Here is a 50,831-nt window from a genome sequence, read left to right as displayed (position 1 = left end):
AGTTGTCTAATTCATCCCAAATGGCTAAAAAAAGATACCCATGAAACACGAGCTCTGTAGCTCAATATTAAAGGGTGCCACCGACCATCTATTTATTTATATTTAAATAACATGGGTTTTTGAGTAACTTTTAGCTGTGATTTTTTTGAGAGGTAAAAAAAAATTGTAAAAATTTAAATCCTATGCGAATTGTTTAGGTATTTGACATACTTTCAGCAAGAATTTTGTCAAAATTCCGATAACATATTAGACGCGACTAAAAATAAATAATACTGACCAAAAATTCTTTTATACATAAAGTTATCAGTTTTATTGTTTCAATTAAGATTTCACGTATTTTTATTGATATTTTTATTGATATTGTGTTAAAATGTAGTTGTAATTGACGAAGACCATACAAAACATATTTTCAAAAATGTTCAAAATAAACAATGGAGTGCTTTCAAAAAAGGGTCGCAAGAAGAATCACTTCTAACCTTACCAGTGAAAATACGCCAAAAAACACCCTTTAAAATGAAAAAAAATTAGCACATTAATTAAGATCTGCATTTAAACATATTTTTTGCAGAATAACAGTTAATAAACAGTAATTTATGCGGAAAAAGTATTAAATTATAATTGAATCCCTATTTTATGCAGGAATGGTTTGTGAGAGTTATAATTATAAAATAGGGATTTAATTACAATTTTTTAAATACTTTTTTTGCATAGATTACTGTTTATTAACTGTTATTCTGCAAAAAGTATGTTTAAATGCAGATCTTAATTAATGTGCTAATTTTTTTTCATTTTAAAGGGTGTTTTTTGGCGTATTTTCACTGGTAAGGTTAGAAGTGATTCTTCTTGCGACCCTTTTTTGAAAGCACTACATTGTTTATTTTGAACATTTTTGAAAATATATTTTGTATGATCTTCGTCAATTACAACTACATTTTAACACAATATCAATAAAAATATCAATAAAAATACGTGAAATCTTAATTGAAACAATAAAACTGATAACTTTATGTATAAAAGAATTTTTGGTCAGTATTATTTATTTTTAGTCGCGTCTAATATGTTATCGGAATTTTGACAAAATTCTTGCTGAAAGTATGTCAAATACTTAAACAATTCGCATAGGATTTAAATTTTTACAATTTTTTTTTACCTCTCAAAAAAATCACAGCTAAAAGTTACTCAAAAACCCATGTTATTTAAATATAAATAAATAGATGGTCGGTGGCACCCTTTAATATTGAGCTACAGAGCTCGTGTTTCATGGGTATCTTTTTTTAGCCATTTGGGATGAATTAGACAACTGGGAGCGAAAGAATTCGATAAAATCCAAAATAAGCGCCACTCTAATATATATATATATATATATATATATATATATATATATTTAACTTATTTATAAAATATATAATATATAAGTTTATATATATACACACAAAACATATGACAAGCGTTCTTGATTTTTTTTTCGATTATTGATGTTATATTGTATAATCTCTCTCTTATCTCTTTCTCTCTGCTACATAAATACTATTATAACGTGTAAGAACTTACGAGTAACGTATGATGGCTCAATGCAAGAATATTCAATCTCGTAGAAAACTTGAGTTCAAATATATCAATATCAATTTTTTTTATAATATATTGGAATATAGAAAAATCATAGAAATATATTTTTTAAGGCGATAAACTTAAAAATTTTTATATTGAAAATATTTTAATCATTTTACAACTACACACACTATATATAATAAATGCAAAATAATTCCGTAAATAAATTAATCAAGTAATAAATCAATTGCAGCTACACACACACACACACACACACACACACACACACACACACACACACACACACACACACACACAAATAGCTGGTATGTTGATTTTTATTATTAATTTTTTAAATTTATTTTCTGAATTATTTTGCATTTATATAGTGTGTGTAGTAAAATAATTAAAATATTTTCAAAAAATGTTTAAATTAATCGGCGAAATATATTTTTTTTATAATTTTTCTATATTGCAATATATTATAAAAAAATTGATATTGATTTGAACTCTAGTTTACTGGGTGATACACTGAACATCCTTGCATTGAGCCATCATACATTACTCGACATAAGTTTTTTCACATTATTAGTATTTATGGAGCAAATTATACAATAACATCAATAATCGAAAAGAAATGAAGAATAATCAACATATTCGTCAATCTATGATTGCTACAAGCTAATGATAATTTATATTCGTTCTCTTATTCTTGTCTCTCTATCGCGCTGACTATACATAAAGTATCGATAAAAAAGTATAAGCAATAAATTGTCAAGTCTAAAGTACCCGTGTCTAACATATATTGTATACTAATTCACTCTCAATTATGCTACTGTTATTATTTATCATTAGACAATTATAAAACATACATATAATTTTTAGTGATATATATATATCTTTATATATATTTATATATAATATACGCACATATGTGCATAAGCGTATATAAAATTTACAAAACGTGGGTGCTTATTAGCCTTGCTACGTTACTGCCTTCTGCTACGGAAGGCCAGAAAGCATTTTCAGGCCGTATCTCGCGTGTAGCATGAGCACGTGATCAGCACGGTAGAGGAACAAGGATAACGAGATTATCGATCCTTGTCTCTCTACCGTGCGTCCGCGTGAGCAATGCAATGGTGTGTGTACGTGTACAGACATACACCACTACATAAAACCTGAGAGTTAGTTTCTCAGCGTTGGCAACACTGAAATCGGAGTTTCGCGTTGTCACCGCGTGAGGTCTCCAACATCAATTCGGAGTTTGCCTGGGTCGCCTGCCGACCCTTAATAGGAGAATATATTTTGCGAAGAAGTAGTGCAGCAATAAATGTCTTTTAATACGTTTGAAAATCCTCTAAGTGTGTTAACAGGAGAATATATTGTGCAAAGAAGTAGCGGCGATAGTGCGGCAAAGCAGATAACTTGCTCGCCGAGCGATTGAATGTGATTGGTTTCTTCTTGTAGAATCCAACCAATCACATGCAATGGGCATGTTCAAGACGGACCAATCGGCTCGCCGAGCGATTGAATGTGATTGGTTGGATCTACAAGAAGGAACCAATCATATTCAATCGCTCGGCGAGCAGATTTGTCCATCTTCGACATGCCCATTGAATGTGATTGGTCGGATTCTACAAGAAGAAACCAATCATATTCAATCGCTCGGCGAGCAAGTTAGCCGCTTTGCTGAATTGAACACACCCATTTATTGCCGCATTATCGCCACTACTTCTTTGCAAATTATATTCTCCTATTAACGCAGATGATTTCTCGAATATTTAAGGGACATTTATTGCCGCATTATCGACACTACCTCTTTGCAAATTATATTCTCCTATTAACTCAGAAGATTTGTCAGACATATTAAAAGACATTTAATGCCGCACTATCGACACTACCTCTATGCAAATTATATTCCCCTATTAACTCAGACGATTTTTCGGACATATTAAAAGACATTTATTGCCGCACTATCGACACTACCTCTTTGCAAATTATATTCTCCTATTAACTCAAATGATTTTTCGGACATATTAAAAGCCATTTATTGCCGCACTATCGACACTACCTCTTTGCAAATTATATTCTCCTATTAACGCAGATGATTTTTCGAATATTTAAGGGACATTTATTGCCGCACTATCGACACTACCTCTATGCAAATTATATTCCCCTATTAACTCAGACGATTTTTCGGACATATTAAAAGACATTTATTTTCGCACTATTGACACTACCTCTTTGCAAATTATATTCCCCTATTAACGCAGATGATTTTTCGAATATTTAAGGGACATTTATTGCCGCACTATCGACACTACCTCTTTGCAAATTATATTCTCCTATTAACTCAGACGATTTTTCGGACATATTAAAAGACATTTATTTTGCCGCACTATCGACACTACCTCTTTGCAAATTATATTCTCCTATTAACGCAGATGATTTTTCGAATATTTAAGGGACATTTATTGCCGCACTATCGACACTACCTCTTGGGGAAAAGTCATCGCAGGATCGCGAGACAAAAAGCAGGACTCCTTTGGGACACCCTGTAGAGAATCATAAAAGCGGCTGGAGCGGCAGGGATGGGGAGGTAGAGAGTAATCAAGAGCGGCATTAAGAGACGCCGCGCGCACACTGTGCGTTCTTCTTCTATGGTACCGTTGGTCCTTCACCCGCGGCGGATCACGACGTATAATAACCTTGGACCTCCCGTTTTATTTTCGTCAGTTTTCAAGTCTGGCTCGGATATATCTATAAGATGCACTCGGGGTTACCCTTCTCTCTTCCGCGAAAGGGAAGAGCTGAAAGGGGTGAAGGGAAGGGAAGAAAGAGAGGAAAGTTTGCGCCTACGACGTCTGCCGAGAATAATGCGCCAGTATGCGTTTTCTCTCGTCTCTTCCATGCCTTGACTCTTCAGAGAGAGAGAGAGAGAGAGAGAGAGAGAGAGAGAGAGAGAGAGAGAGAGAGAGAGAGAGAGAGAGAGAGAGAGACCTCTCTTCTCTACTTATTTTTTTTTCTCTCTCATCTCACAAGAATTTCCATTCAAAGAGATTAACTCATCTAAGGATGACCCGTACGAGACGTTCTTTATACGAATCGCTACCAATTGAACGAAAGAGAGATTTTCCGAAAAATGAGAGATTGTTTTATTTATTTATTTTAAAAAAACACGAAACAATATACATATTAACAAGTATACATATATAAATTAATAGCCGATATTTTCTCAAAAATTTTATTAATCTTTTTTATTATTTGATTGATTTTTAAATTACTATTATTAAATTTAAACCTTTTATTGCTACGTCATAATTATTATTAGAGAGCTTCACATACAACTAATAAATAATAATAAAGTCGAGTAAAAAGAAGAGAACGAGAGATGCACTTTTTTTCTCGCGTTACAATTTATGTTAATTGAACTCTAACAAAGAGTGAACTTAGATTCTCCCGATTGTTTTATTTGGTTTGCTTGGTGTAGTTATTGTTATTATGGAGTTTTCGAATGCATTGTAGATAATATATACGAATGCATCGTAGAGAGTATATTACTACGATGCGCCATGCACAGGTTCTCTCTCTCCCTTCTCCCTATAGATACAGCTGATAACTCGGCATATATACATATATATATGTAATGTATATACATATATATACATTGTATACCAGACTATCGCAGGCATCGCTCGAGTCATAATATACACGGTGTCGTGGAAACGACATAAACATAGCTAGCCAGCGAGCTGGCTCATTTTCTCTCTCGTGATGCTCCTTCTGAAATTAACAATTCATTTACAGAATTGAAAAGTTAGAGAAAGATTTAACGATTAAAATTAGCGAATAAGGATAAATATGCATTTCAAAGATGACAACGAGACAGAATCAACCTTTTATTAATTCGAGAGAAATTAATTTTCTAAATAATTCCATAATATGTATATAAATTTTCTAAATTTTCCGATAATGTGGGCTTCTTCGTGTACGCCATTTTTACGCATCGCGGCATGTATTATACGTACGCATCATAAATAGGATGCATATAATCATGTAACCTTTCGGTTGTCTTATGCGGGGTCTCGTTTCTCAACTTTTGAAACGATGATGAAGAGAAAGGATGAGGAACGGAGAGGGAAAGGTAAAGAGAGAGAGATAGAAAGAGAGAAAAGGAGCTGCAAAGGAAAGTAGAAGAGGGGGATAAAGGGAGAGTACTACGAGAATACTTGCGTATGGTAAATGGACTGTAGTACTATGAGTCAGTCACACCCACAAAGCCGGTTGTGGGTTCAAGATCCTCTCTCTCTCTCCTCCTCCACCCCTCATTCTCTCTCTCTCTCTCTCTCTCTCTCTCTCTCTCTCTCTCTCTCTCTCTCTCTCTCACATCCGCACGCACAAGCACGTGATTGTACATATTATACGTCGGCACGAGGTCACGCATACATATCGAATCTATCGGCCTTGTCTCGCGCGAGCGAGACTACTAATCACCGAGATACTCATTGTAGTACGAGTGATAAGAATAAGGCGAGATAACGTGGGAATTTTCGAAGTAGCGCAAAAATTACACACGATCAAGAGAGCTCGTAGCTGTCGTGAAAAAGAGACGGTTTGCTTTTCTTACAATTAGAGAACTGGAAATTTTAATGAAGGGAGAGGCTATCACATTTTTTTTAACTGATAAAAGGCTCTTTCGCACTATTTTTCTTGAATCTTTTTCTTTAATAGAACTATGAAGAAAATATTTATTACAAGATTTTTTCGAGCGTCAATTAGTTGAGACACCATCTCGTTAACTGATAAAGGCAATCATTTGGATACCCCGGGGCTCTTCGCGATCATAAACCGGTCCTGGGTGTTGCGCGTTTTGTCGGTGCTCGAAACACCTGACGAAACGTCCGTGGCGATGCAACTGATAAATAAAGGGGGAGGGCTACAAAAGAAGGAGAAGGGCGGAAGGTAGGGCACGCATTCGGAATGCGAGCGTGAATCCCCGGCGTGCGTACTACACACACGTTTGTTTCTTTGTAGCTAACCGAATGGAACGAGGCGACTCGACGATGTTCTCTCTTCGTCCGTTTATGCGTTAAATAAAAACTAAAAAATTTTGCCGCGGAAAAGAGCGAGCAATCTTATATACTAATATGGAAAATAGTTTTGACAGGAGGAAGCAACGCGAGGGACAAAATACACTCGAATTTCAGGAATAAAAAGAGAATGCGATTCAATAAATCGAACTGTTTTGCAACAAAATTTCGGACAAAATAAAGGGCGATTTTTGCTAAGAGACTCTCTGAAGATATTTATTGAAAAAAATAATAAAAAGATATATTGATATATCAAGATATATCTTTTTATTATTTTTTTTCAATATATATCTTCAGGGAGCCTCTATATTAGAAAAAAAAATATATATATATACATATGTTATAATTAATTAAAAATTTATGTAAAGAACGGCCGGGGTGCTTTCACCAGTCTCGTAAATACCTTATTTCGTTATTTTCGAACGATGACATAAAGAAAAGCGACGCGATACAAAGACGACGCTGCTACAAAGTAGCGATGGCGGAGAATCGTTTCAGGGAGAATCGCGATCGAGGGCCGGCGATCTCGCGTGAGCGCGGCCGAGTTCTTTGTGATCAGGGCGAGACCGAGAAACCGGTTTCATTGGCGGAGGGTCCTTCTTCTTTCTTTCTCTCCTCCTTTGTCAAACGAACCGAACGTGAATCGCGCGCGGTCTGTTTCAATGTAAACTGGCTCCTCGTCGTAAGTAATCGGCATGCGGACACGCGTGCGATCGCATATCGATAAACGTACGCAGATGCGTGTCAATCGTCGTTGCTTCCTCTCGCCCCCTTCTTTTTTTTACGCCGGGTTACGCAAGCCGGATAGTTAGTCGGTTCGGCGGAATAAAATTAATAATATTACGGGAATATAATATTCAATCAATCAATCGCTGAATCAATATGTATGTGGATAATTAAACAGGAATTATACACGATTACCCTGACACTAATCGTTCGATGAATGATATACCGCGATTGACGCAAATACAAATTATAAATAATAAATTTATAATCGAATAGGAAAAATATTATACGGGATACGATCGAGCGATCTCTAAGCGTAAAGTGTGCTTGTCAGCATTTTATTACAAACTGCAATCATTGCACATATACATCATCTTTACGCATTTAAATGTCGTGCGCCCTACACGAACGTTTTACACACTCATTACTTACGATAGAAATGTTACAAACAGGTACAAAAACTACGCTACGCTCTAAACTTAACTGCTATCGCCCTCCCATTCGGCGTTGCCTATTTTGTTTTATCGCTAAATGCATCGTAAGCGTTTATGGAGCTTGGTCTCGCTCTCGCGTGGAATGAAATTCACGTTCGTACGCAACGAACGATTTATATATATGTATAAATACGAAATGTACACGGGGCCGTAACTAGATAAAACGTCAAAGACGGAATCTAGGAAAGATTCGCATATCTACTCCATCTTTTTTTTTTGGCAGAAATTTCTTTGTCCGGAAAATTTCCGAATGGAACAAAACATCGGAAGGAATTTGTTATCAAAAATTCATTCCAGTTTTTAGGCGGACATTCTCGGTCAAATTTGAAAAATTTTACCAACTATTTTTTAACATTAATTAAAATTAGAATAGTTTAGGGACTTTCTATTGCTAATTAGTAATATCAGTCGATACATGCGCGTAATGCATACAAATTTAGCTCTTTGCTCTAAAAGAGCTAAGTACGATTTTATAAAAAAAAAAAAAAAAAAAAAAAAATTTCAAAAATTTTACTATATAATAATCACAGGGGAGGGATAGCAATATATATGTGAATTATAGTCGTCGAAAAATCGGTATGAGATCGTGTGTCATGTATCTTTACTGTAAATCTACACGTTAACACTAACGTTCGTAATTTTATCTTTGACCATACTTGGCAGTGTCGAGTTGCGCGAGTTCTTATTTCTCGATTAATTTATTTCCTATTTCGCACGGACGGTACGAGGAAGCCGACGATATGTCCTGCACTATTATCTCTTGAGTGTTTTTTTATCTTGCAGAATCGCAAAACGAAAAACAATTAGAAAATTAATAAAGCATCGAAAAGTATTTATTACAAAATAGTAGTGGCGCGACATTTAACGTATACGATCCGAAAGTTCAGCAATGTAAAAATTGTACGGAAAACTAGAGTTTGAGTCCATATGTCTACAAAATATATAAATATATGTAGAGTAAAATACTACAACTGATCATTCACGGATGTATAACTTTTCTACACGTGCGCGACTGGTCCCACATCACGTTTCTAAAAAAAAAAGAAAAAGAAAAAGAAAAACAGTCTTTGTACATTGTATATGTATATACACGTATTTGTACATTTTAAAATTACAATTATTTACAAGAGCTTGTGTATAAAAAAAAATACAAGTTATCAATATAAAAACACAAATCGATTATTTACAAATGCTGAATGTAAAAAAAATACGATACACAATTATGTACATTAGTTTAGTTATAAAAAAAAGTGTCTCATATAAGTCAGATCAATCTCGTGCAATATAAATCCCAAGGTATCCCCCTCAATCGGCCTCGAGAAGCGACCGGGTCGAAGTGATCGGGACAGTTCCGGGCCGCAGCGCGACGAGGTGCGACTTCTTCCGCGGCGACGTCGCGCCGACCTGCTGATAGACGTACTTGCTCTGTATCGGCGAGCTCGAGACGCTAGTGGTCTTCTGACGCTTCGCGCACGAGACGTACTCGTACACGAAGGATTGTTCCTCTCTGGGGAAGTCGGTCAGCCGGGTGTCGAGCAGCTCGGCGGCGTCGCCGAGATCGAGACCCTCGTAGAGCTGCCCGACGACGATATCTTCGTCGACGATGTCGATGTGCTTGGTCTCGTCGTACGTGATGTTCTCGTCGTCATTGATAATCTCGTCCGCCGCGGAGCCGCCTGTCTCGGAATCCGCGTAGCTCTCCTCCGCGTCCTCATATATCTCCTCGTGCCTGTCACCCTCGTACTTCATCTCGCCCCGTTCGAGAAGCTCGAGATGATCGGGATGCACCATGGCCCGCTTGATCGCGATCGGATCTTTCCTGGACCACTTTCGCACCTCCTCGTCCATCTTGGCCACCTTCGAGGGATGGATGGCCCACAGGCAGCCCTTGCGCTGGCTACCGTTTCCGGGCGGCTTCTCGATCTTCTCGAAACACTTATTCAACGACAAGTTGTGCCTCACGGAATTTTTCCATCCTGTCGGCGCGGTTTTGAAGTAGGGAAAGTGTCGGCTGCGTGAACAAAAACGAGAAAATGCAACATGAATTTCGCGTTAATCGGACTCTTTTCGTTGAATGTAACAATGTATTATTAAGTTAACGAGCGAATTTGTATAAATAAGTTTGAATAAATTATTTATATATGTCATATAAATTTGTATAAATAATTTATTTAAATTTCGATTCATGAGTAAAATTTAAAAGCCCACTCCTCTTTGTCTCTCTCTAATGAATATAATTTTATCAATGTCAAAGAATATTTTTAAAAAATAGAAACATCTGGAAAATTAAATTAACTACGCACATTTTTGGAAAAGAATACTTTCTTCGAATGCTGTGAAACCATAAATATTTCAGATAACTTGCATTGACATCTTTGCTTTACAAAGAGAAGTTTTAACGGAATGGCTCTACAAGGTTATTTCAGTGAGACTTTTCAGTCATTTTACGAGCGTGTTAGTCATAACGGCGAGAAACGAAGGCAGGTGGTAAACGAGAGAGAGCGGGCCCCGTTCGTTTCTAAGGAGACTGTACCCCGGTATGCCCCTGGTTGTTCAAGGGCCCCATACAAAATGGCAGCTTCTTTCTCTCTTTCTCTCTCCCTCTCTCTTATAACTCCCTTTCCCTCCCGTACAACTCAGGAATAAAGAGGGAAAAGACAATACTTTTGCCCCTCGTATATATACCTAAACGCAAAAGGGGGCTTCACCAGCCCCCTTATTCTTCCGGCCAAATGGTCGAAAATAAACGGACGAGGCGACACGTTTGTTCATCAAGTATAAAATTCCTCGTTGCTCGTCACGAAAATATCACGCGATGAAAAATATCATCACACATTTTCAAAAGTTTGAGAGAATTCGCGAGAAAGATAATTTTTTTAAAGCTATCTTTAAAAAAATTAAAATAATCCGCATCGAAGTTATTTTGTCCGCAAAATAAAACTAGTATTTTTATTTATTGTATGATATATAATAATATTTGAAATAAATAAAATTCATATATTTAATAATATCAAGATTAAAGTAATAATTTAGATTTTAGAAAAGACCTATAAGTAATAATTTAGATTTAAAAAAAAGTCCTATCGAAAACGTATATTAACTTAACTTGCAACGCGCATTTGAAAAACAACTTCAATAAATCTTAATTAAATATCGTTTAATTAACAATTTAAAAATTATTTTGTGATAATTCGAAGGACACTCACCACATGAAGTTGTAGATTTCGGAGACCGGCAACAAGCCCGTTTGGCTGTTCTTCAGCGCCATCGCGATGAGACACGAATACGAGTACGCAGGCTTCGGATAAGGGTTGTCGCGCTGCCCCGTGAGATCTTTCTCGCGCTTCGTCGCCTGTATCATCACCGTCGTCGTCGCACCCGAGCCGACGTCATGCACGTTATTGTTGTAAATCTGCTTGCGTATATGGCCGCCCGGGTTAGAGGTCAACATCTTGATATCCATCGTGCCAGCCACGGTACCTATCTTGGGATGCTGCATCTGTACCCTCGTCAGCTGTATCGTCGGCGACGAGGAGGCGGTTACCGTCGTCCTGACGCCGGCCGACGATGACGATATCGACGTCGGGGCCTTCGCGCTCGGGGATTCAGCGGCAGTCGCATCCTGCTGCTCGTCCTCCGTTTCCTCTTCTTCATCCTCCGACTCTTCCTCCTCCGTCTCCTCGTACTCTGTTTCGTACTTGGGTTCGTTCTCTTCAATCTCCTCTTCCTCTTCCTCTTCGCTTTCGTTCTCCTCGTCGTTTTCGGTTCGCTCGGCCTCGCTTTCGTTCTCCGTTTCTTCCCCCTCGTTCTCGACGACGTTCTCTTCCACGCTCGTCTCCAACATCGCCGCTTCGCTGTTCGACGTGGGGCTGCGGATAGGCATGCACATGTTGCGGGGCAATATCAAATTCGGATCCAACGTCAATGCCAGCTCGCTGTCGCTGTCCAGATTCAGTTCCTCCAGGTTGCTGTTTCGAAAAAGACAGACAAATTTAAATTTTCTGTTCAATTCAATTAAACTTATCGAGCTTTCTCAATTTATCGTTTAAATCTAGGCAATATAATCTTATATTAAATATATACATCTCGTTCCTTCGCCATCTTTCTTTGAAACCTCATAGATGAATTCTAATTCATGCAAATTCCTCACCTGTTCGAACTACGGCTTTTGTCATTGAAGCCGACCGGGTCTTCCTCGGTCTCCGTCAAGACGTCGTCGAAGTCAAAACCGAGACCCGGTCCGTGCCAACCGAGTCGGCCTGTGTTGTCGCAACGCCGGATGTCCATATGGAACATGTCTGGTCGACCTTGGAAGGCGTCGGAGATGCTGTCGCTGCCGAACAGGCAGTCCCATGGATCCCCGGACAATCCCTGCTCCATCCCGACGGATCCGTACGCATTTACGGTATCCAATTCCATTCACTCGACTGCAAAGGACACGAAGCGATGTCTTTTAAGAGAGGACCATCATCAGAATCTATCATTAGCGTTAATTAAACTGCAGGACGCTGCGAATTAATCTTCGGAAGTAGTTTCAGTTTCGTAAAAGCGACGCAAATCGTATATAAGAAATCATTCTATCATAAAATTATATTATAGCCCTATAAAAAAGAGAGTCTAGTTGTATATTAATATTATTTGCGAGCTTTGTAATTTTTGTTTCGTATTTCTATATATTTGTATTTAATTTTACCGCATTTTACTGGGATAATAATATTTTTATTTACAATTATATAATAAAATGTGTGCGCGCGTATATATAAATTTACACTCTTCGCGTACAAAGAGATCAGATGCTTTCTCTCTCCCTCGTCCACGTCGTTTATGCACTACAACGAACTACGGGCCTTCTAAAAAAGTTTTCCACCATCCTCCCCTTCGTGGCCCTTCGCCGCTGCGGACTCATCCATATTTCAGCGCGCGTGTGCTTTTTTTAGCGACACCCAGAGTGTATTTCGGATTAACACGCGGCTCGTAGATCGATCATTTTCCGTAAGGGCGCCCGGATTGATATCTACGGCACCGCGTGCTGCTGCTGCTCTCCGCCGGAGAAATAATAGCCCGCTCGAGTTGAGATGTGACCTATAGAGTTCTCTCGTGAGAGTTCCTTGTCTCGAATGAAAGCAGATCTGTACGTCGAAACGCCACGCTTATTCGCTGCTGATCGAGACGGTTAAGGAAGCAGCGTGTATCTGATGCCTCGTGAATTATCCTCGATCACGTTGCCTTGATGAACTCTTCCCTCTCTCTCTCTCTCTTTTTCTGTTTATGTCAATCGCATTAATTTTATTGTGTATGTATAAATAGAAATTCATGCCACGAATTATATTAATTTATATATACGACTCGCTGCGCGCGTTTCCCTAATCTTTCCGAGGGATCTAGATATTCCGGGACGATTCGCTCCGAGAATTCCCACACACGTCATCTCGCATCCTTATTCCGTACTATAAATATGAGTATCACGATTGTGTCTCACTACGCCAGACAAGGCCTATAGATTTACGTAAGTGCGTCAAAGTCTATACAATTGCGCACATCTGTGCATATGAGAAAGAGAGGAAAACAAGGAGAGAGAGAGAGAGAGAGAGAGAGAGAGAGAGAGAGAGAGAGAGAGAGAGAGAGAGAGAGAGAGAGAGAGAGAGAGAGAGAGAGAGAAGAGTGTGTGTGTGTATATATATGTGTGTGTATGTGTACAATGAGGATCTTGAACCCACAACCGGTTTGTGGGTGTGACTAACTCATAGTACTACAGTCGATTTACTATACGCATAGACTCGTAGTACTCTCCCCCTTTTTCCCTCCATCATCCTTATCTTAGGCTTTCATGCAGCTCTTTCCTCGCGCGCGTCTCCCTTTTATATATATATATCCTCGACCTATACCTTCATTCAAACATAAAATAATGACAAGTAAAAATAAATGTATGTGAAGAATGAATCTCGATTCGATATTCTGACTCGAAAAAGTTTCGAGAGATTGTTTTCAATCGCTGAAATAAGCGAAACAAACGAGAGATCCTATTTCGAAAGAGAAAATCAATTCTTCTTTCTTTTTTTAGAATAAATTTTAACTTGGTTTATTCGTGTACGCTTATTCGATTTTAAGTACAGCCGAAACGAGCAGACCTCTCCTCCCTCCCTCATTCTTGTCTACACATGTGTACGCGTGTATTATGGAAACAAACATCCGGCATTGATTCGAATATTCCAGCCAGGCAGTGGCAAAATGTGCGTAGTCGCACACACACAGCATCCGGATCTCGCGATGGACCAACCGTAGATACACAAAGCCGCGCGCCGTCTCTGCCGCGCTTTTCGCCGAGTATCGATCTGATACGTCTGCCCTTCCCCCCCCCCTACCTTCCCGGCCTCATCCCCTGTCATCCACCCTCGTCGTATCCTTTTCCCCCCTGACCGTCGCAGGCAGGCAGCCGGTATTTGCGAGCTGCAAGAGCGTGCACCCCGCCGCAGCGTGCACCAATGCCGCGCCCGGGTTCGTCAGGGTGGCACCCTAACTCTCCCGCCATTCCCTTTTCTCCCCCCGTGTCTCTTCCTCGGAAGCTCGTTTGAAAATTCACCCCTCTCTCTCTCTATTTCGCTCTCCCCTTCGGTTCCCTACAGCTCCCCGACAGCAGACCGCTCGTTAACCCTTAATATCGCTCGCTAGGGTCGAATTAATGCTTCTCTATCTTTGAGAATAAAAAGGCAGATTTTTTTTATGACGAGTTTTATATGTTGTTACTCTCGCAGTCGCTTTCAGCGAAATTACGATATTTGATTTCTGATTCCTCCAAGGTTTCGCGCATCGCGACGGTTGTACTTTCAAGTTTAATAATTTACAAAGCGGAAACATTTGTTTAAGTTTAAACAGCTGAACGAGAATTGTTTCGCGATCGAAGCTCTGTACGATAAAAGATATATGCGATTGTAAAAAAAAAGAAAAGCTGGAGAGAAATAATAAACAATAGCAATCGATTTAATCTCTTTTAGAAGAATGGTTCCCCCTTTTCCATCATTTTACATATTATTAGAGATATGATCGATTGAAGAAACGTTTTTTTTTTTTTTTTCGCAAAACAGCTGATATCTCGTGACACGATGGTGAAATAGTTTATTCTCACGGTACCGTTTCTCTCGACGGATTAATATCGATATGTGTCACTTATCACTTATATGGGACGGCGTCGTATGTCGCACAATGACGTTGTACGCGTGGCATCGTACGCACGTGGCCGCGTAGAATTGGCGCGAAAAAGTACGTGCCTCTCTCCCCCTTTCCTCCCCCTCATCATCCCTCGTTGACGTCGCGACGATATCTCACGCATGCTTCGCATCTTCGAATTTCATCCGTATAAATTCCGGAAAAGTGGATAAAAGTGGATTTCACGGATTCGCGAAACTTTAAATCTTAAAAAAAAAAAAAAATGTTTGAAACAAATTATCACGAGGATGATGAATAAAATATTGTCGATTAAAGCGCTTATCAAATATGTTATTTCCTTTTCTATTATTCGCATTATGTATAGCACTGTGGAGCCGCGATTTAGAGAAAGGGGCAGCGAACCTGTTAGCTTTCTAAATCCCGGCTCTTGTAATATACATACACTTACCACGATTAACTCGAGCGAGCTTATCATGACGCGCGTCTCAAACTGTACACAATTATTGTATTTTAATTATCTTACTATATAATATGTACATATATATAGGATATGGATTTTTTATATAGCTGGATATACACATTATATTTCTCTCTCTAAATATTCATCGATTTTTTAGGTCTTTAAATACAAAATGGGAATATCGAGATTAAAGAGAGATTTATGCATTAACGATTACTTTGCCAACTCGATTACGTAAGAGCGCGCCTGAAATGAACTTCTCTTTAGCTTAGCTTTAATGTCGATCTCACGGTGTATTTGCTAATCCCGTCTATTGCTAATTCAATGGATTTCAAGCTTAGAATTTTTTGCTTTCACTGGCCAAACGGATGAGTCAATCGCGAGGTCCTCTCCCTCGTCTCTCCCCTTCGAGATCTTGCAAAATTTCGCACGTTACCGCGAAATCAAAGTACACGCGATCTACAGTGAAACGCGTTTCTCAATGTACCTTTAACATGCACAGATTACAGCGTCTCTCTTTCTCTCTCTCAAAGATTTGAATAAAAGGACGGTCTAACATGAATAATTCCATACATTCAATATAATTGTGGAACTTATAGTGTTTTAATAGAGCTACAAAACGGGGTACTCTACTTTATTTAAGAGTGGATATTTCCCGTGTATAGGAGTTATAAGTCTGCAATATTGTAAATGAATACATGTTACAAATTGGCGTAAATCAGATCCGTGTACTTGGACACTAAACGTTAACTATAATTGTATATAGACCGGTTCTAAATTAGGCCGTCCCCGTTTAAAATCTTCCACGCTTCGTTCGTCTCGATATTATCAAAGCGCCGCGAAAGTGGCCGCGCAAAATATGTTTCCATTCCGCGTTCTCTCGCTCGCTCGCGTCATCGCTAAAAATGCAAGAGAGCCGCGACGCGAAAGCACGAAAGCACAATGGCGCGTTACAACCGCGAGGTTACGGTTAACGACGAGCGAAAATTGCCGCCGATTGTTTCGCAAATTCGTTTCGCGATGAAAGAGAATCGCCGCGCGCGCGTGTAAAGAGAAAGAGAGGAGAGGCGCGGATTTGAAACGCGATGCGCACCTGATGCTGGGCCTCGCGTAGCGAGGAAAGGAATTTATCAATTCAATTAATTCGAGAAGCAGTTTTTTTCATCTCAACATACCGAAACAGAGTGATTTCAGACAGCGCATCGTATAGATCTGTCGATATAAATAGAGAAGACGTAGCGTTTTCGATAACAACTCTGTCAAAAATATACAGAATGTGTTTTACATGAGATACAGAAACAAAATTAACATTTCAATAAAATTTCTATAAATTCGTGTGGTTTTCGCAATTTATATTATTATTATTTATCACAATAATTTTTTTAATATACAATGAATTTTCTGTTTCCTTTTCGTGTAAAAATTCTGCTTATTTTTTAACAAGTATTAATCTGTATTATCCTATCTATAGATGAGACACCTGGTATACTTCTACGTGTCTATAGAAAAAAAAATTCGTTTCCGTCTTTTTTTAGTTTGTAAACAAAAAATCCTCGAGAAGAGGATGACATCTGTCATCCTTTTATCCCTCGCTTTTTCTCTCTCTCTCTCTCTCTCTCTCTCTCTCTCTCTCTCTCTCTCTCTCTCTCTCTCTCTCTCTCGTTCTTTGTCTCGCAGAAGTAATCGTCGAAGGATATGAGAAGAGACGAAACGCGGGAATCGAATACGGTGAAAAAAAGGTGGCGGAGAAGGAGAGAAAGAAATGTGAATTTCGATCGTGAATCGTAGAAACTGCCGCGCTTCCTGCGGTGGGCATCTGGCATGGAAGAGGCCAAAAGGGATACGAGGGGTACGAGGGGTTTCCCGGAAGGTTCTCACGGTCAATAGCTTTCCCGGCGGTATGCGGCTGGAAAGTGCTCGAGGGGTTGCCCTTCCACCTCCCCCCTTCCCCCTCCCCGTCCCTTACCCTTAGCGGACCCTTCTCTTCCGTCCTTGCCTGCAGGCTGCATTCGCATTTTGTGTTACGTCTCTCGATCTCTGTCTCGCTTGAATTTCGAAAAATATATTTTCTGAAAGATTTCTTTGTAAAATTTAATTTTTTTTTTTAGAAAAATTCGATAGACCCTGATAAATCGCGGTAGATCGGAAGACGAATGATGAAAAAAAGATAACAAGAGGACGAAACTTGAACTATACGACGACGTTATTTTGAGACGGCCAATTAACATTCGCGATCCGCGCAAAATTACTATTCGTGGCTATCAATGGAAATCGATACCGCCGTTGGCGGTTTCGGCGACGACGACGACCACCGTCGCCGCCGGCTCCAGATAATTACGCGGGAAACGTCGCGAGAGAAAGAGAGGGGGGAGGGGAGGGCAGCAGAGAGAAAGAGAGAAAAACGAAATCGAAACGAAAATTGGAAAATAGCGCGCGAGTCGACGCGAACGAATATTTCGGTGATTTGCGGTTTCCATTTCGCGGGCAAAAATTCTCCGAGCCTTTGTCTCGAAAGCGCCGAGAAGGAATGGATGAGAACCGAATCTCTCCCCTCCATCCTTACAAAAATGCCGAAGAAAAAAAAAAAAAAAAAAAGCAAATCTAAATGTAAACGAATATTTTCCTCTATTTCGCGACTCGATTCGATTTATTTTAAGGAATCCGATGTATACAAGCTCTCCTCCTTTCTTTTCGCTCTACTACCTACGCTACCTTTCCTCCGCTTCCCCTCCCGAGGGGAGGGGATTTGCGTATTATTCGTACTCGTATCTTTCATTGTCTGCGGAGCTTATTGGATCTATCCATTTACTTTATTCGCCGGACGCTTAAAGGAACCTCTCACGACGAGAAGCGCATAACGCTTTCTTTCTCTTTCCTCCTTTCCCCCCCTCCTTGCCCGCGCCATCCACTCTTTCCATCTCCTTCTTCTCTCTCTTTCCTTCATACATATTCACGTACAAATACACGCGACACTTACGCGCGCACACATACTCGCGCACGCTTTTTTGTTTACATATATTCCTGTACCGACGTTCCTGAATACATTGCATTGTTTTCGTATTGTATTTTTAGAGATTCTTCCCAGAGCATCTTAATAAATTATTCTCCCTCTCTCTTTCTCTCTCTGTTTCTTTGTACGTCACGCACTCGTTCCCGCCGAAATTCACGGAGCCGTTCGTGAATCGCTCATTCACACCGCGAGCGATACGATACACGAGACAAACTGTGGAAGGACGGGACGGTCTACTTCCCGAGCTGGCCGTGTCGTCCGCTCGTCGGTGATAATGGATTATCGTCGAGGAGTGATATAATCGGCGGGCGCCGTCGCGGGAATATATAACCCGCGAATCGACCGAAAATACCGGCGACATGCGCGGGACGAGGAGGGAAGGAGCGAGTGTCGTCGTCGTGACATCAACACACGGCCGGTATTTCGCCAGAAAACAGACAGAATCGAGAATGAGAAGAGAAAAAAAAACAAACAAAGGAGCACTCGCTCTGTTCTTGACAGACGGAGAGAGAGAGAGAGAGAGAGAGAGAGAAAGAGAGAGAGAGAGAGAGAGAGAGAGAGAGAAAAAGAGAGAGCGCGCGCGCCGGTTGGAAGAGCCCGCGAGAGACGAGACGTGACGAGACGTGACGAGACGAGACGAGAAGAGAAGAGACGAGACGAGGGCAATAATACATTTTAGCGGGCACACAATTTAATGAGAGACGCGTAATATAATGGGGCCAGAGCTTACCGTATATCGATACTTCGCGTCCGACGATCCCCGGTATCACACTGTCCGTTCGCGACGTCCACCACTTTCACACATATATTTACGAGCGAGTCGCACGATTTTCGGCGCAGCGACCATGTATAAACGTACACCGACACGGGTCCCTCTTGACGGAACTGAGGCAACGTTGGGTTGACACGAGCAGGCCCGTGAACAAAGACCACAAGATTTCAAATCCCGTCGCGCCGATTGGCCGGGCCGGGTCACGTGGCCGAGGCGCGCGGCCGCCTATTGGCCCGCCGCCACGGGGGTGCGAGGACGTTTTGAACGATGCGCCGCAATGCACATGGCTGACGGGAGGCGAATTTTCGCGGGGCGATCACCGCGGCTTCGCCCGTCTCACGAGCCACAAATCCGATCGAACGATAACGACACAGCGCACAAACGCGATCGCGGACGCGATGAATGATGACGCGACGATTCGCGACGAGGCTACTTGTTCCCCCACTGATACCCGAGTATATATACGAGACTGCTTACTAGCAAACGCACAAGGTGTTCCCTAACCTTCCCCACAGAGAAAATGGCCGAACCCAAACAACACTGCGCGCGCGGAAAGTCACTCACCGCGACGATACCTTATTACGGTGTGTCCCCCGGAGCGTCGTACACCCAGGCGGATCCGCGTAATTTTTCTCGCCAGGCACCGTCGTCGAGTCGCCCGCGACAAATAATCACCGTCCCATTCGACGAGATTGAATACGATGGGCGAGTCCATCGCAGGCCACTACGGAGGGGTGTCAGGCGGCTCCGGCGTTAAGAATGAAACACTACGCAATAATGGCGGGAAGATACGTATATACGTGTAGCACATGGCGATTTATTGACTTTGACTAGGCAAATACACACCGCACTTCTCGCGTTTCCTCTTCGATCCTCGACGCAAATTTCGCGCGAATATGGCTTTTTTTCCTCGTCACGTTTTATTTCTTACGATAATAATCGTTCACTATAGGTCCTTTACCTCCGAAATCGATAGACGGTCTCGCTCGCTCTCTCTTTTTAATGTGAATTATTTCTCCGAATATGTTATTTCTTCATACCTTTTATTTTGTAACATTTCTCTCTGCAAAACTTCTTTAAAATACGTATTATAACACATTTGTCGTTCATATCTCAGTCTATTTCGTTTGCTCAATTATTTCAATGTACATACATTAATGTATTTCTTTTCCTCCTTGTTTTTCTCATAAGAATATATATATATTTAAGACTGAATACAAGTGTACTTATGAAATATATATATTTCATAATTACACTTATATTTAGTCTTATAAAAATTATGTTCTAAGATATAACATCTATATATATGTGTATAGCTTTACTTAATTCTCTAGCAATTCTTTTGAGCAATTGGCACTTTGGTCCCACAGTATAATGTATATATATAGCACCGTCGTTTTCCATTTTCCATCTCGATGTAGACAAATAAAAATTGTGTTTGTTCTTCGTATTCGATGATTATCTGGTCATCCAATTTTCTTCTAGTATCTTGATACTATATAGTCTTGATATTGTTATTTACTTCTATTTGTCTTCACCAATCATACTTGATAACTCTTTGTATCTTCAATCCTTACGCCTTTGCTTCTTCAAGGATATTCTTTGTATATATACTCTCTGTTCCTTATATTATATATTGCTTGCGTATATAATTTCTCAAGACAAATATGTTCAACAGTCGTAAAACTTTCAAAGCTGTATAACATTAGTATATATAAATGCAATATAAAAGATATGTATATTGACTTGGTATATTATTGCACGTATGATATTGCGAGTTCTCAAGCTCAAAAACACTGGGTATATTATCTATCTCTATCATTGGTACTATCATTGGTACAATTGCAGAGTGAGCTATCTCTAGCTCTAAATACTCGATTATTGCAGCTTTTAGACTTTCATGATATAATATACGGCATGTTGGTTTAAGCACTCGCAACAGCCGGTATTATTTTGGTATATATTTCTACTCCTTTCAAGAATATGTCTTTGTTTAAATATTCATCGTGATCGTGAAGAAGTATCTTTGTCTTGTTCATCGGTGAGAAACCAATAGAAGGAATTCCAACCTGAAAAATAAAAATATATAAAGTTTTATTTTATTATAAAATCGTAGCATATCCTCAACAATTTATTATATATATTTTAATGAAATATTATATTTTACTAAATTAATACTCAATTCATTATCATTATTATATTCTCAACTTGATGTTTTGATCACGCATCACTTATTCAAATAAATTGCTATATTTAGTCAAAAGTATATAAATCTAAAATAAAAATTTATTAGATGAATAGAAGTCTAAAATAATTTAAAGCAAAAAAACAATAATGAGATGGAGAGGAACAACTTTTACAAATATGCGATACAAGATATCTCGCATTCTAATTGTCAAAGTAAAGTAATGTCATAATGATAAATAGCATATTGCATCTTCTGTATATACTTAAAAATAAAAAAATATTAAGTTGTAAAATGAAGAAAACAGTTTGATATGCTCACCTCGCGCACAAAACGGCTATCTGTGCCTCCAGGGAAGATACCAATTTTTAACTCGACACCGATTTCTTCACAGCACTTTTTAAAAGCGATCCAGAAAGGATTAGAATCGTCAAGCTTCGTATTCTCGACTTTGGGATTTTTCTCCTCGAAGGAATAGTTTACGTCTGGACCAGCTTCCTCGCACCAGCGTTTAATGATAGCTTCAAATTCTTCGTGATCGACACTGGGCGTTACACGAATATCGAATGTAGCGTAGAGCTCAGCAGGTATAACATTAGTCTGTACTCCACCCTGCAAAGACACGATTAACAGATTAGATTTGAAAAATGTTAAATAGATGAATAAAAAAGGGAATACGGAATTTAATAAAACCGCAAACTGATAAAAAATAAAGTACCAAAATAATTATATAAAATAAAAAAAATGTAATAAAAATCATTGCGTGTAAAAAAGTTTTAGTCATAATTATGAGACATAAGCAAATCGATCAATCACAGTCAAGCATTCTTATTACGTTGTAAGAATGAATGATTATAATTAATCGATTTATTTACGCTCTTACAATTACAATTACAATTTTTTCATGCAATAGATTTGCCAAAGCAGAAACAATACATTAACATACATATAATAATAATATTCATATCGTAATGTATATTACAATAATAATATTCATATCGTAATGTATATTACAATATGTGTATCGTTATCATATCTATATTATTATATTAATCAATTTGTTTACGATCTTACAATTACAATCAAATTTTTTTTCATGTGCAATAGACTTGCCAAAGCAGAAAAAATACATTAACATACATGTGATAATAATACATATTATATTATTATAACATTACGATATGTATATTATCATGTGTATATATATCTCTATATTATTATTATTATTGAACGCATAAACGATTTGACGTATTATTAGAAGAACACATTAAAATACTCACTGTAGAATATGAAAATCCCAATAGAACAGACATGTAAAGTAGACAACTGTCATGTAACAGCTTGAAAACTAAATCTAATTCATCAATTCGAGAGAACACGGTTTTTCTCATTAGTAATATAAATTCAGTATAGAATTATACTTTTAATATTTTTACACGTGTGAATTTAACATAACAAAATTGAATGAAGGATAATACGATACGTATAATTCAGTACATAATTTCATACCTTGATTTTATTTTTAAAAGTGACGAATGGATGCTCTTGTATCCGTTGGAAAAAAATTTCTTACGAACTTCTTAAAAGCTTTACCGAAATGTATGTACGAGCGGTACCTACCCAAATTTTCGTAAGATTGACAGACGTCACGTCGCCAAGTTGGTTCTTGGGATCCTTCAGCTTCGCTTTCTCGGTGTCTCTGAATTCCATGAAACGGTCGATTACGACTCTCAATTTCTCCCCGGCTGTGTTGTCCAGCATAATGGAGCCGTGTCCGGTATTACCGGCGCATTTTACATTTACGTGCCAGATCGATCTCTCTCCGTTGAACATGTAGAAGTACTCCTCCGGACAGGCCACACCCTCGTCCAAGGAGAAGCCGACGTTCAAAGCTTTGAAGTCTGCTGTGTGCACGAAATCTTTCATCCCGAGGACACCGCCAATCTCCTCGTCCGGCACAAAGGAAATGTGAATGGTGCGTTGACAGCGTTGTCCGTTCAGCTTCAGTCTGCGAATCGCTTCCAAATATTGTATCCCGACGCATTTCATGTCCTGGCTACCACGAGCGTAAATGTTATCTTGCTCGTTTATGTGAGCGCTGAAGGGTGGATAGGTCCATTTGTCCTACATCAATCAAGAGATGAATTACTATATTATAATCTCGTTAACGTGAAATTTATTTGTTTAGTGACGATCAATGCTACTCACCTCGAAGACGGGTACAACGTCCATGTGACTATTCAAGAGAATCGACGACTTTGTCGATTGCGTTCCTGCCCATGTGAGAACTACGATCGGTTTCTCAGGATGTACATGGTAGATTCTGATCGGCAAGTCGAGCGACTGAGCTTGTTTCTTTAAAAATTCCACGCATGCATCTGAAATAAAAGATACAGAATGTAGAATGGTATTTAGAGTTTTTAGGATTCAAACAGCAAGAATTTTCCAATAAGTTATATTAAATAATTTTATATATATTACAAATTTCAGGCTCTCTTATTTGCGAAATTCAATCATTTAATTTAAAAAACTTTGCGTTGTAAATATAAGATAATTTAAAGCGTTACGAAACATTATCTTCAATTTTCTCTTAGCAGATAACACAAATAATTTATGTATTGCTTTTTGTACATATGTGTATAGATATTCAAGTATTTATAGTGTTAAAGTAGCGATTAAAAAAATACATAATTCTCAAGGTTGGAAATTGAATATGCTTATTAATAGCAGCTTTAATATGCTGTTGCATATTGTGTGTCTGCCTTTAAATATTCGAATCTATTGTCATGCCGACTACAAATCTTAATTTCGTACAGTTCGTAATAAGACTAATTGTAAGTGTTTAATGAACATTGAAACAATAACATTAAGATATATACAATTTAATCTGCAGTTAACTTAGTAATATATGCAAGGACAGTATTATTAATTTCTTCAGCATAGTTCATATACAAAATTCTGTTAATTAATTAATTAAATTATGTTAATCTTTTCTAATTCCACATGTAAATATACATATTTATATAATTTTTTGTTTATATTAGAAATATATAAAATTTATAAGTTTAATATAAAGTTTAAAGAATTTATAAAAGAAAGTTAAATGTAAATATTTAAAAAAAACCTTTTTTATTTCCTACTTTAAGTGAGTGTCTAAAAAAAGCATTTTGCATTTTGCATTTTCTATTTCAAATGGATTTGGACACCCATTTTGCACATCCCTGCTAGTGTCATAATAACCCATATATCGCGACAGCTAAATGCCTTTGAAAATATTGGACCGGCAGTCATTTAGTAATCCCGTTAAGAAGCTAGAAGCACTTGAAGTAAGTGAGTAGAATTAGACTTGATTGTCAATTGTAGTCCCTTATCTATTTTATCAGAGATAGAAGAGATGATAGACCAATTAACTGCGTTATCAGTAAACTGAATATTTTCCAAGCGCAAATGGACTCGTAAATAATAAATCATACGCGAGACGAGATGAGATTCTCCTGGCTAGTTACGTAATTAATTTGCGCGAGATGAGTGTCGCCGGGGTTGACGATTCCCTAAAATCCGGGTTCGAAATTTGCAACGAGACGAAAATGTATCCGGGAAGCGTCCTTGATCTAGGTCACACCGTCTTGCACCTGCAATCGCCGTCTTCGTCGTCGTCGTGGAAAAGGGGCGCCCGGGTGACCGTTCCCGGGGACGTCACGGAGATCATCGGCGTGGAGGATCTCCCGCGACCGGACGAAGGGTGATATAAAAATAGAAATAACGTCGCGCGCGCAGGGTGGGGCATGCAATGGCTGGATAGCGTCACCGACGCTATCTCTCCATTTCTCGCGAGCATCTCCACGCGTCCGCGTCACGTCATGGGCCGCGTGATTTAACGCGATCACTCGTGCATCGTCGTCGTCGTCGTCGTCTTCCGGTTAGAGGCGAGCGTCGATGAAGGGCGCAATTTACTTCGAGGAAACGTGTCGTTGAGCGAGTTCTCGCGACCCCGTTCACGCGGATGCGACCGGCGTGGGTCTCTCCCTCTTCCCCCCTTCACTTCACATTTACGGATGTATCTTTTTTCTTCCGGACGCGATATGTAACGTGCGCTTTCTCCCACCTTTCTATCCGCTTTTCCTTCATTTTCTCCATCGGACACACGCTTCGAAGTGATCTGGTTTCGATGTTGAACGCTCTTAGAGACGCGCGTGCAAAAATCTCTCACTCTCTCACTCTCTCACTCTCTCACTCTCTCTCACTCTCTCTCTCTCTCGCTCTCCTTTTCTATCTCAGAATTTAAGAACCGCACGTTCGCGACTAATTTCTCGAAATTAAAAATAAAATTACGAATTTTTGCGATGGCTCACCGTAATTAATGTTCGGCTGCACCGAAGGTATCCGCAGGTACTCGCGAAAGTTCTCCACAGCTGTTTCGTCCAGCTCGGCCTGAGACGGCGACATTGTGTCCACAAGATCCGTCTCTCTCTTTTGTCCGCCTGTACGCGTGCTGTACCCTCTGCACCCTGGTCCTGTCTTCCTGCTTAGGTGCGCGTCCGGACGCTCCACCGTCGAGCTCGACTGTCACAGCAGAAGACGCCGCGTCGCGAGACCCGGAATGCCGCTGCGGCCGGAACGGAATGTCGCGGATTGTCGCTTGTCGCGCGGCCCACACGAACGCCGCGGCTCGGCTCGGCCAATTGCCGCCGGTGCCGGCGAGACGTCACGTGACGTCACGGCCGCGCGCTCCAATCGCGTGGCGCGGCCTGGTAACAGGCTCCCACGCGTCGCCTCCGTCGACCGGCGCGCTTTGAAAACAGCGACGCATGGCAACTCGACCCCACGCGCGGAAAATCACCGACGACGATCCTCTCGGCTGCGTTTGTGTACGTCTCTCCCACAGGTCGACGTCGAACGCGAAATGCTCCCTCGACATTTTTTCCTCTTTTATTTTTCTTTTAGATGTAGGAAAATTGAACAGAGAGAAAGAGACGCGCGCGTATAAAAAGTTCGACATATCCTAATTACGCGAAAGACCACATGACGTTTTTGTTTAAAAGATTTTTTTGTATTTATATTTGTCAGACCTGTATAATGCGATTTAAGCAAGAATCTTGATAACTTATATAATTTTCTCTTTCAATGTTGAAAGCACAAGAATCCTTTCAAAGCCAAATAAAGTACAATATATCTTTCTGTCGGTGATAAATTGTTCAACGCTGGTGGATCCTGATAACGCGAATAGCGCACACACACAAACGTTAAACGTACATCCTCAAGAAAATAAAGTGACTTGGTAAAACATTTAAAATGTGCAACATTAGCTCATTAGCTCGATGTAATAATAGGCATCGATAAGACGGGACAAATACTTATTGCAAAAGAGAAAAATTAGTAGATAAGTTATATCTGCAACAATGATAATAATATAATGTAATGAATTATGTCCCGGTATTAATATATTATAACGCGTTCTGTTACTATGCAATTTTTGTGTTCGATTATTTGATCTCGACAATGGTTGATAAGCTTTATCGTATTTTACGATAAGTAGCATATAATTTTTTCTCGTGTTTAATTGAAAAACAAACGTTCTTAAAAGTTAAACGCAGGGTGAAGCGAGGAACGCATACGATGAGTAACAGTGTTAATTCGTAAAATGTATTCCGATTTGTTAAATTTCAATAAAATATATAATATAATAATATATATATAACTGCTATGCTTGCTGTGTGTATTCTCTTATTTACAACATTGAAATGATTATCTCTAACGAGTTGCTTTATACTATCAGATACCTTCAATAACAAAGTTGCTTGTTTTTGTCTGCTCTCTTTATCAGAATGTCATTATAGATATATTGTACGAGCTGCATATATATGAGAATTGTACAACGGATAATAAACGTACAGATTTAGCTGCAAAGCACTCGTATCCTTGTATCTTCCGGAAATCTTTTACGAAAGATGAAGGAGGATAGAGAAAGATTAATACAGATATATTTATAGCATATAAGTATATACATACTAGATATACTAAGTATATACTAAGTGTAATATTAAGTGGTGTATAAACATACTATATAATATAGTATATGTAAATATACGTGTATTTTGTGTGTATATTTGTTATATATGTATATACTTAAAATTATGTTAGAAAAATATTTACATGTTCTCATTGTGTACTCGCGGATGACGAACATGAGCTGTATACCCTCCTCCATTTTTTTTCTCTTTGTATCTGATATTACGTCATCTGCGGCAACTCATAACTTATATATTTGTCTTTCGCAAAGAATACATAAATACATATTATAACTTAATTTCTCGCCCCCTTCCCTTTCCTACCTTACTTCTTAATCACAGATCTCTGAACTTTAGTATATTTGCTTAAGAACCAATGATTGAATCGCGTATCTTGATACTATATAGTCTTGTCATTGTTACTTACTTTTATTTATCTTCATACTTGGTCATTTATCAGTCATACTTGGTAACTCTTTGTATCTTCAATCCTTATTCCTTTGTTTCTTCATAGATATTCTTCGTATATATAACTCTCCATTCCTTATATTATATATTGCTTGCGTATGTAATTTCTCAAGACAACAAATATGTTCAACAGACGTAAACTTTCAAAGTTGTATAACATTAGTATATATAAATGCAATATAAAAAATATGTATATTGACTTGGTATATTATTGCACGTATGATATTGCGAATTCTCAAGCTCAAAGATACTGGGTATATTATCTATCTCTACTATCATTGGCACAATTGCAGAGCTTCTCTAACTCTAAATACTCAATTATAGCAGCTTTTAGAGTTTCATGATATAATATACGGCATGTTGGTTTAACCACTCGCAACAGCCGGTATTATTTTGGTATATATTTCTACTCCTTTCAAGAATATATCTTTGTTTAAATATTCATCGTGATCGTGAACAAGTATCTTTGTCTTGTTCATCGGTGAGAAACCGATAGAAGGAATTCCCATCTGAAAAATAAAAATATATAAAGTTTTATTTTATTACAAAATCGTAGCATATCCTCAACAATTTATTATATATTTTAACAAAATATTATATTTCATACTAAATTAATAATCAATTTATTATCATTATTATATTCTCAACTTGATGTTTTGATCATGCATCACTTATTATTCAAATAAATTGCTATATTTAGTCAAAAGTATATACATCTAAAATAAAAATTTAGAGAAATATTGAATTAAAAATATTTTATAACAATTACTTATAAAATTAAAATTTATTAGATGAATAAGAGTCTAAAACAATTTAAAACAAAAAAACAATAATGAGATGAACAGGAACAACTTTTACAAATATGCGATACAAGATATCTCGCATTCAAATTGTCAAAGTAGTGTCATAACGATAAATAGTATATTGCGTCTTTTGTATATATTTAAAAATAAAAAAACATTAAATTTAAAAATGAAGAGAACAGTTTGATATGCTCACCTCGCGCACAAAACGGCTATCTGTGCTTCCAGGGCAGATAACAATTTTTAACTCGACACCTATTTCGTCACAGCACGTTTTAAAAGCAATCCAGAAAGGATTAGAATCGTCAAGCTTCGTATTCTCGACTTTGGGATCTTTCTGGTTGAAGGAATAGGTTACATCTGGACCGGCTTCCTCGCACCAGCTTTTAATGGTAGCTTCAAATTCTTCGTGATCAACAGTGGACGTTATACGAATATCGAATATAGCGTGGAGCTCAGCAGGTATAACATTAGTCTGTATTCCACCCTGCAAAAACACATTAGCAGATTAGATTTGAAAAATGTTGAATAGATGAATAAAAAAGGAAATATGAAATTTAATAAAACCGCAAACTTATAAAAAATAAAGTTCCAAAATAATTAAATAAAATAAAAAAAGAGTGTAAGTTTTAGTCATAATTATGAGACATAAACAAATCGATCAATCACATTCAAGCATTCTTATTACATTGTATGAATGCATGATTATAATTAATTGATTTATTTATGCTCTTACAAATATAACTGTAATTTTTTCATGTGCAATAGATTTGCCAAAGCAGAAAAAATACATGAACGTACATATGATAATAATACATATCATAATATTATTATAACATTATAACATTTCGATATGTATATTATCATGTGTGTATTATTATTATGTGTATATTATTATTATTACTGAACGCGTAAATGATTTGACGTATTGTTAGAAGTACACAATAAAATACTCACTGCAGAAAAAAATGAAAATCACAATGGAACAGACGTGTAAAGTAAACAACTATCATGTAACAGCTTGATAACTAAATCTAATTCATCAATTCGAGAGAACACGGTTTTCCTCATTATAATAATATAAATTCAGTATAGAATTATACTTTCAATATTTTTACACGCGTGAATTTAGCAAAACAAAATTGAATGAAGGATAATACGATAGGTATAATTCAATATATAATTTCAATACATGATTTCATTTTTAAAAGTGACGAATCGATGCTCTTGTATCCGTTGGATAAAAACTTTTTACCAACTTTTTTAAAGCGCTTTACCGAAATGTATGTACGCGCGATACCTACCCAAATTTTCGTAAGATTGACAGACGTCACGTCGCCGAATTGGTTCTTGGGATCCTTCAGTTTCGCTTTCTCGGCGTCTCTGAATTCCATGAAACGGTCGAGTACGACTCTCAATTTCTCCCCGGCTGTATTATCCAGCATAATGGAGCCGTGTCCGGTATTACCGGCGCATTTTACATCCACGTGCCAGCCCGATCTCTCTCCGTTGAATATGTAGAAGTGCTCCTCCGGATAGGCCGCAGCTTCGTCCAAGGAGAAGCCGACGTTCAGAGCTTTGAAGTCTGCCGTGTGCACGAAATCTTTCATCCCGAGAACACTGCCAATCTCCTCATCCGGCACGAAGGATATATGAATGGTGCGTTGACAGCGTTGTCCGTTCAGCTTCAGTCTGCGAATCGCTTCCAAATATTGTATCCCGACGCATTTCATGTCCTGGCTACCGCGAGCGTAAATGTTACCTTGTTCGTTCATGTGAGCGCTGAAGGGTGGATAGGTCCATTTGTCCTACATCAATCAAGAGATGAATTACGATATTATAATCTCGTTAACGTGAAATGTACTTGTTTAGTGACGATCAATGCTACTCACCTCGAAGACGGGTACAACGTCCATGTGACTATTCAAGAGAATCGATGACTTTGCCGGTTGCGTTCCTGCCCATGTGACAACTACGATCGGTTTCTCAGGATGTACATGGTAGATTCTGATCGGCAAGTCAAGCGATTGAGCTTGTTTCTTTAAAAATTCCACGCATGCATCTGAAATAAAAGATACAGAATGTAGAATGGTATTTAGTGTCTTCAGGATTCAAACAGCAAGAATTTTCCAATAAGTTATATTAAATAATTTTATATATATTACAAACAGGCTCTCTTATTTGCGAAATTCAATCATTTAATTTAAAAGACTTTGCGTTGTAAATATAAGATAATTTAAAGCGTTACGAAACATTATCTTCAATTTTCTCTTAGTAGATACGCAAATAATTTATGTATTGCTTTTTATACATATATGTTAATTTATGTATTGCTTTTTGTACATATGGATATTCAACTATTTATAGTGATAAAGTAGCGATTGAAAAGATACATAATTCTCAAGGTTGGAAATTGAAAATGCTTATTAACAGCAGTTTTAATATGCTGTTGCATATTGTCTGCCTTTTAAATATTCGAATCTATTATCATGCCGACTACAAATCTTAATTTCGTACAGATCCTAATAAAACTAAGTGTTTCATGAACATTGAAACAATAACATGAAGATATATACAATTTAATCGGCAGTTAACTTATTGTTAGTAATATACACACTCTCTCTCTCGCTCTCCTTTTTTATCTCACTCTAAGAACCGCAAGTTCGTGCCTAATTTCTCGAAAATAAAAATAAAATTTGCGAATTTTTGCGATGACTCACCGTAATTAACGTTCGGCTGCACCGAAGGTATCCGCAGGTACTCGCGAAAATTCTCCACAGCTGTTTCGTCCAGCTCGGCCTGGGACGGCGACATCGTGTCCACAAGATCCGTTTTCTCTCTTCTCTGACTCTCTTGTCCGCCTGCACGCGGGCTTTACCCTCTGCACCCTGGTCCTGTCTTTCTACTTGGTGTGCGTCCGGACGTTCCACCGTCGAGCCCGAATCACAGCAAAAGATGCTGCGTTGCGAAATCCGGAGTGCCACTGAGGCCGGAGCAAAATGTCGCGGGTTGTCGTTTTTCGCGCGGACCGCACGAACGCCGCGGCTCGGCTCGGCCAATTGCCACCGGTTTCCGGCGCGACGTCACGTGACGTCACGGCCGCGCGCTCCAATCGCGTGGCGCGGCCGTGTTTAGGCGCGCCTAGTTACAGGCTCCCACGCGTCGCCTCCGTTGCGGAGGCGCGCTTTGAAAACACGCGCGGAAAATCACCGACGACGATCTTCTCGATTGCGTTTGCGTATGTCTCTCCCACAGGTCGACATCGAACGCGAAATGCTCCCTCGACATTTTTTCTTCTTTTATTTTACTTTTAGATATAGGAAAATTGAATAGAGAGAGAAAGAGACGCGCGCGTATAAATAGTTCGACGTATCCTAATTACGCGAAGGACCATGACATTTTTGTCTAAGATTTTTTTGTATTTATACATATCAGAACTGTATAATGCGATTTAACCAAAAATCTTGATAGCTTATAATTTTCTCTTTCAATGTTGAAAGCCCAAGAATCCTTTGAAAGACCAAATAAAGTACAATATATCTCTGTCGGTGATAAAATGTTCAACTCTGGTGGATTCTGATAACGCGACCGACACGAGCGCACACACACAAACGTTAAACGTATGTACATCCTCAAAAAAATAAAGTAATATGATAATAAAACATTGCAACATCAGCTTATTAGCTCGATGTAATAGGCGTCTATAAGACGGGACAAATACTTATTGCTATTAGTATTAAAAGATGAAAAATAAATAGTTAAGTCGTTATCTGCAATAATGACAATATAATGTAATGAATTATGTCCCGGTCTTAATATATTATAGCGCGTTCTGTTACTACGCAATATTTGTTTTTGATTATTTGATCTCGACAATGGTTGATAAGTGATAAGCTTTATCGTGTTTTACGATGAGTAGCATATAATTTTTTCTCGTGTTTAATTGAAAAACAAACGCTCTTAAAAGTTAAACGCAGGGTGAAGCGAGGAACGCATACGATGAATAACAGTGTTAATTCGTAAAATGTATTCCGATTTATTAAATTTCACGTATGCCTAAATATGAGCTCTTTACACGTTATAATAATATATATCGTGTAGAGTTTGATATCGAAGAACTTGTTATACATTTATTATAATCGGTAGTATGTGGATTAAATTATCGTACAGTGTAATAGGTAATAATGTAACATGGCTATAACTAGGCACATATACATGTAACAGTGAATCGCAAATAAAAAAATTATGTTCTCAGCCTATTTTATAAAGTTGAATATAATAATATATAATATTAATATAATATATAATATAATAATATATATATATATAACTGCTATGCTCTCTGTGTGTATTCTCTTATTTACAACATTGAAACGATTATCTCTAACGAGTTGCTTTATACTATCAGATACCTTTAATAACAAAGTCGCATGTTTTTGCCTGCTCTCTTTATCAGAATGTCATTATACAGATATATAGTACGAGCTACATATGTAGGAGAATTGTACAACGGACAATAAACGTACAGATTTAGCTGCAAAGCACTCGTATCCTTGTATCTTCCGGAAATCTTTCACGAAAGATGCAGGAGGATAGAGAAAGATTAATACAGATATATTTATAGCATATAAGTATATAACATACTATATAAGTATATACATACTAGTATAATATACTAAGTATAATATTAAGTGTATATACATACTATATAATATAGTATATGTATATATACGTGTATTTTGTGTATATGTGTGTATGTTATATATATATATATATATACTTAAAGTTATATTACAAAAATATTTACATGTTCTCATTGTGTACTCGCGGATGGCGAACATGAGCTGTACAATCTCTTCCAGTTTTCTTCTCTCTGTATCTGATGTTACGTCATCCGCGGCAACTCATAACTTATATTAGCACACACACGTTTCTTTTTTTCTTTTATTATTACAAAATATCCGCTAAAGTACAAAGTAAACACCAAATGCCAAAAATATGTCTGTTTACATTTTGAAATCGCGATGCCGAACGCAATATAAAAATGGCTCTCCTTCTTTTATTTCTTTTTTTCTTTTCTTTTTTTTTTGCTTTCGATCCGTAGGAGAAGACCGTACATATATGCGCTCAGAAGATTTCTGTTGAAATACTTTCGCAGAGAATACATAAATACATATTATAACTTAATTTCTCGCCCCCCCCCCTTCCCTCTCGCCCTTCTTAATCACAGATCTCTGAAACTTTGATATATTTGCTTAAGAACCGATGATTAAATCGCGTGAGTTTCTTTTTTCACACATCTTCCAAAAATTTTACGTTATTCTCCTGTTCTGCATTTTCGTTCAGATGAAATCTTGGTCGCGAAACATGTAATGGATGCGATCCATTAGATCGAAAAATACGCCAGATTTTCTCGCTTTTCTTCTTCTTCTTTTCATATAAATATCATTTCATAATAATATCATACCTTTAGCTTCTTTTCTTCTATTTCAGTTTTTACAGGAACTGCGAAATTTCGGAACTTTTCTAAGCTTTCGCAGAGCATTTATGGCATTTATATACGTGGACCGCAGCCATAATTACATATTCGCGACCAAGGAACCCAAATTAAAATTGAGAAAATTTTAAGATGTTAAAAGAATAAAAATAACGCGACTATATAATTGTTTTTTGTATAATAAATTAAGATACATATTTATACTTTTCTCCGCTCGAGACGTTCGATAACTATAAATTCACGATGTATCCTTTTTCTTTCTCTCTTTCTGAATCGATTCTTAATTAGTCGCTTGATGCGAGGTACCTTTAGCACCTGTATAATGTACGGGGCTATAATTTTTACGAGAGTCTCTCTAAGATTGTACCACCTCTAATGTTGTACTATAATTAATTCGCGAGCGACGCGTGTTCACAACTTTTCTATAATGCTGCGGAAAGTGATTAACTATGACTTGTTATAGTGCAGCGAAGAATCTTAAATATATCGCAGGTAGTATTTCTAGCGAGAAGTATATTCGTCGTTGTTTTTCTTTTATAATAATAGTATTCACCATCGCTCGCTGTCTGTGACCGAAAATGCACAATAAACAAATACGTTAATATCGTACAAAACAAAGAGAAATTAACTTATTGATTTAAAGAAATGCGAAACTTGGCCTCTCCTCGCCTCTCTAACAAGTAATATATTATAAACATATTAATATACACCTATAATAATCGCGCACCGATCAAAGTCCGAAACTTCTTGTTTTCATATATGTTATATATATATGTATATATAATAATTTTTTAATTACACATATAAAGTACAATATACATATATATATAATTTTAATTATACACACGTGTACACCGGGTTGACATTTTAACTAGAAGACTGCTATCTTGTAGATTTTCAAGTTTGAAATCATTATCATTATTATTGTGATTACGTCAAATTACAATTATAAATTTTAACGATATCGCGTAAAGTCAATATGTCACAATGTGCTGCCCGTAATTTTTTTATGCAAAGAAGAAAGAACGCACTAATAATCGTGTTTTTCTATTGTTTCCTGGACTAAATAAGAAGAAGCACTTTTCTCGTTACAAAATAGCCCAAATTTCTTTCTCTGTCTCTCTCTGTCTCTCTCTCTAAATTCTCTTTCTGCATTTAATTTATCGCAATTTATCTCTCTCTACATATTTTTTAATACATTTTTTATCGCTTAGTAAGTTTTGTACTTGAATGAATGTTGAACGCGAGCGAATAAAGTCTCGGAAGTTTGACTTAAAAAAAAAAAAAAAGAAACGACTCCAAATAAATAAAACATCGTTGAATTTATTTCGCTTTTTTCGTATAACTAAAAATATATTTCGTGTCGCTTAAAGCGATGAAAACAAAACGCACAATTACATTGTACAATTTATCGTATAATACATTTCCGTTAGTCCTACATCTCTTTAACAGCATTAATATCGGTCCCGATTGAAAGATAAATAACGCATTTAAATAAAATATTAACGTTAAAAGGAAGAAAACATTGCTTGTGTGTATCGATAACGCGTCACCCTGCGTACGAAAAATAAACGAAATATAGGAGCGACTTAAAAATTTCCAAAATAGAACTCAAGCTTATAAATTTCAACATTTACTCTTTATTATATAAATAATTTATATCATTTTATAGTGAAATATAAAATATAGAGAATTCCACGTCCCTTTTTGCCTTTCCTATCTCAAAAAAACATAGCACAACATAGTATTATTATCTCGCTTATCTATTAGAATATAATTTGTGTTGAGATTAGAGAATTGCGTTTCTATGGACTAGTCTAAATAGTTCTAACTTCGTTAAATATATAACTTCGTATATAGTTAATATTATGCAAATTTTATATATATACACAGAGACAAGTTGAATGATGCAGGGCACATTGTATGCAATGATAACTGTTCTTGAAGAGGATATCGCGAGAACCGAAATATCGGTCTCTCAAGCGCGCCGCCAACTTTGTTAATCTTATCAAAATTGGACTACAATGACTATATTATAAACATTTTTAGGGCACCGCATTTCGCCGGTATAAAAAGTGTACCTTCGCCGTTCGTCGAATACACACTTTTGGCCGTCAAAGAGTTACCGGATACTCTAAATATATGCTACTTAAAATGCGCGTCGCTATATATCCTCAGGAATACTCAGCTATCATTTTTTTTAGGCCACCGCGCGAATTCCGTCGAATATTTTGAGAGAAGAACCATCAAATTAACGTCTATTGGTTAAACTTTTTTAAATATATATATATATACGCGCGACGATTCTAGAAGCGATCGGCGGCAAAAACTATAAACTCCGCTTCTCCTCCCTAATTATTTAATGAAAATTGTCGGTATTCTTACATCGCGCGCATTCTTACATCTTGCCTCTATCTTCTTCGCACACGCGCGAAACGAGATACATGTATATATTATTCTTACAAGACAGAATGTTAACTTTCGGTATCGAGAATGTTTAGCTCTTGTCAATTTTCCTTGCTAGAGGGAAAAATCCCAAAACCAACGGAACGATGTGCGAGCAGCGACACATCGTTCCTGATCGAGAACGAGAAAAAAAATAAGATATAGATTAACTTTGAACAATCCTACCCTTTCTTTCTGTCGGTTACGACCTCGGCGGTGCTGGATGAGTGAAAAGGGATTTTTGCGGCTGTCCTGCCGGCGTGGCGAGAGAATACACCTGGTTGCCTGGTGGCGGTGGCGTCGTCGACGAGAACTTGGGCACCGTCGTTCCCGTGGTCACCGCCGCCGCCGCCGCCGCCGCCGCCGTCGCCGTCGTCGTCGTCGTCGTCGTCGTCGTCGTGGTCATCGTCGTCGTCGTCGTCGTCGTCGTCGTTGTTGTCGTCGCCGCCGTCGCTGACGCCGCTGCTGTCGACGTCGACGTCGGCGTCGACGTAGCCGTCGCCGTCGCCGCCGAAGGCGGCGGCACGAATTGCGGCGGTGGATACGGATTGGAACCCGGTGGCGCTTGGGACGACGCTTGAGGTACCAAAAACGGCTGCTGCGCTTGCTTGCCGGTGACAGCTCCGCCCGCTTGCGAAGGCACGGCGGTGCTATAAATTGGCTGCTGAGTCGCGGTGGTCTGCGGTACCGCGAAGTTCGGATACTGCACCGGTCCGGGTTTGCCCTGGAACTGGGAATAGTGGTTGGACGCGGAGCCGGGTGGCGGGATGTACGGCTGAGGCGGCAGTTGCTGCAATCCGGGATATCCTGACGTGGTACCGGAGGCCAGATTCTGAGGCGGAGATTTGTGCGCCTTCAGTATCGCCTCAGCTGTCAAACCTATAATCCGGAGAAGCGATAGCGTGAATACAGGAAAAGACAAACTCTAGTTTAATTTTACGACATCATCGTCATGGCTTTTCAAACGTCGCGAAATAGAAATTAGTTCCACATTCTCTATATATTTTTTGCTGAATTATAAATTTCAAGTCGGTGCGTACCATGCTTACGAGCTCTCTCCTCTTCGTCGTCACTGAGAAACAATCCGAATTCGCGTTTTAATCGCTCGGTGAGATTTTCTCGTTGACGTTCTACCAGAGTTGGCGCCGCGGACCAACCGATTGTACCCTCCTCTCCACCTGATTCGTATATCATTCTATTTAATCGCATTCAAATAAAAGCAAAATACCATGAGAATTTTACATATACATATTATATATATATATAAAATATATATAATATAATATATTAATATTATAACATAACTTAATATTAATATTATTATATTATATATTTATATAATCGATAAGAGAAATACATATACTTTCTCTTTATCGATTAACATATTCGATAAGTATTTGAATCATTACCTTTCTTTTCATCGTTCTCATTGGTAGCGTTCGGGAAGAGCGTGGACGTAAGACCCGGCAAGTCGAGGGCAGCAGATGCTTTAGAACCCTCCTCGTCGGAGCTGAGCGAAGAGGTGCCGCTACTGGTGCTGTCCGATCTACCTCGCGCTCCGCTTTTGTCCACGGTGGAAGCGTCGTTGGACGATTCCGGCTCGTTTCCGGCTCCTCCGGACGATTGTTGTTTGCGTTTGCGATATTCCGATATGGACAACTGGAAAAGTAGAAACAGAAACATTTCCATGTAACATTTTAATCATCTCTCATCGCGAACACCAGGTTAAACAGAGGAAAATAATGAAGCCAGCAAAGAAACTGATATATATGATGCGGATAAAAATGGTGATAAAGAAAGAGAGAAACAATGGGGGGACAAACTACCCTCTTAGCAACATAAAAAATCTTACTACAGTCCTACCGTTCTAACCTTGCGCTTGACGGGAGGAAGAGCGTCAGGTTTAAAGGCCGGCGGTGCGGGCATGTTATTCGGTACGACAGTCCTTGGATCTTTCAATCGTTTTATTTCTTTGGGCTTGGTCTCCTCCTCCTTGGCGGGTTCCTCTTCCGGTTTCGGGGCTTCTTGAGTAGTCGTGGTCATGTCTTGTACTGTGTCTAGACTACGTTCGGGGGAGATGTCTGATTTTGGTTGAGCTACTTGCGACGACGCGCTAATCTCGTTATCAATGTCATTTTTTATTACTTCGGGCTCGTCCAGTTTCGCTTCCAGGAGCTCGCGCAACGCGGTCGACAGCATCGACTTCTCCTCGCCGTTCGTCGACTCTTCCACCGTGTCCATACTTATCGTGGATTCTATGATGGCCGCCTCGAAATCCATCTTGGGCGTCTTCGGCGTGGCTGCCGGATCGGCCTTCTTGCGAATGCGTTCGCTCAAGGGTGGTATCGAGTGGAAGATCTTGGGAGGATCCGAGACGGACTCTGCGTTCGAAGAAGTCGACTCGAAAATGGACTCCTCGGACAACGCGACGAAGGCGGACGACTGTTCCGTCTTGGAGGAGACCTCCTTCGAAGCCTCGTCGTTCGTATCCTCCTTTTTATCCGTCTCTTTCACGCCATCTTCCGTAACGGGGATCTGTTCCAATTTGATATCGGGCTTGACGTCCAGTTCGTTGAAAGGCTTCTCTTCGTGTTTGATATCGAACAATTTAAAGGACGATTCGCAGTCTTTGTCGTCATCTATGTCCTTGTCCTCCGAATCCGAATCCTCCTTCGAGCTTTCCATCAGTCCCTCTATTCCGTCCATGCTCTTGTCTTTCTCCGAACTCGTGTCGATCTTCTCTTGGTAATCGTTGCCGTCGTCGCCCGTGATCTTCTTCATCTGCGCCTCGACGTCGAACTCGTCGATGGACGCGTTATCGTCCGATTTCTCGACGACGATCTCTTGACACTTCACGGCGACTTCGGACGATTTGTTCTCGCCGTCGGATTTCTTATTTTCGGCAACATTCAATGCGATTTCGTCGATGCCGCTAAACTCCAGCTGCAACTCGGCTACTCGTTGCTCCAGAATTTCATCAGATTCCATGGGAGACTGATATCCTTCTATCTCGGTATGCGATACATTGTGATGAATTATCTCGACTGTGCCTTGCTCTTCCTTCTTGAAAGATTCTTTTTTCAAATTTAAATCGCTAAACGACACTTCGCTTTCGACGACTTTCTGTATCTTGGCAAATATTTTCGGATCCAACTGACTGTAATTACATTCGGTTTTAATATCACCTTTCTCCCATTTTGGAAAAACTTTTTCTTCCTTTATCGTAGCACTTTCCGTGTTCATTATGGGAGAAATTTCCGTTTTAACGATATCCGTGCACTCCATTTTTTCTTCACGCTTTATGTAAAAGTCCGATTGAGGAAAAGTGTCGATCGAGAGTTTCTTTCGAACGACCGATTCGTCGGGATCTACCGGTCTGCCGTCAGCACTAATCTCTTCTTTCACAGATGATTCCGACTCGTAATGTCCCTCGTCGTTCTGTTCCGCGAAAGGCGACTGCGCGGGTTCCGCAAAATCATCCTGGAAAACCGGCAAAATATTGACACTATTAAAAAATGTCGAATCATATTACACGATAGACACATTAGAATATTGTAACGTTAGAATTGACGAAACACGCTGATGCGAGACTTACCTCGGTAGGACATAGCGATCTGCTGTTAGACGCTGCCTCGGTAGGTAGTAGCATAGTCGGCGTCGTCGGCGGGGTATAATTTTCCGACGACAGACTCTCCCGGGCTATTCTTCGCTTCTTGGGTGGTGCTACTGTTTCGCTGAGCGATGGCGGGCTCTCGGGCCGGCTATTGGGCGAATCGCATTCCTCCGAGATCGCTTGACGTAGCCACCGCTTCTTCGCCGAACCCGTTGATACAGTTGGACAACCACCATTGCCGTTGTTGTTATTATTATTACTGTTAGTATTGCCGGACGCGGCAGCAGCCTGCTGTTGCTGTCTACGTTGCGGTAGAGATTCGCATAGTCTGCTAACTGAATGAGCGGCTTGTACAAGAGTGGCTAGGCTCTTAGCCCCGTAACTCTGCGAGAGATATTCCGCCGTCGGATCTGTCGTCGGCAACGATGGGTAATGTCTGCCGCACAACGGATTCATGGAATTCTGTAAGGTCGGCACTGACGGTAGAGCCGGCAGCGGCGATACCTGGGATACGTTCGCCTGCGGCGGGTCGGGCGACTCCTTCAGCCATTCGTTCATCAGCACCTTCTTCGTCTTCGGAAACTTGAAACCCGGCGCCAGCGGACCGACTGCAGCGGCCACCAGCAGACAGGCGGATGACAGTGGGGTGGATGGCGTGGAACTTTGCGAGCTACTGCTGGCCCCGCTGTCGCAGGTAGGACTCTTGACGGGAGTGGGTTGTTGCAGCGGCGGCGAACTCGGAGGACCCGGAGCGTTGGAATTCGCCAAGGCAAGTAGTAAACCGGCCGCTTGGGGAATTCCACTGTGGTGACCACCGGATGACGGTCCGATGCTGCTCGCACTATCTCCCATCGTGACTGTGTTTTTGGCCGGTGTATGTAAGTGCGACGAATAGGGAACGTCTCGGCTGGGAGGACGACCCAACAGAGGCGGCGATTGCATGGAATTGCTTTCGTCACCGGAGGACACGTCGGACTCGGCCGAATTTAATCTCGTTCTCCGATTATTCTGCGATTGAGACGTGCTCGTCGTCCTCGCCCGACCTTTTCTCCTCTTCCGCCGTAGAGGTCTCTCCGAAATGGTCTGTTTACCCTTGGACGACTGTCCCGTCGTCGAATGATCCTCGTTATCGCTGTGCGTGCCGCTGGATTCTTTTCGTTGCGCGTTTCTCGCTTGCATCTCCTGCTTCCTCTGTTCCGCTTTTTCCATTCTCTCAATAGCTTTCATGATCGCCTCCATCTTCCTCTCCTCCCGCGTCATTTTCTTTTTATCCTTTTTCGTTTCCGGCGTCGTCACCGATTGGCTTAAACCAGGTGACGTTTGAGGCTGCGCGTTCGTTACGGTCGCAGTAGGTTCCTCCTTGGAAATTTGACGGGCCGTAGAAACGGTAACCGTCGTTGTGACAGTTTTCCTCGGCGTCGCGATAGTCACCGTCGACGGTGCAGATGACGTCGTCGTCGAAGTGACTTGTTGCGCGACACTCGTAGGAACTGTCGGTAGTGACACTGATTCAGTTTCCTCGCAGACGGTGTTTCTCCTACCTCGCCGCCTCCGTTCTCTGCCACTGCACACATACGTAACAAAAATACATGATGAAATACATATCACGCGTTATTCTATTGTATTATCTACATTATTATTGTTATTACAAACTTACTCGGCATTTTCGACGAGAGCGCCGTTGCTGCCTCTTCTGTTCAGCTGCTGATTCGTCGCGTTGTTGGCGATCTGACACTCCCGCGGATTGTTACACGCGCATATGACGGGAAGCGTCGGAGAGGAGCCGGGATTGGGCGACAGTAATAGGTCGTGCTGCTCGTGCTTGATCGTTATCTCGGCGTTCTTCTCGATCGCGGAGGTCGTCACGATGTAGAGATGCAGCGTGCCCTTCTCGATGCAATGCTTCACCTCGGCGTTCGGCTTGCAACTGCGCCGCACGAACCTCGCATCGTTCCCGTACGTCCGCGTGTCCACGCATACCTCGGTACCGTCACGCGGTAAACGATAAAAGAAGACGAACGGTCCCGGTCGCTGGGCGTGCTGTCTACCACCCTGCGGATGCTGCGACCGATGCTGCGTACTGAGCATATACTTGCCGCGCAGCTCCACGACGGGGGTGTTTGGCGGGAGGTACATTGTCGCCACTAAGAACTGCATCAGTCACAAAGAAAAGATGTGTTTTAATACATTTCGACATGCGTTTGCATATATAAAGTAAAAATAAATGCGTGAGAAAGATGCGCTGTACATGTATTTTCGATCTTATTCTAAAATTCAGCAAATGATTGTGATGAATATTACTAGTAGATACGTTTGAAACAAAGGAGGATAATTTAATAATTAAAAATATAAAATAAAATAATAATTTATTATTTTTTTCATCTTTCTCTCTCTTTTTTAGTTCAAGATAATATTTCACTTACTCTAAGATTATTACTGTGCACGTTGAGCCTGCATTTACCGGTGGCGATAATATTCATGTTAGTCTGTCTGAGATCGCTGTGCGTGCCGTTGACCTTGATGCTCGATATCCTGGCACGTAATTCGGGACTGTAATGATTCGTGACGGCCTCCTCGTATCTCTCGATCCACTGTCTTAGAGGCGCCATGTTGCTGCCCCAGGCATCTTGCACGTCCTCTTCCTTATCCTCGAGGCTCATTCTCCTCTTGGCCTTGCGCTTCCCGGGTCCTCGCTTCGGGGTGGCGTTCTCCTTCTTGCGAACGGCGCTCGATTGTCGTGCGTGCGAGTCTCTTCGCTGTCGTTTCGCAACGTTGTTGTTATTGTTATTGTTATTATTCAGCCTTCGCACCTGCGCGGGCTGAGCGGTCGCATCGGACTTGCCGCGTCGCAGAATCTGCGACGACGGCGGCTGCTGCTGCGGTAGCGAGCGCTTCTTCTGGGCCGTGGCGTTCACCGAGCCGACGTCCGTGTCCGCTGAACTGGTGGACGACGTGTCGGACGACGTGTCCGAATTGAGCAGCTCCTCGCGTTTGCGCATTTGAAGAGCGCGGGCTCGCTGCCTGTCCACTCGTCGCGGCCGACACCTCTCGCAGAGATACTCGTCAGGAATGTTAGAGCGATCTATACCCATGCAATCGACATGCTGCCACACTCTGTAATCGCGTAAGTCAAGTTTTCGATAAATGATTTCTTTATCATCTGGAAAATTATGGTTTACACATTTCTAGACGATTCATTTCGTGAATGAATGTTATAATGAATGTCTGTAACGGATAGGTAATGAAAATATAATTAATAATATTTTTTTATTTTATATATATTTTATATTACCATGTTCTAATCTACATTTTATACTAATATTGAAAATATGTTTATATGACTTACAAGCATCGATCGCAACAAATCATGTATCCATCGTCATGTTCGAAGTCACTAAAACAATCATATATATAATTACAATTTCATAATTATATATATATATATAATTACAATATTACCATCAAATTATATGCTATATCCATTTGTATATTTATGGATCTAGCATAAATATATAAGATAAATATTTAAGAACAATCGTCCGCTTACCAGATGCATCTAGTGACACTGTCTTCGTCGTCGCCTTCGCCTTCGGGTGCCGTTTCGGTTTCTTCGCCTTCCGGTTCCGCTTCCCGTCCCGCTTCGCTACTGATCGTACTGGCGGCGTCATCCTCCGTATTGGTGTTGCTCACAACTTCAAAATAAGTAACATTTATTATCATTAATTTCATTATATTAATCTAATTTCGCGTAATATTGCAATGATATGACGAGAGCATTACCGGGACCAAAGATGTAAGGATGTTGACAGGTGGCTGTGGAACTACCGGCTCCGTTAATGGGTTGCTGCTTCGGATGAGGCGGTGATGACGGAGGTGGTGGAGGAGTTCGCGGCGGTGGCGCTCCGTAATTGTGGTCTTGGAGAACAAACTGAAGACACTGAAATTGTATGTTAAATGAAGAAGATATTCTTTTGAATTGAACATTATCGGATTGTGCATGATCTTATATTAGAGATATCTTAGATATATAAAGTTCACAGAACTTTCTAAACCAAGCATTAAATATTATTTGATATATATAGATTTGTACCTCGTAAGGAAGTGGCATTCTTCTCACTGGCGATTTACGGGCGCTTTGTTCTTCTTCTTTGGAAATTCGTAATTCGGTTTCATTTCTACAAAAAAAAAAGAACATTATTTTATTAACAATGACGATTGATATCGCTTAATACAAATGACAAAAAGAAAAAAAATAGTTGAGTCTGAGCTTACTTGGTTTCGTTGAGGTCCTTACGAAGTTCGATCATGGTCGAGGATACTGGCAGCAGGGTCTTTATCTGTCCGGCCTGTTGCCTGATCTGCTGAGTATATTGCGGCGTCATAATTAGTTGCTTTTGCTGTATCACTTGTGGTTGAATCCTGATCGGTGAGTTTTTGTGCGCAGCCATTACGTTGGACGATGGGACCGCAGCTGTTTGTTGCAATAAGGTCTTGATACATCCTTTCTGCGCAATCTGCATCGCTGTCGGAGCCTGAGTCTTCGTCAACGCTGTCACGTTCGTGTTCAACGAGGTCTTAATACCGCTACCGCCACCTTTCTGGGCGTGATTCCTCTGTACGGGTTTCTGCGGCGGAATAGTCTTGATACAGCCGGGTTGTTTCTGAGGAGCGTTCTGCGGATTGATTACGTTCTGTTGTTGTTGTTGTTGTTGTTGTTGCTGCTGCTGCTGTAAAATCTTCATAGCTTGAGGAGGATTACTACTTCTCTGTACTACGGGCTGTTGAACGGCATTATTTTGCGAGTTTGCAGTCACCTTGACGGGATTCACCAATTTTTGAGAGACGCCCTTCAGGCTTGCCGTAGACTGCGAAGCTTGCGGCGTCTGACCCTTCGATATCCCTACCCTCATCACCATCTGTTGCAGCGACTGTTGCTGCTGTTGAACCTTCGAGTTTATCACAGCATGAGTCCTTTGATTATTCGGTACGGTCGCCACCACTTTTTGATGCATATTAGTAATACTGTGACTTCTTTGAGGCTGTAAATTATTTGCGTTCGTCGGCTGTTGTTGCTGTGACCTTTGCATTATTTGCGATTGTTGTTGCGAAGTTACAATTTGCTGCTGCAATTGCGTCGACGTAGGCTGTATCTGCGACTGTTTATTACCAAGCACGTTCGAATTTTGCGGTAAATTTTGTATTTTGGAGATGTTTGGTACGCTGTTGCTCTTGCAGACATTACTCATCGTAGTTGGTGCCCGATTGGTGTTTAGTACCGTCTGGGATTTTTGTAGCCCGGTCATCGCCGACTGAGATCTCTGATGAGGCGCTTGCACCTGCTGTTGGCTCGCTATAGACTGCTGCTGCTGCTGTCCGGATGTTTGAATCTTTTGCATACCGCTGGATTTTGGAATGTTGTTTACCTGTTGTGCGGTTAATTGCTGCTGCTGTCTAGCTATTGCCAAGGTTTTCTGGGGCCCCTGTAATTTCTGCAAATTTTGTTGTTGCTGTGTCTTATGATTCGGGTGATGGCCGCTGCTCAGTAGCTGCGATGAAACCTTTTGACTGTTACAAACAGACTTTTGCGCGTTGACAGGCTGCGTCGTCTTTTGTATCACCGGATTGGCCTGCTGTATCTTTTGTGAATTTGCAATCGCTTGGTTGTTGACTGTCAATTGATTAATCTGACCGGTTAACACCTGCGACTTTTGCAGATTCTGTGTCCTCGAGAGAGAGTTGTTACGTTGCGCGGTTCCGGCAGCTGACTGGATAGTATTGGTCATGTTCGTTACGGTTTTACCCTTCTGCGCGGGCTGGCTGGTCGCTATAACGCCCGAAGATGCCGGTTTTACTTGTATCCTTTGGAGATTCGTCGCCGCCGCCATCGTAGCGATGGTCTTCACAGCCGCGGCGGTGCCTACAATGTGCTGTTGAACGGAAACGGGATGGAATTTGGAATGCAACGCAGCCTGCATATTGCTCGCTACTAGTGGAGATTGAGTCGGTACAGAAGAGGTGTTGAGAATGGCCAACGGAACAGGTTGCGCCTGACCGGAGGATGTCGGTAGCTTTTGCGAGATGACGCGTGTCGTCAACACTTGCGTAGTGTTGGTTTGCGAGCCGGCGATCATCTTCTGCACCTGTTCCCTGGCACCTTTGGCGACCGGATAGGTCACCACAGGCTTGACCGTCGTAAGAGCAGTAGCGGCAGTCGCCGTGGATTGCTGATTGGTCGCCGCTTCCAGACACTGTAACAGTTGCGACTTGCCGCCACAAGCGGCCGCAGCGACGTCGTCGCTGCTCGCGATCACCACAGCGTTCCCCGTCGAGGTGGTATTGGTGTCGGTAGCGATCGCTACAGGTTCCTGGGACCGCCATATTTCCCGGGCAAACAACAACGTTGGCGGTTGCCCTTCGCCGCCCTTTGTCACGTTCTCCACCACCGATGCCGTCGTAGCCTCCACGTCGACATCCAGCTTCAGAACGAAGCTCATGGTGGTTTCTGCGGCCTGCCCGTATTCCTCCTCCATTTCCGAAGAGGACGTAGATTTGGCTGCTCCAATCGCCGCCGGAACGGCAGCTTGCACCGCTTCATCATCGTTGCTCGCCGCCGCCGCGTTCTCATTGCTCCGATTGTCACCGCCGGCCAACGGGGACACCGGGGGAGGTGGGCCAGGCCCTGGGGACACTTGCTCCCCACTGCCAGCTGTTCCACCCCCCGATAACTTGATTACCGACGGGGTCGACGTTTTGATAGCCTTGCGAGAGCACGCTAAGTGGAAACTCGCGAGCGAGTTACGCGACCGGCCGAGGTACAATTGACTATTGTCCTCGCACGGCCTTGTCCTTACCAAGTCTAGTTCTCGATTCGGCTATTTGAGGACCGTGGACCATACGCTGCAACAAAAAAAAATCAGAATTAGATCATCGTCGAATCTGCAAATTAGCTGTACTATGAGTTTGAGCGGATAATTATTTTTATTTTTCGGACCTCGATTATATATTTGTTGGAAATCAATATATTGTCAACATACTCTGTATCTCTAATCGCGATTTTTCAACCTATCTGTTAGTCGACAAAAAAAAACTCAGATCATTTCTATTTTAGATACAGAAAGCATCTAAATAAGGCTTTAATTTCAATCAGACCTAAAAAATCATCAGATGCTTCCTAGCCTGTCGATTAATGACGGCTTCGAGAGGGCTCGATAACAATAATGCGATATCCTCTTTCAACATCGCCCCTTATCCGTAAATCAACGCGAGACTCGGTCCGAGAAAGACGGAAGCGCGGGCGAGAGATCTCCGCGGATTCCGAACAACTTTCTCGACAAGTACGCCACGCACGTTCGCGAGCTGTTCGCCCGGTCATTGATCACCATCGCCCGCATCAACTTTCGTGTCTCGTTACCTTCGCGTAATAGACAAGCATCGGATTTCAACGATATCGAGCTGGTGCGCGGACGCGATGACTCTGTATGCTTTAATTGAAGATAAAAAAAATACACGAACATCTGAAAAACTCGCATGCTTAATCTTATTGTTAATCGCGAGATATATATTCTCCTTTCTATTATTTCGCCGCAAGTGCGATGCTCGAAATACTGTGTATTATTTTGACCTTGCGATGATTATTCGCTTATTCGCGGCCTCGCGCCGATATGCAAAAGACGGAAAATGAATGACATATGCGCGCCTTATCGTTCAAGATAATGAATTATGACGAGAGTTTAGCGAAGCGTACTGTGTTTAATCACTTAATTATCATACGCATCCACTTGTGCTCGGTGGCACGATTACCTCGCGACTCTGACATGTACAACGAGCGATTCTTTCTTACGTTGGTAAATAAATTGCGCCGTCAAATGTACATATCGCGCTTGATGTTTCGCGGGGAGATCGTCATCGTGAATTGGACCGGAAGTTATTTGCGAGAGACAGGAAAAAGAGGCAGGAAGGGATCTTCTCGTTCTTTCGGCTCTTTAAGAAACCCAATATTAGAGGTATCTCCTTCGACGATGATCCTTGTGTTCGGTCAAGCCAGCGTTAGTTGTCCGAGGTCACGCACGCGCGTGCATTGGTGTTTAATTTTAAACGGGAATGTGAATCATTGCGATATTATTCCAGACGATCCCGAAATCTCGCCGGATTCCTCTCGACTTGTCCAAGGAAAATTGCAATCGCGTTCTTGACTAAAATATAAATGTTCGGTCGCACATTAGTGGTATTTATGCGCTTATCAAATATATAATGTATTATATTAGGTGTGTATGATCAATAAAATTTGTGAGATCTATCGAGGGTCTTTTCAGATTTCACAGATTATACGACAAATTCACCTTCGTGAAAATTTAATTATTACGATTACTATTGTTATACGAGGTGATCTTTAAAATCTTCACAATTTCAATCAAATAATTGGGTCTTATTCTTGTTAAGCACAATCAACGACTTGGACGATCAGTTTTCCTAAGCTCAAAAAAATGTTAACCTATCGCTTCATCAAAGGTTAAAAAAAAATTGAAACGCGAATGACTGATGCGGCGAGATTAATATCGACAGAGATAGACAATCGATATGCAGTTTCCGGAGTCGTGTCGTCTCGATAGACTCGAGGGGGTCGTAAAATGTCGAGAGGTTGGCTACAGATCTGGAAGTGAGTATATATAAGCGTATATATAAGCTTGCGTGATTTGCCGTCGACGTTATCGAACGCGAGGCGAAGGGGAAGTTAGAAAGTCTCGCGAAGTATGTATGATTTTTGGAACGTCTCGCTGCCGAAGGATTATTGCATTGGGTGAACCTCGAGCCGATTTTGCGAGAGCGGCGAACCCCTTTTCTCTTTCTCGTGACCGACTTTGAATGGCATTGTTCGCGCTTGCGCGCAAGAAAGAGTCATTCCGCGAAACAAGTCATCGTGATGCCTAAGGTGCGTTCATATAAATACGAGAGAATCGAATTTAATAAAAATATTAATACTTTATAAAATATTAATATCCACGTAAAATATAAATAAAGTATTAATATTAATATTAAACCCAATAAAATATCGATAAAATATTAATATCAAGTTCGATCCATAGTTATAAATACTTTTTACAAAGAGATAATTGTAGAAATATCTTCATGTTGATCAGCTGACTTATGTCAGAGAAGCTATTCGCGTAACACAAGATACTAATAAAACAAATCGAAAGATATAAACAATTAACACACAAAAAACTAAATAATAATTAATACAAAACAATAAATAAAAAAATTAATTGGTTGCATCTATATACCGTATACAACTCTGGACAACTTTCTCGAGAGATAATTGTTTCTCGGCATAGCATTTTCCAGTTTATCGATACCTAAAATCTTTAGTCGCAAGGATGAATGTAAGGGTGTAGAGTGTAGAGTATCGATCTCCTGGAAAGTCTCGGTGTTACGCGTCCCTATTGCCGCGATTATCCGCTCTCTCGAGCTCTAAGCGCGAGTAAGAGTCATCGATCCCCGGTTTCTGTACTACGTGTTATCGGTTGCATCGCGCTAGCCTTCGACGGAGGAACGCGCTGTCGCGCGCGAGGAATTAACGAGCAGCCTCTATCTAGTGGCAGCTCCTCGCGGCGGTGTCTCTTCGTCGTCGGCGTTGTTGTTGGCAGCAGTGGGATCCGCGGCGACCTACTTGGCGTGCCTCGACCCTCCTCTCTCGCGGCATCGATTCGCACCGAAATTATTCCCCCGAGCCGATTATTGTTCGCGCCATCCCCCTTCGAATTCCTACCCCCGAGTGCTCCGAAAAATAGAGATCCCTCTCCTCTCCCCAACACGCATTTTTCAATAGCTCACTCGCAATGTGCCTTTGTGCGTGCTCGAAAGATTTCTTCAATTTTCTCAATTTCCTCCGTTCATCGCGCGTTAAATTAATTTTCTTCAAATTTATTTTTCTCGAGATTTTTTTCATATTTCATGTATCTTGAGAATAAGGACGGATGTCGCAGAATTATCGATTGATATTGTTGCAGAGGTCTGAGCAAGAGTCGAGTTTCCTTGCTTGAACCGAGGACAAGGTTCTAACAAGGTATTGGCAAGCGACAGGCGCATTTCTGCAACGCGTAAATCGCTTTAGGCGCAGCAAAGGAGCGCCTATTACGTATTTATCTATTGAAAACAATGACCTCATCGTGCAGCGTCTTAGTATGAATTATTTACGATCACGTGTGGAAATTTCTTTGTTTCCGAACCTCGATGTAACGAATACGTTTAAGCGTATTACATCGATACGCAATTGGGGAGATAGGCAATAATAGTCTAATCAACGTGGTTAAATGAATGATTTTCGATGATGAAGATGAAAGCTGTAGAGTTAATCTTGCTCGACCTTAAATCCTTAATAGAAATTTTCAATTTTTTATTTTTAATTTATTTATTTCAATTCGAAATATTTAAATAAGATCGATAAGGATTTATCTGCGTCAAAATTTCCGATATAACAAAGTTATCAAGGTAGAACATCGTGATTGCGGTGGATTACAATTTCGTCGATCGATAATTACGTAAAGGGCC

The 50,831-nt window shown here is 40.3% G+C and overlaps 4 protein-coding genes across 9 annotated transcripts; all 4 read right to left on the bottom strand.

The window, feature by feature from the left end:
• Positions 1 to 5,430: 5,430 nt before the first annotated feature.
• Positions 5,431 to 20,250, bottom strand: Jumu (Forkhead box protein N4 jumeau). 4 transcript variants are annotated; one of them, XM_083055876.1, is made up of 5 exons: positions 20,111 to 20,250; positions 19,223 to 20,031; positions 12,009 to 12,285; positions 11,065 to 11,826; positions 5,431 to 9,869 (listed from the first exon to the last, which is right to left on the bottom strand). In XM_083055876.1, the coding sequence occupies exons 3-5, from the start codon at positions 12,275 to 12,277 to the stop codon at positions 9,164 to 9,166; spliced, it is 1,737 nt and encodes a 578-aa protein (XP_082912002.1). In that variant the 5' UTR covers positions 12,278 to 12,285; positions 19,223 to 20,031; positions 20,111 to 20,250; the 3' UTR covers positions 5,431 to 9,163. The 4 variants fall into 4 exon arrangements, with proteins under 4 accessions (XP_082912002.1, XP_082912006.1, XP_082912005.1 ...); XM_083055880.1 differs by lacking the exon at positions 19,223 to 20,031 and having other exon boundaries at positions 20,111 to 20,221; XM_083055879.1 differs by having other exon boundaries at positions 19,829 to 20,152.
• Positions 20,251 to 20,290: 40 nt separating this feature from the next.
• Positions 20,291 to 26,091, bottom strand: LOC145946317 (aminoacylase-1-like). Its single transcript, XM_083055881.1, has 5 exons — positions 25,802 to 26,091; positions 23,658 to 23,827; positions 23,070 to 23,573; positions 21,771 to 22,061; positions 20,291 to 21,333 (listed from the first exon to the last, which is right to left on the bottom strand). Exons 1-5 carry the CDS (start codon positions 25,893 to 25,895, stop codon positions 21,190 to 21,192), a joined length of 1,203 nt encoding a protein of 400 aa, XP_082912007.1. The 5' UTR covers positions 25,896 to 26,091; the 3' UTR covers positions 20,291 to 21,189.
• A 979-nt stretch (positions 26,092 to 27,070) lies between these two features.
• LOC145946318 (aminoacylase-1-like) lies at positions 27,071 to 31,738 on the bottom strand. Its single transcript, XM_083055882.1, has 5 exons — positions 31,449 to 31,738; positions 30,621 to 30,790; positions 30,033 to 30,536; positions 28,925 to 29,215; positions 27,071 to 28,434 (listed from the first exon to the last, which is right to left on the bottom strand). The coding sequence occupies exons 1-5, from the start codon at positions 31,540 to 31,542 to the stop codon at positions 28,291 to 28,293; spliced, it is 1,203 nt and encodes a 400-aa protein (XP_082912008.1). The 5' UTR covers positions 31,543 to 31,738; the 3' UTR covers positions 27,071 to 28,290.
• Positions 31,739 to 32,744: 1,006 nt separating this feature from the next.
• Positions 32,745 to 47,153, bottom strand: Upset (SET domain-containing protein upSET). 3 transcript variants are annotated; one of them, XM_083055856.1, is made up of 12 exons: positions 44,556 to 47,153; positions 44,374 to 44,458; positions 44,064 to 44,220; positions 43,831 to 43,975; positions 43,630 to 43,677; positions 42,707 to 43,397; positions 41,941 to 42,434; positions 40,266 to 41,847; positions 38,534 to 40,150; positions 38,080 to 38,329; positions 37,711 to 37,848; positions 32,745 to 37,549 (listed from the first exon to the last, which is right to left on the bottom strand). In XM_083055856.1, exons 1-12 carry the CDS (start codon positions 46,811 to 46,813, stop codon positions 36,873 to 36,875), a joined length of 8,142 nt encoding a protein of 2,713 aa, XP_082911982.1. In that variant the 5' UTR covers positions 46,814 to 47,153; the 3' UTR covers positions 32,745 to 36,872. The 3 variants fall into 3 exon arrangements, with proteins under 3 accessions (XP_082911982.1, XP_082911981.1, XP_082911983.1); XM_083055855.1 differs by having other exon boundaries at positions 38,543 to 40,150; positions 44,556 to 46,954; XM_083055857.1 differs by lacking the exon at positions 32,745 to 37,549 and having other exon boundaries at positions 37,729 to 37,865; positions 44,556 to 46,954.
• Between the last annotated feature and the right edge of the window lie 3,678 nt (positions 47,154 to 50,831).

Source organism: Prenolepis imparis, unplaced genomic scaffold, assembly GCF_030444845.1.
Source record: "Prenolepis imparis isolate NDT839.2.m4 unplaced genomic scaffold, iyPreImpa1.0 SCAF_15, whole genome shotgun sequence".
NCBI lineage: Eukaryota > Metazoa > Arthropoda > Insecta > Hymenoptera > Formicidae > Prenolepis > Prenolepis imparis.
This window is presented reverse-complemented; position numbering and strand designations above follow the sequence as displayed.

Excerpts from the sequence above, each read along its gene's own strand:
- Jumu (XM_083055876.1), bottom strand. The coding sequence starts at position 12,277 with ATGGAATTGGATACCGTAAATGCGTACGGATCCGTCGGGATGGAGCAG. Across the intron at positions 11,827-12,008 it reads AAAAGCCGTAGTTCGAACAG|CAACCTGGAGGAACTGAATC; the intron begins GTGAGGAATTTG and ends TTTTCGAAACAG. Across the intron at positions 9,870-11,064 it reads GAAATCTACAACTTCATGTG|CCGACACTTTCCCTACTTCA; the intron begins GTGAGTGTCCTT and ends TTGTTCACGCAG.
- LOC145946317 (XM_083055881.1), bottom strand. The coding sequence starts at position 25,895 with ATGTCGCCGTCTCAGGCCGAGCTGGACGAAACAGCTGTGGAGAACTTT. Across the intron at positions 23,574-23,657 it reads ACGTTGTACCCGTCTTCGAG|GACAAATGGACCTATCCACC; the intron begins GTGAGTAGCATT and ends TGATTGATGTAG. Across the intron at positions 21,334-21,770 it reads ATAGCCGTTTTGTGCGCGAG|GTTGGAATTCCTTCTATTGG; the intron begins GTGAGCATATCA and ends TTTATTTTTCAG.
- LOC145946318 (XM_083055882.1), bottom strand. The coding sequence starts at position 31,542 with ATGTCGCCGTCCCAGGCCGAGCTGGACGAAACAGCTGTGGAGAATTTT. Across the intron at positions 30,791-31,448 it reads GCAGCCGAACGTTAATTACG|ATGCATGCGTGGAATTTTTA; the intron begins GTGAGTCATCGC and ends CTTTTATTTCAG. Across the intron at positions 28,435-28,924 it reads ATAGCCGTTTTGTGCGCGAG|ATGGGAATTCCTTCTATCGG; the intron begins GTGAGCATATCA and ends TTTATTTTTCAG.
- Upset (XM_083055856.1), bottom strand. The coding sequence starts at position 46,813 with ATGGAGGAGGAATACGGGCAGGCCGCAGAAACCACCATGAGCTTCGTT. Across the intron at positions 43,398-43,629 it reads ATTTGTTGCGATCGATGCTT|AGTGTGGCAGCATGTCGATT; the intron begins GTAAGTCATATA and ends ACGCGATTACAG. Across the intron at positions 38,330-38,533 it reads TCAAGCGCAAGGTTAGAACG|TTGTCCATATCGGAATATCG; the intron begins GTAGGACTGTAG and ends CTACTTTTCCAG.